This window comes from Oncorhynchus mykiss, chromosome 27, assembly GCF_013265735.2.
Source record: "Oncorhynchus mykiss isolate Arlee chromosome 27, USDA_OmykA_1.1, whole genome shotgun sequence".
Lineage (NCBI taxonomy): Eukaryota > Metazoa > Chordata > Actinopteri > Salmoniformes > Salmonidae > Oncorhynchus > Oncorhynchus mykiss.
In genome coordinates this window covers 14,866,546-14,938,634 of record NC_048591.1, presented here as the reverse complement: position 1 = coordinate 14,938,634, position 72,089 = coordinate 14,866,546, and the positions used below count along the sequence as shown (strand labels likewise).

At 42.2% G+C, this 72,089-nt stretch overlaps 1 protein-coding gene across 6 annotated transcripts; it reads right to left on the bottom strand.

The window, feature by feature from the left end:
• Positions 1–16,140: 16,140 nt before the first annotated feature.
• Positions 16,141–68,525, bottom strand: LOC110507163 (ubiquitin-associated and SH3 domain-containing protein B). Of its 6 annotated transcripts, none has more exons than XM_036965767.1 (15): positions 66,468–68,525; positions 65,036–66,332; positions 30,233–30,286; positions 29,405–29,591; positions 28,697–28,895; positions 26,216–26,385; positions 25,704–25,912; positions 25,286–25,433; positions 22,849–22,972; positions 20,555–20,677; positions 20,355–20,447; positions 19,594–19,738; positions 18,824–18,930; positions 18,367–18,476; positions 16,141–18,116 (listed from the first exon to the last, which is right to left on the bottom strand). In XM_036965767.1, exons 2-15 carry the CDS (start codon positions 65,161–65,163, stop codon positions 17,979–17,981), a joined length of 1,935 nt encoding a protein of 644 aa, XP_036821662.1. In that variant the 5' UTR covers positions 65,164–66,332; positions 66,468–68,525; the 3' UTR covers positions 16,141–17,978. The 6 variants fall into 6 exon arrangements, 5 of the variants coding, with proteins under 5 accessions (XP_036821662.1, XP_036821663.1, XP_021442713.2 ...); XM_036965768.1 differs by having other exon boundaries at positions 65,036–66,535; positions 66,844–68,525; XM_021587038.2 differs by having other exon boundaries at positions 65,036–68,525.
• Between the last annotated feature and the right edge of the window lie 3,564 nt (positions 68,526–72,089).

The following is a 72,089-nucleotide window of genomic DNA, read 5'->3' as shown; positions in this document are numbered from 1 at the left end:
CTGGCTTCCCCTCCCCTCTCTCCAATATCTCTCTCTCTCTCTCCCTACCTCCTCCCGCATGCCTCACAGTTGAACAGGAATCAGGAATGCTACTCTTATACGAGAGTCAAGCCATTTTCCTTACCTCTCTGGATCAACACGTATAGCCCCCCTCTGGCTGACAGACAGTCAGACAGACAGCGGAAGCAGTATTTAGTAATATTGGTGCAAGACACGCTCTACTTACAGGAACTCACAGCTTCAAGCTAATTTTCAATCCAGATTACTTGCAACAATCTTTTCATCTTTCTGTGAAGTCTAGACAGGAATGAGAGTTGATTTGAGGGTTTCTTATACTAGAACCAAAATGCTAAGTCCAGTGTTCCATAGGTCAAGTCAGAAATAAGGTTAGAATGATGTCACATGTGACCTTTCTCATTTCCCCAACATATCTCCACACGCAGCACCTTGTCGGTCATCACAAAAACACAATTTCTTGCAAATGCTTTATGAAAACATGAAATGTTTAAACAATCATATATCTATTTAACACTCTCTTTCTCTCTCTGGTCCCTTATATCTGGGCTTGACTGATAACAACATAATCTCTTCCTATGTGTGAGCCCCTATTTGGCATCAGACTGATGATCCAGCAGGACTTCAGCTTACTGTTCACTGTGTCCCACACCACTACCTCCCACAGATGGGTGACTAACTCCCACCACTTTTCACTGTTCCCACACACACACACACACACACACACACACACACACACACACACACACACACACACACACACACACACACACACTGTTTTCAGTGCAGTGTACTTGGCTGATTGCAGAGGCTTGGGAAATGGAGAGTCATTCTGTAGAGAGTGATTATATTGCACAGTGAGAGAAGCAGCCAGTTAGATCCTGAACAGGGGTGACTAACACTGACCAGTACATATGGCACATAATGTACTGACAACAACCTAAGCATTTTATAAACATTGAGCCACCTTAACACCATTACATAAAACACTCAACATGTCTTCCAGAACAAAATTACTTAACTGTCTAATACAGCCGAAAGGTAGAAATATTGGTTATTCCTTTAAATTGTTGATCTTCTGAGACCATGTTACGCAGTTAGGTGCCTGTGTAATCTCAAGACTCCATGTTGACCCAATTCCTCTTTTTCATGGAATCTGTATGTATTGAAACCAGGCTATGCAACCAGGACAGCAGTTGGAAGACAAAAACATTCCTTATACATCTGTCCTCTGGTAGTATACAGTAGCTAGGACCACATCACAAAAACATATACACTCAAATGGCAAAGCAAAGCTATTCAATGTTTGTAACACAGAAGGGTTCACTGCTTAATTATTTGGTTCAAGATGCACTGATAGTTTTCTCTAATAAGAAAATAGTATAAATGATTTATCTTTAATTTCATAAATAGAGTTTTAAAGGAATAGGAATATAGGAATATCTGTAAAACTAAAATAAATTACATTTCAATGTAATCTTGTTGACATTATAGCATTGAAGCAATCTCTCTGAAACCTGTCCAATGTATTGGAGCTAACCTGACTGATCATGCTCTCAACAAGCTCGCACAGTCTCACATCAGAATTAAACGTTCATCCATGTTTCTCAAACGTCAAATTTTCGAAGTTGTTCAAAAGTCACATTTTGAAGCGTTTAAGGTTAAGTTTAAGTTTTAAGGTTGGGCATTAACTCTGAATGGTTAAGGTAAGGGTTAAGGTTTAGGAGAGGCATAAAACTAAAATCTCAAAAACAACTTCCCATTACTGGATTTGAACACGCAACCTCTTGCATGAGAGGCAGAAGCTCATGCCCATCCACCATCCCCATTCACAACACCCTAGCAAAACCAAAGCCTACTTGAAGGTAACAGCGCTCACTCTTGCCCGTAGTTGCCGGTTTCCACATCATCTCTCGACGTCCTCAGACATGGATGGACGTCTGATACTGACTTGTATCACGGCTGACCTGGCTGACCTGGCTAAATTTGTCTCTGATTGGGCTGACCTGGCAAATAACGGGGAGCTCAGATTCAAATTCACAAAAGTCTGTTAATATGGGGGGTGGAGGACAAGATGGGGGTGAGGATCGGGGGAAGGGGGTGTCAGTCAAGCTCCAGACGGTTATGGACTGGTCCTAGAGGTCAAAGGTCAATCAAAGGTCGTGGGAAAGCACAGGTCTATATGGTGATGTCAGGATGGTGCTCCAACTGACCAGGGAGCAGACAGACAGGCTAGGGGGGAGAAGGGTCCTAGCTACTAATTCATTACCCCCCCACCTTCATTTTTGAAGGTGCGGTTTCGAACTGCGCGTCCCCCCGCGGTGGTCTCAGAGCAGCGTCACTATGTCACAATGGGATGCTGGACTATCGCGTCTCAGTGTCTGTGGGCTATGCTTTATGCTTTAGGGATTCCTTGGGATAGCTGTTTGGGGCATTGTGAGGTTCTTTGTGGTAATTAACCGGACATGGGGAGAGAAGGAGGCGAATCATCAACAAAGTGACTAAAGCTAAGACCCTTTAGAGATAGGGCTTGCCATGCCTATCTGAGCTTTAGGAGAGCCCCAGTAGGATAGTGGCCAGTCCCTCTTAGCTCCATGCTGCCTCATTAGCTTTCTTTTACGGGGGGACATGGGGGCCGGAGGCCGAACATGACCTCTGACATTGTGTGCTGACAAGCTGTGCACCGAGAACAAAGCACTGTCATTAAGAGTAGCTCAGAAGGGGCTGAGCCTTACAATGTGCAGCAGTGTCAGTCTGTAATGAAATGAAATGGCCGAATGCATTAGTTCACTCAAACGCACTGCTTGTCAACTCAAGTCTGGCACTGAAAAGGGAAGGCAGGCGGCAACAACACGCTGTTAATGGACCACACTTAACTTCCACCTGTTCCTGTGCAAATACATGTGTAAAGTCTATTGTTTGTTTGTTTTTGACCATCAAGTGCCCAAAAACCCCATAATCATGGTAGTCCACGGTAGTATATTTCCCCTCTCTTTAAGTCAATAAATCAAGAAACAAGAAAAAAAAACATGTCTCAGGTGCGCAGAGAATCTAAAGCCAAGAGCCATTCTGATCTTAAGAGTTTGTGAACCAACCTAGGGCTTGTTGTCGAGAGTGGTAGAGGAGTTGACTTGAAAACATTGAGGAGAAAAACATGTTTGGCCTGCCAAAGACCACTTCTACCATTAAGAGTGGGGGGGTCAGGAAAGGTTCACTAAGGTCTGCTGTGTTTTCTATGTGGAAAGTCTCCAAGGCAATAGCAAAATGAGAGAGATGGAGAGGACATGCGTTGCATTCTCCTGATAATAGCTACTGTATGAGGACCTAACCTCAGAGACCACTTTATGTATTGACATAGCAATTAATGGATATACAGTTAATGATATCTGTGTTATCAATTAACTGCATGTATTGACAAAGCACAAACAATACCATCACCCACAGATCTCATGTCAACTTTCCCAACTTTAAATAACATTGATGCAATATTTACTTCTGGATCGATTTTGTGTCTTAAGGAAATATTATTTGCATTATCTTGATTTGTGAAAAACCAAGCTCAATAAAAAATGATTAAGTTGTTAGTTCAGGAATACATTCTTAATGACATTTGTAAAAAATAAAAACACTCAACTTAAAACTTGTAGTTATTATGCATTATTATGCCGTTATAATGCATTGCAAGACTTGTCAAGAGCATGTATAAGCCCATGATGTAAGGGATGATCAACAAGAGGCTATGTGTTCTATGGAAAATAATGAATGAGGAACGAGGAACTAACCTTCCACAGAGTTGCATTATTTTCCCTTTTATACCATGGCTATAATTGAAAATTTGCCTAGGTAACCAAACTAGCTTGCTATTATAAAATCTAATTCAACAATGACAATAATGTTTTCAATTCGGCTGTTGCTTTCAAAAGCAGCTCAAACACAGATCATGTAAGAATTAACTATAGCCTTTGAATTCCACTGTGCAAATATACCGCGCGTTATGTGGAAATAATGCACGCTCTAGAATGCCCTTCAAGACATTTAGAAACGAGCACTGGTTGCCAATATATCCTCCAAACACCGGCTTCGAGGCCATTATCACCTTTACAGTATACAACGGGTTACCAAGATATTCAAATAATGATTGACATAATTTCATAAAAAAATATATTTATTCATACTATTTCATCCTTCCAAAAGATATAGTCCCGACACAAATCTAGGGTTGCTACCCAAGCCGGCAAGTCAGGTTCGGTTGCCAGAGACGCGACCCAGTCGTTCAGTCTTTTTGTTCTGTATCTATGGACGCGACCCAGTCGTTCGTTCTAAATGTTCCATTGCCATACTGGCTGGCAACATTCTTATCCCTTTCTGCCTAGCCAACTACGGCTAACTTAGTCACGTCAAACAGTGCAGACAGAATAACAACAGTAGCTGCATTTGTTTAAGCTGTTTTTTAGTTACATTTATTTGGATACATCAATAACAATGAGTTAATGAGGCTCGATTTCGCCTGGCATAGAAAATGTGCTCTCTCATCAGGACACTGTTGGTCAGAGGAGCTAGCCAACAACACAGCTAACACAATCACTGAAGCTGAAAAAACGTGTATATATATTTTTTTACCTTTATTTAACTAGGCACGTCTTATTTCCAATGACGGCCTATGTTTTACTTTGTTTCCTTTTACCTTTTTTTTCAATTGACATTTCTTTGTATATATCCATAAAAACGATGCCAGCTGATTCATGATTTCGACTGGCTGAGAAACGCTGCCTGCTTGTCTGTCTTGTCCCCTACACGTTCATTACTATATGACAGCTGGAGATCGAATTTGAATATTGAAACAATGTTGCAAATGTCGGAGAGACAGAAAGCAAGGTTTATACAAATCTCCACTGTTGAAAACTAAATGTTAGTCTAAAAGAAATGTGAGATAATGTCTAGATGCTTTTTATAATGGAGATCAAGTTTATAAATTGCCTGGCTGGGCTGTTGAGACAGTGGATTGTGCAGTCAGAGTAAAAAGTCATTTTAACGTCATAGATTTAGCCCGTGGTAACTTGTGGAATAGACACCGGCTGGAATGCGGTTTTAACCAATAAGCATTCAGGATTAGACCCACCCGTTGAATAAATGTAATTATAAACTGGGTGGTTCGAGGCCTGAATGCTGATTTGGCTGAAAGACATGGTATATTAGACATTATAAACTGGGTGGTTGGAGCCCTGAATGTTGATTGGCTGACAGCTGTTATATATCAGACAGTATACCACTGGTATGACAAAAAAGTCCTTTTTACTGCTCTATTTACATTGATAACCAGTTTATAATAGCAATAAGGAACCTCCGGGATTTGTGATATATGGCCATTATACCACGGCTAAGGGCTGTATCCAAGTACACTGTATTAATTATCTTGCAGTGATTCAAGCCATCTTGAGTCAGTTGAATTGTCAATCAGACTTATAGTATGATTATTACATACAGTGGTATGCCTTGTTATAAGATTATAACAAGTTATACACATTAATGCATACGTGCATTGAAAATAAAATGTTACAAAAAGAAAACAAGGCAACCACATGTTGTCCCCTGGAATTTGGGCCAATCAGAGCCCTCCACACGACCTCTCCAATCTGTCTTGCAAGAGAGAGGCCTTGATGACAGCTTGGTAATTGTTCTGTCTCCTATGACTGCTGGGTGTATTACTAACCATGATCAAAAAAGGCAAAAGTAAACATCTAGTCCCCTCCCTGGGCCAATCATTGTAATTTTGTTAATGATCGCTCTCTCTGGCAAGATGCCACATTCACTCACGTTTTGTCAAAATCGGGCCAGTGCTGTCTGAGATATCACGTGTGATTTTTGTAGAAACGGACAGACTGAGACAGATCCACAGTCCCTTCCCCGATTTCATTGTGGGTGACAATACAAATACATGCGTACTTACTGTACATTATTTCAAACAATATACAGTGCCTTGTGAAAGTATTCGGCCCCCTTGAACTTTGCGACCTTTTGTCACATTTCAGGCTTCAAACATAAAGATATAAAACTGTATTTTTTTGTGAAGAATCAACAACAAGTGGGACACAATCATGAAGTGGAATGACATTTATTGGATATTTCAAACTTTTTTAACAAATCAAAAACTGAAAAATTGGGCGTGCAAAATTATTCAGCCCCCTTAAGTTAATACTTTGTAGCGCCACCTTTTGCTGTGATTACAGCTGTAAGTCGCTTGGGGTATGTCTCTATCAGTTTTGCACATCGAGAGACTGACATTTTTTCCCATTCCTCCTTGCAAAACAGCTCGAGCTCAGTGAGGTTGGATGGAGAGCATTTGTGAACAGCAGTTTTCAGTTCTTCCCACAGATTCTCGATTGGATTCAGGTCTGGACTTTGACTTGGCCATTCTAACACCTGGATATGTTTATTTTTGAACCATTCCATTGTAGATTTTGCTTTATGTTTTGGATCATTGTCTTGTTCGAAGACAAATCTCCGTCCCAGTCTCAGGTCTTTTGCAGACTCCATCTGGTTTTCTTCCAGAATGGTCCTGTATTTGGCTCCATCCATCTTCCCATCAATTTTAACCATCTTCCCTGTCCCTGCTGAAGAAAAGCAGGCCCAAACCATGATGCTGCCACCACCATGTTTGACAGTGGGGATGGTGTGTTCAGGGTGATGAGCTGTGTTGCTTTTACGCCAAATATAACGTTTTGCATTGTTGCCAAAAAGTTCAATTTTGGTTTCATCTGACCAGAGCACCTTCTTCCACATGTTTGGTGTGTCTCCCAGGTGGCTTGTGGCAAACTTTAAACGACACTTTTTATGGATATCTTTAAGAAATGGCTTTCTTCTTGCCACTCTTCCATAAAGGCCAGATTTGTGCAATATACGACTGATTGTTGTCCTATGGACAGAGTCTCCCACCTCAGCTGTAGATCTCTGCAGTTCATCCAGAGTGATCATGGGCCTCTTGGCTGCATCTCTGATCAGTCTTCTCCTTGTATGAGCTGAAAGTTTAGAGGGACGGCCAGGTCTTGGTAGATTTGCAGTGGTCTGATACTCCTTCCATTTCAATATTATCGCTTGCACAGTGCTCCTTGGGATGTTTAAAGCTTGGGAAATCTTTTTGCATCCAAATCCGGCTTTAAACTTCTTCACAACAGTATCTCGAACCTGCCTGGTGTGTTCCTTGTTCTTCATGATGCTCTCTGCGCTTTTAACGGACCTCTGAGACTATCACAGTGCAGGTGCATTTACAGTATACGGAGACTTGATTACACACAGGTGGATTGTATTTATCATCATTAGTCATTTAGGTCAACATTGGATCATTCAGAGATCCTCACTGAACTTCTGGATAGAGTTTGCTGCACTGAAAGTAAAGGGGCTGAATAATTTTGCACGCCCAATTTTTCAGTTTTTGATTTGTTAAAAAAGTTTGAAATATCCAATAAATGTTGTTCCACTTCATGATTGTGTCCCACTTGTTGTTGATTCTTCACAAAAAAATACAGTTTTATATCTTTATGTTTCAAGCCTGAAATGTGGCAAAAGGTCGCAAAGTTCAAGGGGGCTGAATACTTTCGCAAGGCACTGTAACAACAACATTCACAGTTATGCAAGTGAATTGACATATATTACCATGAAATAACAGTTAAAAGATCATCAAAACATAGACCTACATCAAAGCCAATTTAACAATGTTTTCAACTGTAGGTCCTAAGGTCCAAGACAGATTACAACATAGTTCAAACCAGAGCAACCAACAACAGTGACTGGATTGTTGAGGGCGCTAGCTCGGCTAGAGGGGTTGGAGCATCATGTCTACACCTCATAAAATGGAGCTCTAGTGACCCTCACTGGATTTAAATTGCACATCATCTCACAGGTGTTTCGCTTTCAGATGTTCTATCACTCATTTGCCCAAACGTCCATGCCTGATCATGTATCCAAGTAATCGACAGTGAAAGCCACCAAGTTCATTCTAGGAAAAACTAGAAATAGAAATTATAACCTCTCACCCCTCACTGCACTAGAATACCATCTACAACCAGTCTCTCCACGGATGCAGTCGGCACCCAAACATTTGCAGAAAGTCCATTCAATAAGAGAGGGCCTTATGTGAAATGTATCCATGATTTACTGTATGTAAAGTGTACACCTTATTATTGTCAAACTACCCTTTTCATCTTGAAACCCATATAGTTTGCAAATATAAACGTTCCTGGAAAAATTCAGAACGTTAAGCCACAATTAACTGGACTAATGCTGAATTGACCTCTTGAATATGTTTGCCATAAACAACTGAATTCAAACATTATCATTATCAGCATTATCATTAATATACTACCATTATTATTATTATTATTATTATTATTATTATTACAAGATTTGATAATCAAATTGGCCTATAAATCAAGAATGGTATAACATTACATACCTGGCTCTTATAGCCTATCGCGTAGCCTACGTGTCAAGTGCAGCGCATGGTTTGGTCCTCTTTTGGTCCCTAATTTTGTCAGAGAATGGTCAGGAGATATTCTTTGGTCACCTGTTACGGTAGACTAGCCTACAACTGAGTTTGCCAGCATCACTGATGCAGGCTAGCCTTTATGTGCTGCTTTAAAACGAAGTCCACTTTTATAGCCTGAGAATCGAGGCAACGCAATTGAGCGAATAGATTTCCAAGACAGACAAAAGCAGACCTCAATTGATCTAGCGCTGAAAACAAATACATTGTCATTGACGACACCCATTATTCATGTTTTTCTTAGAGGAAGAATAGCGATTTATATCCTAATTGCGCACATCAATTGCGCAAGCCATTGAGAGCACCTCGTGTCAATGTGCCTCCTGGAGAATGGAATAATTTCAGGGGTTCTTGAGACAACATTTTTGACTCACTCTAATCAATAGGTTGGCAATTTGGAATCGTTTCTTGTACTATTTCACTGTGATATTTGTACATGTTTAGCGATCTTCTAGGTCTAGGATATAAACCTAGGAAGCAGCAGTAGCCTAGGCTATGGAACCATATTCAACTGTAATAATATGGAACCATATTCAATTGTAATAATTTCATTCTAAATTGTTGTTTGTTTAGCAGTGCTTACCATTATTGCACCATACATAATGTAATATTGGGTGCCCGATGCTTTATTGTTGTGAAGCAACCTTCTTTATTGGGAAAGAGCACAATGATTATTCAAACGTCTGGAAGTCTATTGACTCGCCCAAACAACGAACAGAGTCCACTGTTGGAAAGTTATAGCTCCTTCAATATGTGAAAAGGCGGGGGAGATGTTTGAGGTGGGAAGTATAGCTGTCTCGAGAGCCTCCGTCACCGATAATTAGCGATCAATCACGAATTAGTTTAAAAGCTTGAGAAGAACACCGAGAGCACTATTAGATTGCAAAGATTCACTGCTCTTCGATAATTACTTGTTTTTTTAGAGGAATGGAACCGCATCAGCCTCTTTGGTGGCCTATCACTCCATAAATCAAGTGGAAATTTAAGGCAACAAACACATTATCCTACAGTGAATGAGACGTAGGTAGACCTATGGAAAACTGTTGCTTGCAAATGGAGTAAGGGCTTAATAAAAACGTTCTAGTCCTACTGCAACTAGTTCATTAATTCACGAGGATCCTTTTTTTTTAATTATTTTTTTTAAACAAGTATTATTTATTTTCTGATAATTAAGACCCGCCTGAAAGACATCTGTACAAAAACCCTAAGTCAATATCCTTAATGTACGATCAGTACTTCATACTTCAGCTGCCGGAGCTTCATTTAATGGATAGTGTCGTATGAGAAAATGCACTGGAATTAGAAAAGGTCTGTAGCCACCAAAACCTATTCACTACATTGTCCAAATAATATGGCATCTCCAACATATATTGTGAGGAAAAGCAAGATAAACGCAGCGCATGGACAACTAGCAGGTCATGGTAGATTGGATATACAAGCTACTATGACATTTGGCTCTTGTCATTATAAAGTGTGTGACATGATGGATAATCAACACAAAGTTACCTACTACATTTGAATTCATACATATGATAGTACCATTTTGTATATTGTCCCGGCGATAAGTGAACAAAAATATTAATCCTTTCATAAAAGCATGAAAATTGGTACAGGCCTGAATGAATACCGTTGCCATGACTCTATCTCAGTCACACCTTCTCAAAATCATTATTTGGGGTGTAGGCCAATGCGATAATCAACTTACAACATTTTCCTTTTTTTAAATATTGGTCAATGAATGGGCATAGTGTATTGTTGTGGAAGTTCCATAAAAACAACACTCATCCTGTATCCTGTCCAATACAAATGAGGTTTCAGGCAATAATAGAAGATAAACTGTGATGCATTTAATTGGGTCCCTCAGACATCCGTGAGGAATTCGTGTGGTTTAGAGCTTGGCATAAAACAAAAGGCTAACCAAATTAAGCAACATCAAACTAATGAGAGACTGGAATATAGCAATCACTGAGGATAGCTTAGGGAATAATACAGACAGCACAAACCAGCGGGGATAAGAGTTTCTTCAAAGTTGACATCTGCCCACGTAAACATTGGTATTACCAGAAACATGCAAAAATGTAGTTCTTCAGAGGCAGCGCAGGCCTACTCTTCCAGGCTGAGTTTGTGGAGATTAGAGTGTGCAGTAGTCTGGTAGGTCCCTGTAATTGGTTGTCAATGATGCCAAAGCCCGCAGCTACCTAAACTACCTCAGCTACCTCAACTACCTCAGCTACCTCAACTACCTCAGCTACCTCAGCTACCTCAGCCACAGAAAACAACTTGTCGGTGAGTTCACTACAGAGGCATTGAGTGGAGTTTTCCTTATTCAACATTGCGCAACTTTGTTTTTTTTAACCTTACTTCAACCCTTAACCCTAAAATGAACCAATCACATTTATTGCCTGAATTTAACTAATCCCATTTGTTTCTGCCCTCAAAACAGATGTGCCCTCAGAACAAAACGGAATAAGGAAAACTCCAATCGGCAATAGAGGCTGGACATTGACAATGATGTGAGACAGACGTACCACACTCACACAGGTTTGGGGGTCGACTGCCCTTTATCTGCATGCTAGACAGCGTTTTCAACTCAGGTCTCCTTCTGGCTCCAGGCAGGTGGCAGCTGGGTGAAGGTGGTGGTGGTGTTTGTGTTGGTGGACTGGAAGCTCTATTTGAAGGAGCTCAGGGAAGCTTGTTAGTTAACAGGCACAGTTGTAGCAGACCTTGACCAACTCCCATCTCCAAGGTGACCAGCCAAGGGGCAGGAGTCTACAATAAATCAAGTAGGCGAAACAAAAAGAGAAGCACAGCAAAGCAAGTTAAATCTTGCAACACTAAAAATACACCATTTCTAATAAAAAGTCACTGCAAACTCAAAATAATTCATAGACACACACAATAATTGCTGGTCTTCAATTCGGGGGGGAATGTACTACTGTAGATGGGGAATAGATGAAAAGGTATAGCCTGAACAACACTTTTGTTTTCACAAGAAGATTACTCAGACTGAACTGTACATTTACGTTGAATATCTACATAAGTATATCTAACTGAACCTTGAGATCAGTTTCTTCAATATTTTTGTTGTTGTTGTTGACCTAGTTGTAGATACAGTGCCTTGCGAAAGTATTCGGCCCCCTTGAACTTTGCGACCTTTTGCCACATTTCAGGCTTCAAACATAAAGATATAAAACTGTATTTTTTTGTGAAGAATCAACAACAAGTGGGACACAATCATGAAGTGGAACGACATTTATTGGATATTTCAAACTTTTTTAACAAATCAAAAACTGAAAAATTGGGCGTGCAAAATTATTCAGCCCCCTTAAGTTAATACTTTGTAGCGCCACCTTTTGCTGCGATTACAGCTGTAAGTCGCTTGGGGTATGTCTCTATCAGTTTTGCACATCAAGAGACTGAAATGTTTTCCAATTCCTCCTTGCAAAACAGCTCGAGCTCAGTGAGGTTGGATGGAGAGCATTTGTGAACAGCAGTTTTCAGTTCTTTCCACAGATTCTCGATTGGATTCAGGTCTGGACTTTGACTTGGCCATTCTAACACCTGGATATGTTTATTTTTGAACCATTCCATTGTAGATTTTGCTTTATGTTTTGGATCATTGTCTTGTTGGAAGACAAATCTCCATCCCAGTCTCAGGTCTTTTGCAGACTCCATCAGGTTTTCTTCCAGAATGGTCCTGTATTTGGCTCCATCCATCTTCCCATCAATTTTAACCATCTTCCCTGTCCCTGCTGAAGAAAAGCAGGCCCAAACCATGATGCTGCCACCACCATGTTTGACAGTGGGGATGGTGTGTTCAGCTGTGTTGCTTTTACGCCAAACATAACGTTTTGCATTGTTGCCAAAAAGTTCAATTTTGGTTTCATCTGACCAGAGCACCTTCTTCCACATGTTTGGTGTTTCTCCCAGGTGGCTTGTGGCAAACTTTAAATGGCACTTTTAATGGATATCTTTAAGAAATGGCTTCTTCTTGCCACTCTTCCATAAAGGCCAGATTTGTGCAATATACGACTGATTGTTGTCCTATGGACAGAGTCTCCCACCTCAGCTGTAGATCTCTGCAGTTCATCCAGAGTGATCATGGGCCTCTTGGCTGCATCTCTGATCAGTCTTCTCCTTGTATGAGCTGAAAGTATAGAGGTACGGCCAGGTCTTGGTAGATTTGCAGTGGTCTGATACTCCTTCCATTTCAATTTATCGCTTGCACAGTGCTCTTTGGGATGTTTCAAGCTTGGGAAATCTTTTTGTATCCAAATCCGGCTTTAAACTTCTTCACAACTGTATCTCGGACCTGCCTGGTGTGTTCCTTGTTCTTCATGATGCTCTCTGCGCTTTTAACGGACCTCTGAGACTATCACAGTGCAGGTGCATTTATACAGAGACTTGATTACACACAGGTGGGTTGTATTTATCATCATTAGTCATTTAGGTCAACATTGGATCATTCAGAGATCCTCACTGAACTTCTGGAGAGAGTTTGCTGCACTGAAGGTAAAGGGGCTGAATAATTTTGCACGCCCAATTTTTCAGTTTTTCATTTGTTAAAAAAGTTTGAAATATCCAATAAATGTCGTTCCACTTCATGATTGTGTCCCACTTACATACAGTTTTATATCTTTATGTTTAAAGCCTGAAATGTGGCAAAAGGTCTCAAAGTTCAAGGGGGCCGAATACTTTCGCAAGGCACTGTAGGTTTTCAACAAAGTTGTATATTCAGCAAAAAAAAAAAAAAATCATGCATCAATATGCATTTAAAATTCTGTCTGTCTGTCTGTCTGTCTGTCTGTCTGTCTGTCTGTCTGTCTGTCTGTCTGTCTGTCTGTCTGTCTGTCTGTCTGTCTGTCTGTCTGTCTGTCTGTCTGTCTTTCTTTCTGTCTTTCTTTCTTTCTGTCTGTCTGTCTCTCTGTAAGATTTAACGTAAACTTGTTTGTTTTTAGACGGTTGCAGAGTTTTTCTGCACTGCAGTAGTAGATGAGGCTTTTCTGAGTGGAGATTTTAGCCCTAGGAAATAAAAAGTCTGTTTACATCCAAGTGGGTCAATGCTTCACTTCTCTCATTTCCCAGTCTACTTTAGGTATTTTAGTAGAAGGCAATCATAGCACAGACAAGAAATCCAACTAATACATTTAATTTGGCCTCCAAATTTCAGGTCTGTTGGGGATGGGGGAGGACACATTACAGGAGAGTCCAGGCTAAATCAGGACAAGAGTGGCAGAGATCGAATATCCCCAGCTCGGATAAACCCGTTGGCCAGGATTTTTAAGCTGCTGCTGGTGCTGAGACAGTTTCTGAAACCAGAGCCCCAAAGCCCCAGGTGTATTTATACGCTGGAGTAAATAGGGGTGAGCAGGCCACCAAATATAATTACAAGTCTGTGCAACAATAACTCAACGTCAGAGGTCTCTTTGGGTTTCCTTTTGGGGTATAATTATACATAGATAAGTACTCAACGAGCGAGAAAGATGCTATTGATGGAAGGATGCTGTTTCTTTCCCAAAATATTCAAGAAGATGATTGATACACAATTGACTCTCATTCAAGTTTTATGCACATAATCAGAGGTATGATTTGGCTGTCAAATTTGTAGTCATCATAGAGTATGCCAGTATGAGGAAATTACGTGTACTGCGAGCATGCAGGGACCAACTGGCAAGTGTCTTCACTGACATTTTCAACCTCTTCCTGTCCGAGTCTGTAATACCAACATGTTTTAAGCAGATCACCATAGTCCCTGTGCCCAAGAACACTAAGGTAGCCAGCCTAAATGACTACCGACCCGTAGCGCTCACATCTATAGCTATAACGTGCTTTGAAAGGCTGGTCATGGCTCACATCAACACCATTATCCCAGAAATCCTAGACCCACCCCAATTTGCATACCGCCCTAACAGATCCACAGATGACGCAATCTCTATTGCACTCCACACTGCCCTTTCACACCTGGACAAAAGGAACACCTATGTGAGAATGCTGTTCATTGACTGCAGCTCAGCATTCAACACCATAGTACCCTCAAAGCTCATCAATAAGCTAAGGACCCTGGGACTAAACACCTCCCTCTGCAACTGGATCCTGGACTTCCTGATGGGCCGCCCCCAGGTGCTAAGGGTAGGTAACAACACATCCGCCACACTGATCCTCAACACGGGGGCCCCTCAAGGGTGCATGCTCAGACCCCTCCTGTACTCCCTGTTCACTTATGACTGCATGGCTCCAACACCATCATTAAGTTTGCCAATGACAACAGCGGTAGGCCTGATCACCGACAATGACGAGACAGCCTATAGGGAGGAGGTCAGAGACCTGGCCATGTGGTGCCAGGACAACGTGATCAAGACAAAGGAGATGATTGTGGACTACAGGAAAAAGAGGACAGAACATGCCCCCATTCTCATTGACGGGGCAGTGGTGGAGCAGATTGAGAGCTTCAAGTTCCTCTGTGTCCACATCACCAACAAACTAACATGGTCCAAGCACACCAAGACAGTCGTAAAGAGGGCACAACAAAACCTATTCCTTCTCAGGAGATTGAAAAGATTTAGCATGGGTCTTCAGATCCTCAAAAGGTTCTACAGCTTCACCTTTGAGAGCATCCTGACTGGTTGCATCACTGCCTGGTATGGCAACTGCTAAGGGCTGTGTTTCGTGTAGGCTAAATATGGCGTAATGTTTTGATATCCGTGTAAATCTCTCTAGGACAAGGTGACTTTTTTCAATATATTTGCCTGTATTTACCCCCCAAAATAAAATGCTAATCAAAAATGGCTATCAAAAAGAACTACAAATGCCATGATGATCTGAACAAGACAATACCTGAAGACAAAGGTGTCAGCTAGAGATGACATGCAGGAGCTTGCAGGGATTTGAAGTCTTGCATGATGTCTACTTTGAGTCTAGTATATTGATAAAAGTCACCTTTTCAGAGAGAGATTTGCATGGTTATCAAAACGTCACGCCAGGGTAAGCCTACACGAAATACAGCCCTTAATTTAAGTGTTTCTAAAATTCTCTATGGAATTTTTTTTTATTGGAGCCATTTACCTGTTTGACCACTAGGTTTTATGAGGTTTTATAGCCTACTTGTATGCATGATTATTTGTGTGGCAAGGTACGTTATCGGTGGTGCTGACATGCATGCATCATCATCATCAGGTGTGATAGGGTCACTTTGCCTGGTAAATCAGACTAACAGCAGAGTTCAGTCTGGTTTAGCCAGGCTTGGGTCGCTTAACCTGAGGATTTTGGCAATGAGGCCCTTTATCTACTTCCCCAGATTCAAATGAACTTGTCGATAACATTTTTATGTCTCTGCGTGCCTTTTGAAGGCAGTTGCTAACTAGCGCTAGAGCAATTGCTAACTAGAGTGATACCCATAGACTTCCAGTCATTGCACTTTCGCTAGTTAGCCTTGACTCATGAAACTACCTCTAATTTTCTCCCTAAGATATGTAGTCAATTCCAAAGGTCTTATACCTACACCTAGTGGCTAAACCATAATACTATTGAACAAGGTGTTGAAGGAGTTCTCGATCTAATAAAAGAAAAATAGATAACAATACAAAAATAAATGACCCAATTTGTTATTTATTTGATATGTATCTTCTACATATCTGAAACAGTGATCATGTCTGTATCATATAGAGGGGGGAATTCAGACCATTTTTGAATCAAAATAAAGAACACACTTCAGATATGCTCATATCTGAATAAACAAGTGGCAATCTTTTCAATCTTTTGCAAATCTTCGCCCAAATATAAAGAATATGTTTGACTTAACTTTTAGCATTTTGGTGAAAAACTTAAATTACTTAAATTAACGTTTATATACATTTGGAAATACAATATTTGAGACAATAAATGAACACAAATTGACACAGATGGCTTCCTCCTCAGTTTTCCAGAGTTTCCTCAACAGTGCATGTGGCTAACCTCTGATGTAGGCCTGCTTTGTTCCTCACTGACACCTTTATCACAAATTTCGTAATTGTACTTGTAAGTATTGTACTTGTAAGTATTGTACTTGTAAGTATTGTATTTGCATGCATCAATGGAAGAACAGCACCAGAGCATTGTTTTAGATCCTCATCAATAATAAATGCATTATTTGCAGAAAGATTAGATCAGATAGATTTAGATGAGGCTACACAAAGACTACACATTCAAGTTGACATAATGAGCAGTGAACCTCCCTCTGATTTCACCACTGAGACGTCAAGAGAAATCAGGTTCAATCTTCAGAGGCACTCACAACAATTTTCACGACCCAATGAAACGCAAATACTGTATTAGGTCACAATGAAAACTGCACCTGAGAAAAACGTATTTTCCTACCACAGGACAGGTCTTTTTAATAAGATTTGATAAAAGCTCTTCAATTGTTAAGTATCTGAATAAAATATAAATAAACTGGAAGACTGAAAGATATTTTCTAGTGCAGTGCTCGACAACTATTCTGCCGCAAGACCTTACATTGTGTAAAATAAACACATACAGTATAGGTTCCTAACGTCTGGTTATTAGACCAGTGACCTGTGATTGTCAATAGTGCATTTTGTCCCATCGAGACTGTTTCAAACAAACCGGGTGAAAAGCCGCCCAGTGGAAAACATTTGGCCCATGCCGTCTTAATGACCTCATTTCCTGGTTGTAAACTGTTTTTCTGGTTGTGAAGAAGTCATAAAACCAGATTTTCAACTGGCCTCAGTTACAACCATGTAAAGATGCAGTTTGTATGACGAGATCATGATGTCAAAGTAAATCCTTCATATGTTGGTTGCTATCTGGTCACATAACAACCAGGCAGACAGCTTTTTCTGGTTACCTTCGTTAACAAAATGTTTTTTTATACAACCAGCATACAACGTGACCATAAAGTCATAAACCATGTCATACTGACCACATTGCAAGAGATCATGAGTTTTGCATGTTTTCTCCCACAATGAGTTAAACTTTATACACACAGAAACACAGATTCCACACCGGGAAACATCCGAGACATGACTTGCGGCTACAATCAAGGGCTTTTGAGGATAACATCTGCAAGCGGGACTAGGGATACAATTGCTTTTCGAAACACAAACTACTCTGTTCGTTTTTTTAGGTCAATGTTCTCAACCTTGTGACTTCCTTCTGGCACGCTGTTGATGATATAATATGTAATGGTTCATGTGCTTAGCCTCCACGATCAACCAGGCCGAGACTTAGCCCTGCCCTCTCCACTCTCACTAACAACAATACTGTCAAATTAGAAATGTCAACAATACTGTCAAATGACAATATGTACAGTACAGTACATCCAGGCCCAACCACCCATTGACTCTGGTGGGGTCTTTCAGTGCTGTTTGACCAGAAACTACATCCTCGGGATGGGGCTGAGCAAGTCTGCTCTAAACAGAAGCGGATGTCATTCCTGGAAAAGGGTTTCCCTCCAGTTGAAGCTGTGGTTGGGTCCATGTGTGAGGGGCAGGATGGGTGGGTCCACCAGCTGCCAGACCCCCGTGTCACTCTGCTCCTCGCACGTACAGAAACCCAGGTAGGGGATCTACAGGAGGGAAAGAGGCTCTCGTCAGCCGCAATAAAGGCAGAATGAAAGTTAGGAAGTGGGGTGGAAAGGCAGAGGGGGAGAAAGAGAGAGAGAGAGAGGCAGACAAAGAGAGAGACAGACAGACAGAAACACAGATACAGAGAGATAGGCACAGAGTGAAAGTAAGAGTGAAAAAGAGTGAGGGGGAAGACACAATGAGATCAAAATAAAATATCACATTGAGCGAGTAAAATAAACTTCAGCTGACCTTCCTGACTACTTGGATGAAGTCCTTGGAGGTCTGGGGGCTGCGGCCCTGGAGCTGTCGGGTGCAGGCCTCCAGAGAGGAAGCATGGGCCACAATCAGTATGTTGTTTCCTACAGAGTGAGAGATGAGGAGATGAGGGAAGGGAAGATCAACACGGACCAGATGAATCCCAATGTCCATCCCACACAAGATGTTTCTGTATCACATCTGGGATTCAAATTGTATTGGTTTGCTTTCAAATGCCACGAGCATTTGATTGAGCCTGTCTAGCGTGGAGTGGGAGATGAACAGGATTTGCACTTTTGGGACTATTCCATTGATTCCATTGCCCCAGGCAAGCTCAATCGAGCACAGCTAAAGGATTTGAAAGATAGGTACTAATTGAATGCAGGACTGTTTTTTTTATACACATCCCATCCAAAGCCACAGAAGTGACTGAAACCTGCATCATAATTACCCATGTTTTTGCAGTCAGACAGAATGTCTTTGGTCACTTGGTAGCTCCGGCTCACGTACGTGTCATAGGACTCCGACACGCTAAGTTTGCATATTGGGATGAGAGGTCTGTGGGAAGAAGGAGTGAGAACATGAAAAGGCCCCGGCCCCGTCCAGCAACAACCCTTAGCCCCTACCTTTACCACTTCATGTACGTAGGTCAGAAGGAATTAAATAAGCATAGGCAACATGGTAGTAGCTCCATCATTTTCTTTGATAGGCTTAATGGAATGTTAACCATATTATTTGTACATATCTGGTTGTCTTTATACCTGTGCCTAGGCCCAAGGTTAAAGGGACTAGGGGTTGTTTCTGGATGGAGCCTAAATCTGCGTTTACACATGGAAGCGGCATCGCGCGGTGAAACATCGGCCATTCATCTTCAATGGAAGGAAAGCGAGAGAAGCGGAGAGTTGGCGAGGGACCGTTGAGCGATGCGAGCATGGGCGGGGAAGCTGAAAAGGGCAGGGCTAAAGCTGGGGAAAGCAGAATTTTCATTAAATCCTCCGTGATATGGTGAAGCGACTGACCAATCGATTCTCACCATAGCTTCCAAACCCTACTGGATTGGCTGACAATGGCTGTTAATACGTAGCACAACCCAGCTTGCTTGCTAGCTTGTTAGCACGAGGGCGAGGCTAGCGTGGCTAGGCAAGTGCCGCTTGTATAGTGTAAAAGGCCAGTAAGAGTACAGTATGGAGGTGAACCAGGAAACAGTCTTGCCTGTATCACCTGTATGTTGTGTCAACACTGAAGTGGGATGCAGCCAGGTCTGTGGGAAGGATCCAGGCAGGAAGAGAGCTCCCAGAGACCCACTTGGTCCATTCAAATAGCCCTGGCTCCACTCTGATCTTCAGCTTGCCATCCTGCTGCAGACCTGCAAGGGGAGACAGAGAGGCGCATTAGCAAAAGAGCAAGACTGCAGCCTCTGCTGCACACACCAGCCCTGTCCAAAAACAACCCCTAGTCCCCTAGCCACTTACGTAGATCTGAAATTATTGGATTGAGATAAGCAATTTGGAGACAATTTCACTTAGTCTATGACAACATTTCAACCACTAAAGGGGCAATCCACAGTTAAAACAATAACAAAGCGTCCTCCCTGCCACTGTTTCGGGATGGGGCTGGAGAAATCTAATTCACAGACAGAGCTATGGATGCAAGAACTGACCACCCATGATATCAAATGATAGTTTTAACTATGTTTGTAGGCTATATAGTGTATTCTTAAATGGTTCTGATGGAGTACAACAGTTGCTAAACCTGTGAAGCATTTATAAATTAGATTGTTCAAGAATCAATGGGTACATATAATTCATTTGTAAATTAAATTGTTCTCGAATCAATGGGTACATATCATTAATTTATAAGCCCCAAAATGGATATAGAAACTGCAGATCGCCCTTTAAAGTCTTCATCAGGGATTAACATAATTGATAAGGCTGTTTATCCTAAGCAGGATTTGTGGTGGCAAGTAACTACATGCTGGTTACCTTTGAGGATGTTCTGAGCAGTCTGGACACAGCGCAGAGAAGGCGAACAGTACACAAAGTCTATCACTGTGTTGCTCTCCAACAACGCCTGACCTGCAACACAGACAGACAGATAGACAGAGGAATAGATTGTTATCACACTGTAATGAAACATTAAACATGGAATTGGGCAGATAACATATGTTTTGACAACCACCTACCCACGATTTGTGCTTGTGTGGAACCAAACACAGTGATGGGGGTGTCCATGTCGTAATCTCGGTGTCCTCCATTCCACATGGGCAGGCTGACTGGCATGTTCAGGTTAGTGCGCACATATCTACCTGTAGAACAGAACACCACAACCCAGCACACTGCTGTTATGGTTTCAAAATCTACAAACTATACTGCCGTTTTATCTATCCAATCAAAACATCAGATTCATCCAACTCAAATTGTATGACTCCTTCGAAAGCACACTTGCTTTTAGGATTGATGCGCAATGTCTAATATTAAAGAAGTCTCGAGGTATTGCTCGCCTGAGATAGAGTACCTTATGATAAGCTGTAGACCACACTATCTACCAAGAGAGTTCTAATCTATATTATTCGTAGCCGTCTATTTACCACCACAGACTGATGCTGGCACTAAGACCGCACTCAGCCAACTCTATAAGGCCATAAGCAAACAAGAAAATGCTCATCCAGAAGCGGCGCTCCTAGTGGCCGGGGACTTTAATGCAGGCAAACTTTGAGAGCTGCATTGAGGAGTATACCACCTCCGTCATCGGCTTCATCAATAAGCGTATCGAAGGACGTCTTTCCCCACAGTGACCGTACGTACATATCCTAACCAGAAGCCATGGCTTACAGGCAATATCCGCATCGAGCTAAAGGCTAGAGCTGCCGCTTTCAAGGAGCGGGACACTAATCCGGATATTATCCGCTATGCCCTCAGAAGAACCATCAAACAAGCAAAGCGTCAATACAGGATTAAGACTGAATCTTACTACACCGGCTCTGACGCTTGTCGGATGAGGCAGGGCTGTGAAAACTATTATGGACTACAAAGGACCCAGACGCGAGCTGCCCACTAAAGCGAGCCTACCAGACGAGCTAAATGCCTTTTATGCTCGCTTCGAGGCAAGCAACACTGAAGCATGCACGAGAGCACCAGCTGTTCTGGATGACTGTGTGATAACGCTCTTGATAGCCGATGTGAGCAAGACCTTTAAACAGGTCAACACTCACAAAGCCACGGGACCAGACGGATTACCAGGACGTGTACTCAAAGCATGCGCGGACTAACTGGCAAGTGTCTTCACTGGTATTTTCAACCTCTCCCTGACCGAGTCTGTAATACCAACATGTTTCAAGCAGACCACCATAGTCCCTGTGCCCAAGGAAGCGAAGGTAACCTGCCTAAATGATTACCGCCCCATAGCACTCATGTCGGTAGCCATGAACTACTTTGAAAGGCTGGTCATGGCTCACATCAACAGCATCCTCATGGATACCCTAGACCCACTCCAATTCGCATATGACCCCAACAGATCCACAGATGACGCAATCTCAATAGCACTCCACACTGCCCTTTCCCACCTGGACAAAAGGAACACCTATGTGAGAATGCTGTTCATTGACTACAGCTCAGCGTTCAACACCATAGTGCCCACAAAGCTCATCACTAAGCTAAGGACACTGGGACTAAACTCCTCCCTCTGGATCTTGGACTTCCTGACGGGCCGCCCCCAGGTGGTAAGGGTAGGCAACAACATGTCTGCCACACTGATCCTCAACACCGGGATCCCTCAGGGGTGTGTACTCAGTCCCCTCATGTACTCCCTGTTCACACAGAACTGTTTAGCCAAACACAACTCCAACACCATTATTAAGTTTGCTGATGACACAACAGTGGTAGGCCTGATCACCGACAATGGAGAGACAGCCTATAGGGGGGAGGTCAGTGAACTGGCTAGACAACAACCTCTCCCTCAATGTGATCAAGACAAAGGAGCTGATCATGGACTACAGGAAAAGGCAGGCAGAACAGGCCCCCAATAACATTGATGGGGTTGTAATGGAGCGGTCGAGAGTTTTAAGTTCCTTGGTGTCCACATCACCAACAAACTATCATGGTCCAAACACACCAAGACAGTTATGAATACGGCACGACAAAACCTTTTTCCCCCCAGGAGACTATTATACTGTATATGCATAGTCACTTCACTCCTACATGTATAAATGACCTCAACTAACCTGTACCCCAGCACACTGACTTGGTACCGGTACCCCCTGTATATAGCCTCGTTACTGTTATGTTATTGTGTTACTTTTAATAATTTTTTATGTTTTACTTTAGTTTATTTGGTAAATATTTTCTTAACTCTTTCTGAACTGCACTGTTGGTTAAGGGCTTGTACTGTAAGTAAGCATTTCACGGTAAGGTCTACACTTGTTGTATCCGGCACATGTGACAAATAAAGTTTTATTTGATTCGATTTGACTCTGCTCACCTTTGGAGTCAGAGCACAGTGAAAGCCACTGTTTCCCAAACACCACATCCATCCGCTCACCGTGCCGACAGACAAACAGGGTCCGCTTGGGCAGCTGAGAGGGATTGCTACCGACCCGAAGCACCTAAGAAACAATACAGTGAATTGGGGCATCAAATCCAAAACATTTCTCAACATTTTCAAGAATTGATCAGTACACCAGAAAAACAGCTTTTGTATTGGCGTTTGTGTTTTTATATTAGTTTTTATTTACATTAGTTTGTATTTTGTTATTTGAAGTTTTAATTTAGTTATAGTTGTATACAAATATTTATATTTTTATATTATTTAGTTTCAGTTTTAGGGGCGGCAGGTAGTCTAGGGTTAGAGTGTTGGGCCAGTAACTAAAAGGTTGCTAAATCGAATTCCCGAGCTAACAAGGTAAAAATCTGTCGTTCTGTCCCTGAACAAGGCAGTTAACCTTGTTCCTAGGCCGTCAGTGTAAATAAGAATATGTTCTTATTAACTGACTTGCATAGTTAAATAAAGGCTAAATAAATAAATAAATAAATGTTTTGGTGTTAGGGACAGAAAGCATGCGTTGGAGGCTAGGAGCCATTGGTGTTGTATAATGTTTTGGGGATGTCATTTCTCGCAACTGAGGGCAGTAGTACAGTCGTGGCCAAAAGTTGAGAATGACACAAATATTAATTTCCACAAAGTTTGCTGCTTCAGTGTCTTTAGATACTTTTGTCAGATGTTACTATGAAATACTGAAGTATAATTACAAGTGTTTCAGTGTCAAAGGCTTTCATTGACAATTACATGATGTTGATGCAAAGAGTCAATATTTGCAGTGTTGACCTTTCTTTTTCAAGACCTCTGCAATCTACCCTGGCATGCTGTCAATGAACTTCTGGGCCATATCCTGACTGATGGCAGCCCATTCTTGCATAATCAATGCTTGCAGTTTGTCAGAATTTGTGGGTTTTTGTTTGTCCACCCACCTCTTGAGGATTGACCACAAGTTCTCAATGGGATTAAGGTCTGGGGAGTTTCTGGCCATGGACCAAAAATATCAATGTTTTGTTCCCCGAACCACTTAGTTATCACTTTTGCCTAATGGCAAGGTGCTCCATCATGCTGGAAAAGGCATTGTTCATCACCAAACTGTTCCTGGATGGTTGGAAGAAGTTGCTCTCGGAGGATGTGTTGGTACCATTCTTTATTCATGGCTATGTTCTTAGGCAACATTGTGAGTGAGCCCACTACCTTGGCTGAGAAGCAACCCCACACATGAATGGTCTCAGGATGCTTTACTGTTGGCATGACACAGGACTGATGGTAGCGCTCACCTTGTCTTCTCCGAACAAGCTTTTTTCCGGATGCCCCAAAAAGGGGATTCATCAGAGAAAATGACTTTACCCAAGTCCTCAGCAGTCCAATCCCTGTACCTTTTGCAGAATATCAGTCTGTCCCTGATGTTTTTAATGGAGAGAAGTGGCTTCTTTGCTGCCCTTCTTGACACCAGGCCATCCTCCAAAAGTCTTTGCCTCACTGTGCATGCAGATGCACTCACACATGCCTGCTGCCATTCCTGAGCAAGCTCTGTACTGGTGGTGCCCCAATCCCACAGCTGAATCAACTTTAGGAGTCAGTCCTGGCGCTTGCTGGACTTTCTTGGGCGCCCTGAAGTCTTCTTCACAACAATTTAACCGCTCTCCTTGAAGTTCTTGATGATCCGATAAATGATTGATTTAGGTGCAATCTTACTGGCAGCAATATCCTTGCCTGTGAAGCCTTTTTTTGTAAAGCAATGATGACGGCACGTATTTCCTTGCAGTTAACCATGATTGACAGAGGAAGAACAATGATTCCAAGCACCACCCTCTTTTTGAAGCTTCCAGCCTGTTATTGAAACTCAATCAGCATGACAGAGTGATCTCCAGCCTTGTCCTCGTCAACACTAACACCCGTGTTAACAAGTGAATCACGGACATGATGTCAGCTGGTCCTTTTGTGGCGGAGCTGAAATGCAGTGGAAATGTTTTTTGGGGATTCTGTTCATTTGCATGACAAAGAGGAACTTTGCAATTAATTGCAATTCATCTGATCACTCTTCATAACATTCTGGAGTATATGCAAATTGCCATGTATGGCCACGACTGTACATACATTCTAAAGTCAATCTCAATGAGACTTGGATTTAATATGAATAGCGCAAAGACTGGTGCAAAAAAATATGGTGGAAGGATTTGTTTTTGTTTTCATTTACTATGATAACCTTGATTTGAAGTCATTCTTCAAGAATAATAAGAATCCTGCTGCATATCATAACCAGGACCAGGAATTTTTCCTGATCAGGATTAGACGCTAGGCACTAGTTATCCTGGTTAGGAAAAGCTGTATGGTTTAGTTAAAGAAACGTATTTATTTTCTTTGGAAAAAGTGCCAGTACCTGCATGGGATGACAGATGAGGCTCGAAGTGGGTGTGTCCCCAGGGCTTGCGTTGTCGAGGCGACGGCTGTCCAGCAGCCCATCGAACAGGCCCCTTTCCCTGCTCTCTTTGTCGGAGGTGGCGGAGCAATTGAAGAAGGAGTGTGATCTGCACAGGGTAGAAGACAAGAGTTTACACACATACTCACTACTACTCATTCATCACTACTGACTACTGAGCAGAACTCTCCATGCTCTTTTACAGTGTTCTGGCCCTGGGTACGGGTCAATTCCAATTCAAGATGCAAACAGTTCCTTCTGGATTGACTGAATTGAAATGGAATTGACCCCTGCCCCTATGTTCTGGACCCAGGACTGTAAAGTAAGAAGTAAGAAGCACGCCAGGGGTGTAAGTAAGAAGCACATTCTGAGGGCTCACCCATGGAAGACCCAGGTGTCACACTCGTCTGCCCGGCTGACGTAGTTCTCAGGTAATAGGCCGGACAGCCCCGTGGCCAGGGAGGACCCGTAGACCCAGCCCTCGCTGGTGTTTTTCTGCTCCAAGGGAGACGTGAAGACAAAGTCACCCAGGACCAGCTCCAGCTCGTCCTCATTCTGAGGGGCGTAGGGATACATCACGCGCAGCGTCTGCAACAGAGGGAGGGAAGGACACAGCTTGAGCACACCAGCGCTGTATCTAACACCAGAATACAGTACAATGCAAGGCTATAGGTCTAAATGGGCAAGCTCGTAAAGGGCCACTGTGACATTTACAGCTGTTTCTAAATGAATTATACTGTATATTCCCATTGATTCTTGAAGAATATCAATTATTATAAATGGCTCATGAGCTTGTCTTGTAGAAGGTACAAGGTCCATATCATGAAGTTGATTAGTAGAAAGTACAAGAGTAGTATTGGATGTGAAATGAAAACAAAGTGTTATTATTACCTCATGATTGGCAAACCGAATGTCCCGGGAGAAAAGGACAGCCAGCCAATCACAGCCTAGCTTCACCTCGATTCCCTTGGCCAGCTTTTCCAGGGAAGTCAGGTGATTGGTGGGGAAGTAGTAGGCTAACGTCACATGGAGCTGCTTCTTATGGGGCTCTAAATGGACATCTGAGACAGAGGGAGGAGCACGAGTGAATAAAGGTAAAGAATATAAAGAAAGCCATTTCTGTAGGGCAAACTACTACGGTGGAAATCTAGCTCAGCAAATCATAGAACTACAGACTTGAGCAAAATGTCCCCATATTTTCCAAGCAATCTTTTTTGACGTGTTGTAATCCACCATGCACAATTTGAAATCAAGCTCCAATCTGCCGGTGCTTTATGGTGAGGATAATCTCTTTAGGATTAAGCATTACAGTCAGGGCCGGCGCCAGAACGAATCAGTTGGACAAGCATTTGATTTTTATTCACGGGCACATCCTGTGTGCTTGCGGGCAAACACATTTTGTTAATGGGTGTTATGATAAAGACCATACACTCTTAGAAAAAAAGGTGCTATCTAGAACACAGAAGGGTTCTTTCGCTGTACCCATAGGAGAACCACTTGAAGAACAATTTTTGGTTCCAGGTAGAACCCCTTTGGTTTCAATGTAGAACCCTTTCCACAGAGGGTTCTACATGGAACCCAAAAGGGTTTTACCAGCAACCAAAAATGGTTCTCCTATGGGCTGAAGAACCGTTTTGGAACCATTTTTTCTAAGAGTGTAGGCAGCTCGTGAGTTTCAAGTTTGGGGAAGCTTACAATTTATCCTACCATTTCAACCTATCTGCGTGCCATATGACTATAGGCCAATGCAGCAGTAGGCCTATAACGTCCATCATCACCTAAATAAAATACATAGGACTAAAGCCGCAAAAAAAAAAAGTGGAAAATATCCTGATGAAAATTCTGGTTCTTTCAATCACATTAATATCTCTGCCTCCCTTTCTATCTGTCTTGACTTGAGCTATCGCTAGCAAAATGTAACATTGTACCAACTCGGCAGGTTGGCGTACTCAGACGCGAACGCTCCCTTCATGTTGTCAGGACAGAGAAACCACACACATGCTCATTGCTCACATGGAGCACTCCAAACAAAAAAAATGGACAAAACTCCTAAACGATGGTTATTTATGAAATAAACCAAATCGTGTTTCTCACAAGTGTAGCAGGTTGCGAACTCTGCAAACAACGTTTCCACTCCGAGAATGAGAATGGTAAATTACTGTAATACATGCATTAACCGAAATGAATGTAACTAAATGACAGAGATGAACGGTACATTTCCTAGGACTACTGGTTACATATGTAATGTTGAATTGACAAAAAGAAACAATCAAAGGTCAAACAATTCACACAATGAAACAATGACTGTGCAAGATTTGGCGGGAGACACCGGAGAACATTCTGGAGTGCTGAGTGCATGTATTCTGGAGAGAGACGCCCATATCTTTGCCACACACCCAGCCCCTTCTTCTAGTCTCAACATTTTATACTCAAGACACATTATCTTCACACATTTTAGATGCTTTTCACTGACAGCCGCAACGCAATAATCAGCGAGGCCTATTGCCACGCGCTCTGCCCAAATTGCTGCCTACCCCAATAGGAATAGGCCTATACACTTGTGATTTGAAACAATCCACAGCAAAAGAAGAATATAAGAATATAATGATCCTCTGTGGCCAAGTCAAGCTCTCTGGTAAAGTATTTTTGAATGATTTTATTTAGACAGGAGTAATTATATCATTTTTACGTTAGGGGAAGCCAGCCTCCGAACAGTGCACTGTGCACCCGCCAACTTTCCTTTCTAATGTTCAAGTGGCTGAAATCAAGTGGCTGAAACCATCTCGTATATAATGACGAGATGCTCATGTCTCCGCCCTAACAATGTGAGTCGTTGTCCCAAAGGCCAGAATGCAGGGGACAAGTTTAGGTCTGCATGTAAACGCAATGGGCTTATTCAGGACAGATTTGCGGGAGAGCAAGCCCTCTCACTTCGCCTCTTCCTCTCTGCTGAAACTAGCGAGCGAAACAGCACCCCTCTGTCTTACTATATGTAGCCCGTGTATCTGATGCTGTCTGGCCAGAAAAAGTATGACATGCCATACCCATTTTGTCTAGACAGCATCAGATACATGGTCCACACATACAGAGACAGAGACGAGCTGTTTCACTTGCTCAGATGCTTAATCTGAGATTGATGTGTCTTTCTTTCTCTGCGTGTCTCAGTCAAATCAGTCGGTTGGGCCAGGCCACCTAGGGCCCGCCAATAAATTCAGCCCTGATTACAGTCATCCCTTACCAGCTTAAAATATGTAATTTTCTGACCAAAGCGTGTGCCTGTAAAAAGGCAACGTGTGTATGCTTGTGTGTGTGTCTGGCGTGCTTGCGTGCGTGGGTGTGTGTCCATATGTCACAGGTAGAGATAGTTCCTACCTGCTTTTCTGGCAGCCTCGGAAGCAAAGTCAGCAGCAAACTGCTTGAGGACATCTGCGATCTGCTCCTCGACGAAGAGGCCTATGAAGTTGAAGGAGGTGTAGAGCTCCAGGGGCAGAGGGCTAGGGAAACGACCCCTCCATTGGCCGACCGTGGCTTGCAGGGCCTCCAACAGGGCATCCACCTTCTTGTCTGCACACTGCGGGACAGGGTAGAGTCTGAGTACCACACAAACACTGAGTCTTACATTAACATTTAGGGCCAGTTTTCCAGACACAGATTAGTCCTAGTCCGTGGACTTGTGCTCAATGGAGAATCACCATTAAAAGCATGTTTTAGTCCAGGACTAGGCTTAATCTGTATCTGAGAAACTGGCCCTTACTAGACAGATGTTACAGTCTCTTGACCTCAACGGGACTTCCTGGATAATTGCACACTTAGAAAAAAGGGTTCCAAAAGGGTTTTTCGGCTGTCCCCATAGAATAACTATTTTTGGTTACAGGTGGAACTTTTTTAGGTTCTACATGAAACCAAAAAGTGTTTTTCAAAGGCTTCACCTATTGGGACAGTCAAAGAACACCTTCAGCACCTTTTCTTCATAAGTCTTAAGTAATATAATTACAATACTTCATGGTTAGCTGAATTCGAGGGAGAAGCATTCATGTGTTGATGTATGACGTGAGGCGTGTCATTTCCCCCTGGGCTCACCATGAAGAACTGGCAGAGCGTGATGTGGGGGAAGATGTTGTGGGCCTTGTTCTTGCCGCAGGAGACGCGGGACTGCTGCCAGAAGTGATGAAGCTGATTCTGCAGGGGTCCACTGGGGCGCAGGTACAGGACATACTCTCTGGGCAACGGGTCATCCAGGAAGGGGTCATCCACATGGGAGAACAGCCTGAGGAAGAGCAGGAGAAGAAGAAGAGGAGGAGGAGGCTTATCAACGACTGAGGTAGAAGATGTGTGTGTGTGTGGGGGGGGGGGGGGGCTCCAATGCAGCTGTTTTGATCTCAATATGAAATCATTTCTGGGTAACAATTAAGTACCTTACTGTGATTGTTTCCATTTAAAATGGTCAAAAATAAACAAAAAAATTGCTTCTTAGAAAATAGTCATTTCTCAAGCAAGAACTTAGCTAGGACTGTCTGGACGTGGTCTGAGTAGGAAACTGAAAAACTAGCTGTTATTGAAAAATAGGTTTGGAACTCTCTTTCTTATTGGTCTATTAACTAATTTACCATCTGGTGATGTCACCAGGCAGGCCAAAACTCTATCCCACCAAAACATGTTGAAACTTTAGACGGTCTTTTCAAACAGCTCTTACACTAAAATGGCATCCTTATACTTTTCACAATTTCACAGTATTATTCCAACCTCATAGTGTGGAAATATATATAAAACCCAGGAAATGTTGACTGCACATTTAAAGAATTGTAGTCATTCACACATATGCAGCACAGCAGAGGGCGGCATAACACACATGGTTAATCTCTGGGAGTGTGTGTTTTTATACCTGTGCATGTGTGTGTTAGAACTCACCAGTCACATGCTGCCTGTACACTCCTGCCTCCTGTTGATACTAGTGCCTTCAATCTGCAAAGACAGAAAACAGTGATGGCTACAATGCTTCCTTTTGAAGGCACAAAGTCAGAGTTCACCATCTCTGTTCCCTATTTGTCTGAGATAAGTGACCCAGGCTGCGTCCCAAATGGCAACCTATTGCCTATTGGGCCCCCGTCAAAAGTAGTGCACAATATAGGGAAAAGGCTCCCATCTGGGAGGCACAGATTCACACAGTTGTAAGAAGCACTACTGAGGCAGAGTTCATACACTGTATCTTTAGTCATGTGGAGCATGGTTCAGCAGGAGTAACACAGCCTTTATTATAAACAGCGGAGCCTGATACAGTGGACAGTTATGCTAAGGTCATCATATCGTTTCAATAAGACACGCCAGAGGGAAGTGTGGAGGAGATTCCTTCGATACAGTATGAGTATGAATAAAACATAAAGGTGTGAAGTGAACAACCCACCGCATATAATTTCCACTAAGCCATTTCAAATGTCAAAACCAATTCAATCCATGAAAATAGACACACATGCTAAGTCACTCTCCAAAATAGCAGACAACCTGGAGGCCTGGTTAACAAGCAGTGGAGGGAGCATGCTGATCCTTATTAGGCCATCAAAACCTAATTGCAAACTATTTAAGGAAAGGAAAAAAACTTGGAAACTGCTAATGCGATTCACCTCTCTGGGGACTATAGTCTCCATGGCATCTACAGCGGTGGAAACCAAGACCGCACCTAGTACCGAGACCTAGGGGACACCAGTAGGGCAGAGACAGACCCTCTCCAATGTAAATGTAGATGTTTGGTTTGGACAAGGCCTCTTGGCCTTCCTTACCTTTTGGCTCACTTATTAAAAGTACAAATACAATGTTGATCCAGTTTAACTTACTTGTGTATCCGCAAACACGTGCTGACGCAATAGAGTCAAAAGGTATTAACCAACCAGTTTAACATTTGAGCTCCACCAGATACCCAAGTCAATCTGTGGAAAAGGGTAGTACAGATCCTTAATGGTATATCTACCGTAAGAATGTAGGACATATTTCAACTTTCACCCAGGCCCTTCAACAGTACTAGTTTAAACTTGACAATACTAGGATTGTGTGAAGATGTAATGTTGCGGACAGGGAGTGTCCACAGGAGATTGATTTCATGCATTACATCAGCCAAACATACAGTGGGGCAAAAAGTATTTAGTCAGCCACCAATTGTGCAAGTTCTCCCACTTAAAAAGATGAGAGAGGCCTGTAATTTTCATCATAGGTACACTTCAACTATGACAGACAAAATTAGAAAAAAAATCCAGAAAATCACATTGTAGGATTTTTATGAATTTATTTGCAAATTATGGTGGAAAATAAGTATTTGGTCAATAACAAAAGTTTATCTCAATACTTTGTTATATACCCTTTGTTTTGCAATGACAGAGGTCAAACGTTTTCTGTAAGTCTTCACAAGGTTTTCACACACTGCTGGTATTTTGGCCCATTCCTCCATGCAGATCTCCTCTAGAGTAGTGATGTTTTGGGGCTGTTGCTGGGCAACACGGACTTTCAACTCCCCCCAAAGATTTTCTATGGGGTTGAGATCTGAAGACTGGCTAGGCCATTCCAGGACCTTGAAATGCTTCTTACAAAGCCACTCCTTCGTTGCTCGGGCGGTGTGTTTGGGATCATTGTCATGCTGAAAGACCCAGCCACGTTTCATCTTCAATGCCCTTGCTGATGGAAGGAGGTTTTCACTCAAAATCTCACAATACATGGCCCCATTCATTCTTTCCTTTACACGGATCCGTCGTCCTGGTCCCTTTGCAGAAAAACAGCCCCAAAGCATGATGTTTCCACCCCCATGCTTCACAGTAGGTATGGTGTTCTTTGGATGCAACTCAGCATTCTTTGTCCTCCAAACACGACGAGTTGAGTTTTTACCAAAAAGCTATATTTTTGTTTCATCTGACCATATGACAGTCTCCCAATCTTCTTCTGGATCATCCAAATGCTCTCTAGCAAACTTCAGACGGGCCTGGACATGTACTGGCTTAAGCAGGGGGACACGTCTGGCACTGCAGGATTTGTGTCCCTGGCGGCGTAGTGTGTTACTGATGGTAGGCTTTGTTACTTTGGTCCCAGCTCTCTGCAGGTCATTCACTAGGTGTGGTTCACTTGTGATCATTTTGACCCCACGGGGTGAGATCTTGTGTGGAGCCCCAGATCGAGGGAGATTATCAGTGGTCTTGTATGTCTTCCATTTCCTAATAATTGCTCCCACAGTTGATTTCTTCAAACCAAGCTGCTTACCTATTGCAGATTCAGTCTTCCCAGCCTGGTGCAGGTCTACAATTTTGTTTCTGGTGTCCTTTGACAGCTCTTTGGTCTTGGCCATAGTGGAGTTTGGAGTGTGACTGTTTGAGGTTGTAGACAGGTGTCTTTTATACTGATAACAAGTTCAAACACGTGCCATTAATACAGGTAACGAGTGGAGGACAGAGGAGCCTCTTAAAGAAGAAGTTACAGGTCTGTGAGAGCCAGAAATCTTGCTTGTTTGTAGGTGACCAAATACTTATTTTCCACCATAATTTGCAAATAAATTCATAAAACATCTTACAATGTGATTTTCTGGATTTTTTTTCTCATTTTGTATGTCATAGTTGAAGTGTACCTATGATGAAAATTACAGGCCTCTCTCATCTTTTTAAGTGGGAGAACTTGCACAATTGGTGGCTGACTAAATACTTTTTTGCCCCACTGTATGAGGCCACAGGGGAACAGCTACATAGGAACAACAAACACTCTACCCTCACACAGGAAATGCTCAATACGTGTGCATGTATCTCTTTAATCTTTGATCATTCGCTCCAACTCAACATAGGGCTCCCATATTGAGTTCATTCAAATGTCTCCCTACATCAGAGACAGTGTCACAGGTTACATGGCCTGAAGTTCGTCATTACACCAGTCACAGATATGAAGACATGGGAGAGCAACTACATAGGAACCACAAACACTCTACCATCACACAGTAATGGGCGGCAGGGTAGCCTAGTAGTTAGAGTGTTGGACTAGTAACCGGAAGGTTGCAAGTTCAAACCCCCAAGCTGACAAGGTACAAATCTGTCGTTCTATCCCTGAACAGGCAGTTAACCCACTCTTCCTAGGCTGTCATTGAAAATAAGAATTTGTTCTTAACTGACTTGCCTGGTTAAATAAAGGTAAAATAAAAAAAAGGCTCAATGTATGCATGTGTCTCTTGTATTTCAATATGAATATCTTTAAGGACCATTCCAACACAGAAAAGCTGATACTTCCTTAAACATTTTTGGGAAATTATTTCACTCATATATTTTTTATTATGATCATATTTCATAGAAATCATATTTCATAGAAATCTGGAAACACTGGACAGTTACTTTAAAGGAGGCTACAATACTCAGATCAACTGGGTGTCCTGCCACAAGACTGGCTTTAGCCCGAGATAAAACTGAATACAACTGAGCTAAAACCTGGGCATTAGTTTAGGTAGCTAATGCTAGTCTTCAGGTGTAAGGCGCACTTACTCCTTAGACCAAAAGTGAGTGTGTATACAGTTGAAGTCAGAAGTTTGCATACACCTTAGCCAAATACATTTAAACTCAGTTTTTCACAAATCCTGACATTTAATCCTCATAAAAATTCCCTGTCTTAGGTCAGTAAGGATCACCACTTTATTTTAAGAATGTGAAATGTCAGAATAACAGTAGAGAGAATGACTTATTTCAGCTTTTATTTATTTCTTTCATCACATCCCAGTGGGTCAGAAGTTTACACACACTCAATTAGTATTTGGTAGCATTGTCTTTCAATTGTTTAACTTGGGTCAAACGTTTCGGGTAGCCTTCCACAAGCTTCCCACAATAAGCTGGGTGAATTTGGGCTCATTCCTCCTGACAAAACTGGTGTAACTGAATCAGGTTTGTAGGCCACCTTGCTCGCACACGCTCTTTCAGTTCTGCCCACAAATTTTCTATAGGATTGAGGTCAGGGCTTTGTGATGGCCACTCCAATACCTTGACTTTGTTGTCCTTAAGCCATTTTGCCACAACTTTGAAAGTATGCTTGGGGTCATTGTCTATTTGGAAGACCCATTTTTGACCAAGCTTTAACTTCCTGACTGACGTCTTGAGATGTTGCTTCAATATATCCACATAATTTTCCTTCCTCGTGATGCCATCTATTTTGTGAAGTGCACCAGTCCCTCCTGCAGCAAAGCACCCCCACAACATGATGCTGCCACCCCCGTGCTTCACGGTTGGGATGGTGTTCTTCGGCTTGCAAGCCTCCCCCTTTTCCTCCAAACATAATGATGGTCAATATGGCCAAACATATCTATTTTGACCAGAGGACATTTTTCCAAAAAGTACGATCTTTGTCCCCATGTGAAGTTGCAAACCGTTGTCGGGCTTTTTATGTCGGGTTTGTAGCAGTGACTTCTTCCTTGCTGAGCGGCCTTTCAGGTTATGTCGATATAGGACAGATTTTCCTGTGGATATAGATACTTTTGTACCTGTTTCCTCCAGCATCTTCACAAGGTCCTTTGCTGTTGTTCTGAGATTGATTTGCACTTTTCGCACCAAAGTACGTTCATCTCTAGGAGACAGAACGCGTCTCCTTCCTGAGCGGTATGACGGCTGTGTGGTACCATGGTGTTTATACTTGTGTACTATTGTTTGTACAAATGAACGTGGTACCTTCAGGCATTTGGAAATTGCTCCCAAGGATGAACCAGACTTGTGGAGGTCTACAATTTTTCTTCTGAGGTCTTGGCTGATTTCTTTTGATTTTCCCATGATGTCACGCAAAGAGGCACTGAGTCTGAAGGTAGGCCTTGAAATACATCCACAGGTACACCTTCAATTGACTCAAATTATGTCAATTAGCCTATCAGAAGCTTCTAAAGCCATGACATCATTTTCTGGAATTTTCCAAGCTGTTTAAAGGTACAGTTTACTTAGTGTATGTAAACTTCTGACCCACTGGAATTGTGATACAGTGAATAATAAGTGAAATAATTTGTCTGCATACAATTGTTGGAAAAATTACCTGTGTCATGCACAAAGTAGATGTCCTAACTGACTTGCCAAAACTATAGTTTGTTAACAAGACATTTGTGGAGTGGTTGAAAAACTAGTTTTCATGACTCCAACGGTAGTGTATGTAAACTTCTGACTTCAACTGTATATGACAAGCCCTGTTCCAGAGTGGAAGCTAAATGTGGCCCATGTACCAAGTTTGTATCAAATTCTGAATCAAAGGAGGTGCAGCGATCAGATCTCTGTAACTGAATATATTAGGTGCATAACCCAATCACACATAGAAAAGCCACAGTTGTGTGAGTTCAGCGACATTCAGCTCAGAATTGTTCCAACCTCAATGGAAAAAACAGGCAGCTGCTTTTGACTTGTGGCCTGTTCTCTGTTCTAGAGATCCTCTGTGAACCGCACAGGCCTCAGTCCAACATCCTAAAAAAGGTAGCGAAAGCATTCTCCCTGTCAGGCTGTCTATGCGCTGTGCTGAAGTGAACCCCTTAAGAGTATCACAGTGCTTCCCCATCTACACTTCAGATGCTTCTGACAGGAAACACTTCAGAAGTAAATCAGCTGAGGACAATGTGGTCTGTCTTTCTCAGATCTGAACCAGGCGTAAAAATAAGCTGTGGTCACTGGTATTTAAAGGTTTGCAATCAACTGAAATGGTTTGAATGAAGAGAGAACCAGTGTGACAGTTAGATCACTCCCACATGTGAACACATCATAGCCCAGGGTTCCCCAACAAGTTGGTTTTATTCATCCCTCCAAGTTTTTTTGTTTTGTTTTTTTAATGAAAAAAAAAGAGTATATATTATTTTGGGGGCTTGGTGGGTTGTTTTCTTTGTTGGACATAAAAGACAGCTTATTTTTGATGTATAACTTTGTACCCATTTTTCATGATATCCAATTGGTAGATAAAAGGATTGTCCCATCGCTGCAACTCCCGTAAGAACTCGAGAGAGAGAGAGAGAGAGAGAGAGAGAGAGAGAGAGAGAGAGAGAGAGGCGAAAGCCATGCGTCCTTCAAAACACAACCCTGTCAAATCGCACTGCTGGCTTAACCAGGAAGCCAGCTGCACCAATGTGCTGGAGGAAACACCATACAACTGGCGGCTGTAGTCAGCATGCATGCACCCGGCCCACCACAGGAGTCGCAAGAGCGCAATTGGACAAGGATATCCTGGCCGGCCAAACCCTCCCCTAACCCAGACGACACTGGGACAATTTTGCGTCGCCTTGTGTATCCCGATCACGGCCGGCTGCGACACAGCCCAGGATCGAACCCAGATCTGTAGTGACGCCTTAAGCACGGCAGTGCTTTAGACCGCTGCACCACTCAGGAAGCCCTGCGATTTTCAGAAATCTGTTCCCAAGTATTCCCACACATAATAGAGAGATGTAATCGTACACAAATAATAATTAATAATAATTGATTGGATTTATATAGCACATTTCTACTAACTGAGGTACTCTAAGCGCTTTACATAGTAGGGGGAAACTCATCTCATCCACCATCAATGTTTAGCACCAGCCTCAGTGATGCACAGGGACCATTTTTGTGCCAGAACCACACATCAGCTATCAGATGGAGAGCTGAGGAGTGATATATGTCAATTAGGAATGAAGGGGATGATTAAGTGGCCATGATGGAATGTGGCCAGATTGGGAATTGAGCCATGACACCGAGGTGAACACCCCTAATCTTACAATAAGCGCCATGGGATTTTGAGTGACCACAGAGAGTCAGGACACCCGTTTTAACGTCCCATCCGAAAGACGGCACCCTACGCACGACAATGTTCCCAAATAAAATTAAGGTTTGAAATTATTCAATTTTTGTCAAATATTATATCCTTCTAGGCTTCTTGCGGTCAGTTTGCAGTGGAATTTTTTTAATTTTATTATTATGTTCCGGCCCCCCGACCGTCCGCTTCAAGAACAAATTGGCCCGTGGCTGAATCTAGTTGATGATGCCTAAGTTGACAGAGACACAGAGCCAGCAACAGCAGGGCTGTGCTGTGGTCGTCCACCACAGCAGGATGAGAACTGCATCAAGTATGAACATGGTGTAGACACTGACTCTTAATTGAGCATAACTGCTGTTTTTCTGGTCCCTGAATTCATTTAAATTCAATTCAACTTTATTTGACCCTACGGCTATTACAATTTTAATGACGTTCCCAGAATAGACCTTTGTTTGAGCAGTAAAGTAGTCTTACCAGGGCTGGGGTGAATTTAGAAATGGAATTCAAATGAATTTCATTATGACTGAGCTACTGTAATAGTGTTGTGTGTCTGTAGCATGGAAGAGCTCAGCTTCATCCTGAGGTATTTATTTACACTATCACCCCACACACCCATGTCTTGCACTCAGTTTCTCAACCTATCACATCTGTCCAGCAATAACATGACATCAACGATCCCACAAGTCCATGTGCACTTGTAATTGACTACATTTTGATCTGTGAGTTTGGGTGCAAGGCTTGGACCCAGTTGGATCCAGTTTCCTCCAGAGCTGATGAAGTACAAATGCTGTACAACATTCTGTTTTGTGAGCTAATATAATTTTAGTCCAATCTCTCTGGGAAAAATAAAATAAATATGAACATTTCAAAACACACAATGTCGTCTGCAACTGACGAAATCTGGGGGAAATCAACGTAGAAGACCGTCCTTGAGAGCCTTCTCACCAATCGCCAAGTTATCACTCCCTAGGAGTCTACAGATCATATACCAACTTTAATTTGTGTAATAACAATCTCTCGTGACAGCCTTAACATGTAGTGGCTGATTTGGTCGTGGGTGTAGAGTCTAGTGCAATAATAACTGTTCATTAGTGCTGAAATACTTACTCTACTACAGTGTATGGAGCGACATGGGAAGTCAGCTTGTCTCAGTCCATGGTTCATGATCTATTCTAGTGTATTTATATACCCATTGATCATTTAACCTTGTGTTACATGGATTGCTTGTTATTCAGATCAGAGTCAGTGGTTGTAAAGGACTTTATCACACAAACTAATCATTCTTGAAGGTTAGAAAACCACTTGCTTTTTCTAACGCCCACTACGCTATGAAAGTGAGATTTTCCAACCAGAGAGTTCCTGTGAGCTTCTCAAGACAGGAAGAGGAACAGATGAGCCTCTAAGCAGGACACCCCCACAATCAGCGCACTCATGTACGTATGTATTAGTACACCGAGTGTATGTGTGTGTCTGTGTGAAAGTTTTTACGGTGCACAAATAAACTAACACGTCCTTTTGTAGCACTGTAGACAGCATTATGTTCCTTCTTCTGAGTAATACAATGTAGGACTTCACACATAATTGGGCAGACATACAAGTACACATGGAGACAATGACTAATATTGTCCAAAGGTTCTGAAAAAGAACTAACTATGAAGCTGAGGAAACCAGGGGTTAGTTAGTCAACCTTTAAGCTGAACTTTAGTCACTTAATTTCCACGTGTTGAAAGACTGAATCATAAGGAATAATTGATACCCAAAAGGTGTTGTGAAGACCACGAGATGAACAAGGAGACAATTAAATGTCAAGTTGGTCAGGACAGGCTGAGATAGCAATAAAGGGCTACAACACCCCACCAGATCTGTGATTAAGCCCGGGTTTCAACCCAAGGCACGGCATAGGGCAGCCCAATAGACAACCGACAATTCACCTTTTAAAGGTAACTTATGTTTGAGCCAACGTTTCCAGTGTTGACCATGAATGCGATCTCTGCGAACATTGGGGAAATTACCTTTAAGAGGGTGTATCGTCAGCTGTTTAGTGTGCTGCTCTAGTAACGTGCCTTGTATTGAATCATGGACTAAGTCAACGAAAGAAGGTGGGGAAGGATGCAATTCTTAAATATTGGAACAGGGCCTTTGTTTCATGCCAAAGTTACCATGTGCAGTAAAGCCTTCCAGTGTGATATTTACCGCTCAGAACACTACTGTGTGTATGATTATCACCCCTGGCTTCCTCTCCTCTCAGTCTCCTCTTGACCAACCAGGGCAGCAGACAGACGGTGTGAAGTCACAAATGCAGACACACCTTTCAAATGTCATATTATGGCTATGCACAGTCTTGTAATGATGTGCAAATAGTTAAAGTACAAAAGGGAAACTAAATCAACATAAATATTGATTATATTTACAATGGTGTTTGTTCTTCACTAGTTGCCCTTTTCTTGTGGCAACAGGTCACAAATCTCGCTGCTGTGACGGCAAACTGTGGTATTTCAACCAACAGATACGGGAGTTTATCAGAATTTGATTTGTTTTGGAATTCTTTGTGGGTCTGTGTAATCGGAGGGAAATATGTCTCTAATATGGTCATACATTTGGCAGGAGGTTAGGAAGTGCAGCTCAGTTTCCACCTCATTTTGTGGGCAGTGTGCAAATACAGTAGCCTGTATTCTCTTGAGAGCCAGGTCTGCCTACATCAGCTTTTCTCAATAGCAAGGCTATGCTCTCTGAGTCTGTAGATAGTCAAAGCTTTCCTTAGTTTTGGGTCAGTCACAGTTGTCAGGTATTCTGCCACTGTGTACTCTCTGTTTACGGCCAAGTAGCATTCCAGTTTGCTTAGTCTTTTGGTAAATTCTTTCAAATTTGTTAAGTAATTACATTTTTGTTGATTTGGTTGGGTCTAATTGTGTTGATGTCCTGGGGCTCTGTGGGGTGTGTTTGTGTTTGTGTACAGAGCGCCAGGACCAGCTTGCTTAGGGGACTCTTCTTCAGGTTCATATCTATGTAGGTGATGGCTTTGTTATAGAAGGTTTGGGAATCACTTCCTTTTAGGTGGTTGTAGAATTTAACGTCTCTTTTCTGGATTTTGATCATTAGTGGGTATGGGCTAATTATTCAGCTCTGTGTGCATTATTGGTGATTTACGTTGTACACTGAAGATGTTTTTGCAGAATTCTGCATGCAAAATCTTAATTAGGTGTTTTTCTCATTATGTGAATCTTTGGTTGGTGAGCAGACCCCAGACCTCACAACCATAAAGGGCAATGAGTTCTATAACTGATTCAAGTATTTTTTAGCCAGATCCTAAATAGGATGTCAAATGTTATGTTCCTTTTGATGGCGTAGAAGGCCCTTCTTGCCTTGTCTCTCAGATCGTTCACAGCTTTGTGGAAGTTACCAGTTGTGCTGATGTTTAGGCCGAGGTAAATATATTTTTTTGTGTGCTCTAGGGCAACGGTGTCTAGACAGAATTAATATTTGTGGTCCTGGCGATATGTGCTGAAGATCTAGGTGCTGTTGTAGGCCCTCCTTAGTTGGGGACAGAATAACCAGATCATCAGCAACCAGTAGACATTTGACTTCAGCTTCTATCCGGGTGCTGCAGACTGATTGAGTGACCTCGCCAATTCGTTGATATACAGTGCCTTCGGAAAGTATTCAGACCCCTTGACTTTTTCCAAATGATGTTACGTTACAGTCTTATTCTAAAATAGATAAGAACAAAACATTCTCACCAATCTACACACAATACCCCATAGTGACAAAGCAAAACAGTTTATTTTCAACGGAAATATCTTATTTACATAAGTATTCAGACCCTTTGCTATGAGACTCGAAATTGAGCTCAGCTGCGTGCTGTTTCCATTGATCATCCTTGAGATGTTTCTACAACTTGATTGGAGTCCACCTGTGGTAAATTCAATTGATTGGACATGATTTGGAAAGGCATAAACCTGTCTATATAAGGTCCTACAGTTGACAGCGCATGTCAGAGCAAAAACCAAGCCATGAGGTCGAAAGAATTGTCCATAGAGCTCCGAGACTGGATTGTGTCGAGACAGATCTGGGGAAGGGTACCAAAACATTTCTGCAGCATTGAAGGTCCCCAATAACACAGTGGCCTCCACCATTCTTAAATGGAAGAACTACCAAGACTACCAAGACTCTTACTAGAGCTGGCCGCCCGGCCAAATTGAGCAATTGGGGAGAAGGGCCTTGGTTACGGGGGTGAACAAGAACCCGATGGTCACTCTGACAGAGCTCTAGAGGTACCCTGTGGAGAGGGGACAACCTTCCAGAAGGAGAACCATCTCTGCAGCACTCCACCAATCAGGACTTTATGGTAGAGTGGCCAGAAGAAAGCCACTCCTTAGTAAAAAGGCACATGACAGCCTGCTTGGTGTTTGCCAAAAGGCACCTAAAGGACTCTCAGACCATGAGAAACAAGATTCTCTGGTCTGATAAAACAGAGATTGAACTCTTTGGCCTGAATGCCAAGCATCATGTCAGGAGGAAACTTGGCACCAGCCCTACGGTGAAGCACAGTGGTGGCAACATCATGCTGTGGGGATGTTTTATTTAATTAACCTTGATTTACCTAGGCAAGTCAGTTAAGAACCAATTCTTACTTACAATGATGGCCTACCCCGGCCAAACCCTAATCCAGACGATGCTGGGCCAATTGTGCACCGCCCTATGGGACTCCCAATCACAGCCTGCTGTGATATAGCCTGGAAACAAACCAGGGTCTGTAGTGCCACCTCTAGCACTGAGATGCAGTGCCTTAGACCACTGCGCCAATCGGGAGCCCACTTGGGAACTCGGGAGACTAGTCATGATCGAGGCAAAGATGAACAGCGCAAAGTACAGAGTTCCTTAAAACTTCTTTGGGATAGGGGGCAGCATTTTCACTTTTGGATGAATAGCGTGCCCAGAGTGAACTGCATCCTACTCAGTCCCAGATGCTAATATATGCATATTATTATTAGTATTGGATAGAAAACACTCTGATGTTTCTAAAGCTGTTTGAATGATGTCTGTGAGTATAACAGAACTCATAAGGCAGGCAACAACCTGAGAAAAAAATCCAAACAGGAAGTGGGAAATCTGAGGTTTGTAGTTTTTGAACTCACCCCTATCGAATACACAGTGGGATATTGGTTATTTTGCACTTCCTAAGGCTTCCACTAGATGTCAACCGTCTTTAGAACGTTGTTTCAGGCTTCTACTGTGATGTGGGACCGGATGGGTGCTGTTTGACTAAGGGGTTCCATTGCTTTTCTACAGAAAATGGAATTCTCCGGTTGGAACATTATTGAACATTTATGATAAAAACATCCTAAAGATAGATTCTATATTTAGTTTGACAAGTTTCTTCGACCTGTAATATAACTTTTTGAACTTTTCGTCCGACTGGACCAGAACGCGCTTTTGGATTTGTTTACCAAACGCCCTAACAAAAGAAGCTATTTGGACATAAATGGACATAATTGATGGACATCATCGAACAAAACAAGCATTTATTGTGGAACTGCGATTCCTGAGAATGCACTCTATATGTTGAAGAGGGTGGGGCCGAAGCTGCATCCCTGTCTCAAAAGCTTTTTTGTTGCTCTCTCTCTCTCTCTCTGTCACTTATCCCTTTTCAAAAGGGTGACACGATCATTACTACACTATAAAACAGAAAACTGCATGGCTGGAAATGGTAAACTAATAAGAATGGAGGTTGAGTTAATATTTATTATAGCCTGTCAGTATCAGACAGATGAGGGAACTCTCATACAAATTTGTGAAAAAGTGCTTTACATTATAACCAGGATATCTCTGTGAGGGATGATCGGAGCAATGAGAAGGCTCCCGAATTCAGCTCTGACATCCCATTCAAAAGATGTGTGCTAGAAAATGTAACTAATTTTGTATATTCAATGGCCCCTCCTCCTTGTTTGACAACAGTTGTGCCCCATCACCCCCCACCCATTCACAATAAATGTCCCATACCATTTCAACACCAGCTGACCTCCACCCAGACAGACACACTCTTACCCCTCCCATCTCAGCTCTGCGGGGAAATCCCATGTCTCTGGCCCCTGCATACGGACAGTTCCTGTTTACAAACCTGCCAGAGACCTTGAGGCCCTGTCACACTGAAGCTAAGCCACTGACCACTAGAGCATGACCAGAGTGAAACACCATGGGCTTGCACCCCACCCCCCTCTCTCTCTCTGAGTATGCTCCTCTTTCAAAATCTCTAATTGTAAAGCCTGCAAAGATGACTGACAGCAACCATAAAAATATAAAGAAAATAGTAATATCGGTAATAATAATGGCAATATCTGAACTTGTTCATGATCTTATCTGGGACAGGTCAATGAGGGGGTGTAACTGCTTTGTTCTACTCACAGAAGGTTATATTTCTTCTGGGAGACTTTGTTTCCTCCTGCATTGTGCTGTGATGGTGGAAGAATTCCGTCCTCCTCACGTTAATAGAACGGATCATCTTTTTCCTGTTTTCCTGTACATTGTTACAGCCTCTATGTGTTTGCCTGCCTCTACTCTCACAGTCAAACAGACACCCGAGGAAGTAGTATAATAACTTGCGAGGAATTTGTTGATCTACTCCCAGGAGCAGTGAAGATGTGTTTTGAATTGAAAGTTAGGGGGCGGTAAATTTAATTGAACTAAATATCGAACTGCACAATTTAAAAGGCATTGGAACATTGGAATAACACATCTTATTGCACTGTGGCTTGCAGGAAGGCAGGCGGGCGGGCAGACACGCACGTACGCACGCACACACACATATTCTTATTAATAACATGTGTCAATGTAGAATATTTGTAAGCCCACTCTCACATGCAGACTCTCGCTGGATTCAGAGCCCCATGGAGCAACAACATTAAGGCTTTTTCTGACGACTAATTCTCTGCTGTGTTTTCCTCTCATTATGCATTTCTTTGACGTCTAGAGGAAGAGTTGAGGGGTAAATGAAGGACTTACTGTTCAGACAAAACTCCCCTCACTGTGCTCTACCACGCTGACTGCAATTATCTACCGTGCTACAATTATGCTCAAATGATTTGTGAGGGAGGTCTTTACTTATCCACAGATCGAAGATCTCTGTAGAGACCTGAAAATAGCTGTGCAGAGACGCTCCCCATCCAACCTGGCAGAGATTGAGAGAATTTGCAGAGAGAATGGGAAAAATTCCCCAAATACAGGCATGCCAAGCTTGTATCGTCATACCCAAGAAGACTCGAGGCTGAATACTTTAATGTGAGAGTTCTGTTGTTTTTTAAAATACATTTTCAAACATTAAAAAAAAAAAGTTTTTGCTTTGTCGTTATGGGGTATTGTGTGTAGATTGATGAGGAGAAAAAAAACAATTTAATAAATTTTAGAATACTTTCCGAATGCACTGTACAGCATGCGTTATACATTTTAATGCTAGCCTCTTTGATAAAAATCCGATGAAGAGACTGCTGGTTAAGGAAAGATGCTCCACAGCTGTAAGTACCTTGTGCTTGCCAAACCAAGCCTCAAACACACTTGCCTTGTCATTACGGCTCTAGTACAGAGTCAAGAAACCCCCTCTGGTTCAGTGCCTAGTCTACATTCACAGAAATCAGCGGAATCTATGTCACTAATCCTAATGGCATTATTTAGGCTATAAAACACATTGTTGTTTCTCCAGTGAGTTGTTTCTGACTCTGGGTTGGTACACACCTTTGTTTTTCACATTGCTAGTAGGGAAGTAGGTGAAAACTGGATCCAGTATGCTACACATATGTAGACATGTTTACAGTATACATACAGTAGCTATGTACTGTGTACATAATAATGATAAAGTAGGCTGCATCATATATAGACATCTGCATATCATTGCACGGGCACACAGTATGAGGGCAATTGCATTTTGACATAATCATTTTGTCATTCACGCACGCCTGTCATCATGTCAAATTGTAATTAAAAGCGCATCAATTGTAACTTCATCTCGGATCATTTGGACCCAATGTCCAGCAAACTGACAGGGATTTGGAGCTCCCTATGTCCAAACATAGTGACTCCAGTCAGCGGTTTGGATGCCGCAGTATGCTGGAAGCATGAGGCTGGAAGGACACTAGCTCTTGAATTGGCTGTCATAGTTCTGGCAAAGATAGCACAGACACATATGGCGCAGCCACAACGATACAAACGAACACAGACACATACACAGCATATACACACACACACACACACACACACACACACACACACACACACACACACACACACACACACACACACACACACACACACACACACACACACACACACAAACACACACAGAGTACACACACACACACACACACACACACACACACACAGAGTACACACACACACACACACACACACACACACACACACACACAGAGAGTACACAGAGGACACACACAAAGACAAATACATAAAGAGAGAAAAGGATGGCAAGCTAAAAAGCAGTTACCAATGGACCACATTGCATCCACACAAGATGGTGTATTTTCAAGCAGGATCAGCTCAGCTACTGCTAGTGCATGTGTGAGGTGAAGGTACAGAAAGGCTGGATTGTAAATGTGCTTTGTCTCCAATGTGTCTGTTGCAAAGCTCCTAGTGGTCTGTTGCTGATGGCATCACTGAACAGATGCAACGCCGTCAGTCTCACTCTGAGCGAACCCTGTACGACTTAATGCAAACAACAGCTGCCTCGCAGGCCAGGGGGACAGAAAGGGGCAGAGACGGTACTAGTAGCAGAGGGGACCGAAGGAGCACAGCTGTCTGTCCCAAAATATACCAGGGCGGGCACCTGCGGGTATGTCAGCAACTGTGGCCAGGCCTCGTCAGACTGGCGAGACAATAGGCAGCATTGAGGAGAGCAGACTGGCACACTTATCTCTTTGTGCTGGTCACCCACGGGATTTTAAAGAAGAGTCTTCTTAACTGACCATACTGTGTGATATTGGAGACAACAATGACAACATGATATGGTATCTGAGTGTCTGGACAGACCAAAGATACACTATGGAGGTTGAGTTGCTAATCATTTACGTTCAATGTTTGCTTGAATCTTGGCTGTGAGGTTCATGATATAATATGAATCCATTTATTATCTCATGAAACCACACAAATCCTTTGGAACGTTTGCCACTTTGCCACTCTCTGGCCAGTGAAGTCATTTCAGGACAATACTTCTATCCAAAGGTCCTGTATAGCCTCTTTAACTGGTCTTGTTGCGTGATATTGGAGAACAATGATTACATTATGTGGTGTCCTGAGTTTCCAGACAGAACTTTAAAAGCATTATTATATTCAGTGATGTACCTCACTTTGGAATGAAACACATGACATTTACACACCCTAGGTTGATCCTCCTGCTACAGAGTGATGCAGTGATGCAGCGTTAATGTAACGTTAGTGCAAAGTTGGCATATAAATGTATCGTTTGCTCTTAGAATTATAATATTTAAACTGCAAAACCCCACTGCACTTTGTATACCAGGGTTGGCTGGCCTTCTCTAGTCACTCGTAGGCTCAGTCACTGGTATATTTTTATTTACAAAGCCATTTTGGGTTTACTACCTTTTTATTTGTGCATTTTTATTGTTCAGAAATGTGGTGGGTACTCTCTTCGTTCGCTGGACTTTATCCTGCTAACTGTTCCCAAATGTCCTAACTGAATTCGGTAAAAGGGCTTTGTCCCGATTGGTGTTTTTAAATCACTGATGAAGGATTTTGAGGCTGATTCCCTGACCTGTCAATGTTTTGAATTTGCTGTTTTATACTCTTGTGAATTCAATGGTTTTTACTAGATTACTTGTAGTTTTTCCATGTTGTCTGTCTGTAATTTTTTTGTAATGACTTGGTGCTGCCTATCTTGGCCAGGGCGCTCTTGAAAAATAGATTTTAATCTCAATGAGCCCTTCCTGGTTAAATAAAGGTTAAATAAAAAAATAAAATAAAAAAATGTATAATAAAATAACTAATGGCTCCTGTAGCAAAAAAGTGAACCCCACTGATATGTTAAACAATATGCTAAAACAATCCAAGGAATCTCATTTACAGTGCCTTGCGAAAGTATTCGGCCCCCTTGAACTTTGCGACCTTTTGCCACATTTCAGGCTTCAAACATAAAGATATAAAACTGTATTTTTTTGTGAAGAATCAACAACAAGTGGGACACAATCATGAAGTGGAACGACATTTATTGGATATTTCATACTTTTTTAACAAATCAAAAACTGAAAAATTGGGCGTGCAAAATTATTCAGCCCCTTTACTTTCAGTGCAGCAAACTCTCTCCAGAAGTTCAGTGAGGATTTCTGAATGATCCAATGTTGACCTAAAAGACTAATGATGATAAATACAATCCACCTGTGTGTAATCAAGTCTCCGTATAAATGCACCTGCACTGTGATAGTCTCAGAGGTCCGTTAAAAGCGCAGAGAGCATCATGAAGAACAAGGAACACACCAGGCAGGTCCGAGATACTGTTGTGAAGAAGTTTAAAGCCGGATTTGGATACAAAAAGATTTCCCAAGCTTTAAACATACCAAGGAGCACTGTGCAAGCGATAATATTGAAATGGAAGGAGTATCAGACCACTGCAAATCTACCAAGACCTGGCCGTCCCTCTAAACTTTCAGCTCATACAAGGAGAAGACTGATCAGAGATGCAGCCAAGAGGCCCATGATCACTCTGGATGAACTGCAGAGATCTACAGCTGAGGTGGGAGACTCTGTCCATAGGACAACAATCAGTCGTATATTGCACAAATCTGGCCTTTATGGAACAGTGGCAAGAAGAAAGCAATTTCTTAAAGATATCCATAAAAAGTGTCGTTTAAAGTTTGCCACAAGCCACCTGGGAGACACACCAAACATGTGGAAGAAGGTGCTCTGGTCAGATGAAACCAAAATTGAACTTTTTGGCAACAATGCAAAACGTTATGTTTGGCGTAAAAGCAACACAGCTCATCCCCCTGGACACACCATACCCACTGTCAAACATGGTGGTGGCAGCATCATGGTTTGGGCCTGCTTTTCTTCAGCAGGGACAGGGAAGATGGTTAAAATTGATGGGAAGATGGATGGAGCCAAATACAGGACCATTCTGGAAGAAAACCTGATGGAGTCTGCAAAAGACCTGAGACTGGGACGGAGATTTGTCTTCCAACAAGACAATGATCCAAAACATAAAGCAAAATCTACAATGCAATGGTTCAAAAATAAACATATCCAGGTGTTAGAATGGCCAAGTCAAAGTCCAGACCTGAATCCAATCGAGAATCTGTGGAAAGAACTGAAAACTGCTGTTCACAAATGCTCTCCATCCAACCTCACTGAGCTCGAGCTGTTTTGCAAGGAGGAATGGGAAAAAATTTCAGTCTCTCGATGTGCAAAACTGATAGACATACCCCAAGCGACTTACAGCTGTAATCGCAGCAAAAGGTGGCGCTACAAAGTATTAACTTCAGGGGGCTGAATAATTTTGCACGCCCAATTTTTCAGTTTTTGATTTGTTAAAAAAGTTTGAAATATCCAATAAATGTCGTTCCACTTCATGATTGTGTCCCACTTGTTGTTGATTCTTCACAAAAAAATACAGTTTTATATCTTTATGTTTGAAGCCTGAAATGTGGCAAAAGGTTGCAAAGTTCAAGGGGGCCGAATACTTTCGCAAGGCACTGTACATAACTATTTCAAAGACAGAGAAAATGACCTGAACAAAAACACCAAAAAAAGAATCATGCATAATAAAAGCACTATTCTACATCCAATGTTGCTGTTTAAGAAGGGGGAGGCAGCTAGAACAATTCCCTTTAAAATATAGGTTCCACTGTGTCAGCCCCTATGTCGTCCACTCATGCTCCAACACTTCAGACTTTCCAGCCACAGTTAACAGATATGTCCCACTCATCATCACAGAGGAAGACAAGACAGGAACAGCACATACTGTAGGTACCAGCATATTTACACAATTTTCAACAAACCTCTCCGGCAAATACTCAGAACATTACAGAGGTGTGGAGATAAAAAATGACAAACTAAACTGCTCAGAAACCGGGGGAAATGCTCTAAGACGGCATTGTAAGCATTACTTGAACTGCGACTAGGCTGCAATTTTCAGAGATGTCAAAAACAGTGTTTGCCTGCACTAAACCAAATCATATGAGCCAGAAATATCCCTAGAAGTTGCAGTGCATTGCAATTTTGGATTATGCGGTGAGCATAGTTAATCGGTGAAAGCCGCATTTACTACTACACACGGAATGTGTGGTGAACATCCCTGGAAAAGAGTCATGTGCAGAATAATGAGATATTATATACCTACTCTTTTCCAGCTTTTCCTTAGAGTAAATATAATCATAAAAACATATAAAGTACACAGTTATACAGAATATAGATATAGAGTAAATATATTGTTAAAAAGAAACTGTACAGGCTGTGTCTTCCTAAATATATTTTTGGTCATCATCAGCTTAAACCAAGTAGTAGAAGACTTGGAAGAGAATCTGAAAGCCTGCATCAGACCAAGCCATGGCACGCAGTATAAACAAAGTTCCCAGAGAGTATTGAAAACTCAGAGCCTGATTATGAGATAGCAGCTCAAGAACAGAGGAATTCAGATGGGAAGAACACTGTCCAATGCCAGACTAACTGTCGCCATTTGCGTCGGCTAATGAATCAAATCAAAACAGTACCAATGTGTTCCAATTAATGAACACTGTTTTAGTCAGTCGTAGCGAATACTGAGGGAGAAACTACAAACCTCAAGGGCAGCATTTCACAAAAGCATCTCTGAGGCGTATTGTTTTGAACCCTTGGTGTAAATGCAAACCAAAAGAGTAATTTGTTTGTAGACTGTGAGAATGATGTCAGTCAGTGGCAGCAAATAGAGTATCTGGTCATTGTTGGAGTCTAAGCAAGTGCCATAAACATTTTCTTTGCTAAATGCCTTAACCATTTTAATTGATTGTCTTGTCTTGAAACAATTAGGCACTAAACATACAACACAAGAATAGAGCACTTCATACCCTCTATTCAGGGTTTCATAGCCTCTATTCTTGTGTTGTATGTTTAGTGCATTATTTACCATCAACCAAATAAAAAGGAACTGATGCCAAACAGACAATGAAGTGAAATGAGAGAGGGCTTTTTCCCCTAAGGGCAGAGTTGTACATTAGACACAACTACTCCAGTATACTGAGTGCATGGCACCAACCGAGAAGCCTCACGTGCAGGGTCAAATCATTGGCCCTTGGGGTGCCCTAAAAAAATGTACATTCATTAGTGGTTCAAGCAGCAAAGCTGGCTGAAACACTATTATGTTTGTAGGCTTTCATTATTCAGGTTCTCGTTGGATTTACAATGGTGCAGGAAGGGCTCCTAACTGACTGTGCTATTTTTTGTGATTTTACGCATTGTTTGTAACTTATTTTGTACATAATGTTGCTGCTACCGTCACTAAGGACCGAAATCAGAACAGAGATTACTCACCTCGAACTGGACGAAGATTTTTTCTTTAATGAGTCCAACGCGAAGGATATACTGCTTCTCCGAGACAGGCCCAAATGCCTGTCATTCGCGTGAAGAAAATATGGAAATATAGGGGGCAGAGATCAGCATGCCTTGTGACAATTTGTCAGCGAGTGGGTAACCCACCTCTACCATCTGTTCTATTGGCCAACGTGCAATCACTGGAAAATAAACTGGATGATCTCTGTTCGAGACTATCCTACCAACAGGACATTTAAAAACTAATGTCTGCCCCACGAGTGGCAGTTTTTCTAACGTTTATTTTATCTTTCTTTAACTAGGCAAGTCAGTTAAGAACAAGTCGGTTAACTGCCTTGTTCAGGGGCAGAACGACAGATTTTTACCTTGTCAGCTCGGGGATTCAATCTTGCAACCTTTCCGTTACTAGTCCAATGCTATAACCACTAGGCTACCTGCTGCACCGTGGTCGAAGGCACTGCATCGCAGTGCTATCTGTGCCACTAGAGATCCTAGTTCGAGTCCAGGCTCTGTCGCAGCCGGCCACGACCGGGAGACCCATGGGGTGGTGTGCAATTGGCCCAGTGTCGTCCGGGTTAGGGAAGGGTTTGGCTGGCAGGGATGTTCTTGCCCCATCACGCTCTAGCAACTCCTGTGGCGGGACGGGCTCAAAGCACGCTGACACGGTCGCCAGGTGTACGATGTTTCCTCCGACACATTGGTGCGGCTGTGTTCCGGGCTATGCGGGCATTGTGTCAAGAAGCAGCGTGGCTTGGCTGGGTTGTATTTTGGAGGATGCACGGCTCTCGACCTTTGCCTCTCAAGTCCGTACAGGAGTTGCAGCAATGAGACAAAATTGTAACTACCAATTGGATAACACGAAATTGGGGAGAAAAAGGGGTAAAAGTTTCTTTTTTTTATATACAAAAAAAATACTAAAAACTGTAATGTCTTATGTTTCACTGAGTCAGGGCTGAAAGATGACATGGATAATATACATTTGGCTGGGTTTTCCGTGCAGCGGCAGGACAGAACAGGGGTGGGGGTGTGTGTCTATTTGTCAATAACAGCTGGTGTGCGATGTGTAATATTAGTCTCGCGTTATTGCTCACGAGGTTAAGTACCTCATGATAAACTGTAGACCACATCAACCAAGAGAGTTTATGTATATTTTTTGTCGTCGTCTATTCACCACCACAAACCGATGCTGGCACTAAGACCGCACTCATGGGGCCATAAGCAAATAAGAAAATGCTCACCCAGAAGCGGCGCTCCTAGTGGCCGGGGACTTTAATGCAGGCAAACTTAAATCCGTTTTACCTCATTTCTACCAGCATGTCACATGTACAACCAGAGGGGAAAAAACTCTAGACCACCTTTACCCCACACACAGAGATGCATACAAGCTCCCCCTCGTCCTCCATTTGGCAAATCTGACCATAGTGCTATCCTCCTGATTCCTGCTTACAAGCAAAAACTAACGCAGGAAGTACCAGTGACTCGCTCAATATGGAAGTGATCAGATGACATGTATGCTACGCTGAAGGATTGTTTTGCTAGCACAGACTGGAATATGTTCAGTGATTCATCCAATGGCATTGAGGAGTATACCACCTAAGTCACCAGCTTCATCAATAAGTGCATCAATGACGTCATCCCCACAGTGACCGCACATACATATCCCAACCAGAAGCCATGGATTACAGTCAGCATTCACACCAAGCTAAAGGCTAGAGCTGCCGCTTTCAAGGAGCGGGACACTAATCCGGATGCTTATAAGAAATCCCGCTATGCCCTCAGACGGACCATCAAACAGGCAAAGTGTCAATACAGGACTAAAATCGAATCCTACTACACCGGCTCTGACGCTTGTCAGATGTGACAGGGCTTGCAAACTATTATGGACTACAAAGGGAAACCCAGACACCAGACGAGCGAAATGCCTTTTATGCTCACTTTGAGGCAAGCAACACTGAAGAATGAATGAGAGCACCAGTTGTTCCGAATAACTGTGTGATCACGCTATCCGTAGCCGATGTGAGCAAGACCTTTAAACAGGTCAACATTCACAAGGCCGCGGGGCCAGACGGATTACCAGGATTGTACTCAGAGCAATTGTTTTACCTTTATTTAACTAGGCAAGTCAGTAAAGAACAAAATCTTATTTACAATGACGGCCTACCCCGGCGACGCTGGGCCAATTGTGTGCTGCCCTTTGGGACTCCCAATCACAGCCGGATGTGATTCAGCCTGGATTCGAACCAGAGACTGTAATGATGCCTCTTGCACTGAGATGCAGTGCCTTAGACCACTGTGCCACTCAGGAGCCCATGCATGGACCAATTGGCAAGTGTCTTCACTGACAGTCTGTAATACCTACATGTTTCTAGCAGACCACCATAGTCCCTGTGCCCAAGAAAGCGAAGGTAACGTGCCTAAATGATTACCGCCCCGTAGCACTCACGTCAGTAGCCATGAAGTGATTTGAAAATCTGGCCATGGCTCAAATCAACACCATCATCCCGGAAACCCTAGACCCACTCCAATTCGCATACCGCCACAACAGATCCACAGATGATGCAATCTCTATTGCACTACACACTGCCCTTTCACAAATGGACAAAAGGAACACCTATGTGAGAATGCTGTTCATTGACTACAGTTCAGCATTCAACACCATAGTGCCCACAAAGCTCATCACTAAGCTAAGGACCCTGGGACTAAACACAGACTCCCTCTGCAACTGGATCCTGGAGCTTTAACCTCCGCACATCGACTTGGTACTGGTATATAGCCTTGTTATTGTTATTTTTTACTTTTTATTTTAAAAAATTACTTTATTTTATTTAGTAAATATAACTCTATTTCTTGAACTGTATTGTTGGTTAATGGCTCGTAAGTAAGCATTTCACAGTTAAGTCTACACCTGTTGTATTCGGCGCATGTGAGAAATAAAATGTTACTTATTTGGTAAAAATGCTAATTCCCGTGAGATGGTAAGGTTTAGGCGGGTGCAACTTGACATGATGGTAAAGGCCTTTACCATCATGTCAAGTTGCACCCTCCTAAACCTTACCATCTCACGGGAATTAGCATTTTCACTTCCGACTTCCGGCGCCGACAGAGATGGCCGCCTCGCTTCGCGTTCCTAGGAAACTATGCAGTTTATTGTTTTTTTACGTGTTATTTCTTACATTAGTACCCCAGGTCATCTTAGGTTTCATTACATACAGTCGAGAAGAACTACTGAATATAAGATCAGCATCAACTCACCATCAGTACGACCAAGAATATGTTTTTCGCGACGCGGATCCTGTGTTCTGCCTTACAAACAGGACAACGGAGTGGATCCTATGCAGCGACCCAAAAAAACGACTCCGAAAGAGAGGGAAACGAGGCGGTCTTCTGGTCAGACTCCGGAGACGGGCACAGCGCGCACCACTCCCTAGCATTCTTCTTGCCAATGTCCAGTCTCTTGACAACAAGGTTGATGAAATCCGAGCAAGGGTAGCATTCCAGAGGGACATCAGAGACTCTAACGTCCTTTGCTTCACTGAAACATGACTGGAGAGACGCTATCCGAAGCGGTGCAGCCAACGGGTTTCTCCACACATCGCGCTGACAGAAACAAACATCTTTCTGGTAAGAAGAGGGGCGGGGGCGTATGCCTCATGGCCAACGTGACATGGTGTGATGAAAGAAACATACAGGAACTCAAATCCTTCTGTTCACCTGATTTAGAATTCCTCACAATCAAATGTAGACCGCATTATCTACCAAGAGAATTCTCTTCGATTATAATCACAGCCGTATATATCCCCCCCCAAGCAGACACATCGATGGCTCTGAACGAACTTTATTTAACTCTCTGCAAACTGGAAACAATTTATCCGGAGGCTGCATTCATTGTAGCTGGGGATTTTAACAAGGCTAATCTGAAAACAAGACTCCCCAAATTTTATCAGCATATCGATTGCGCAACCAGGGGAGGAAAGACCTTGGATCATTGTTACTCTAACTTCCGCGACGCATAAGGCCCTGCCCCGCCCCCCTTTCGGAAAAGCTGACCACGACTCCATTTTGTTGATCCCTGCCTACAGACAGAAACTAAAACAAGAGGCTCCCACGCTGAGGTCTGTCCAACGCTGGTCCGACCAAGCTGACTCCACACTCCAAGACTGCTTCCATCACGTGGACTGGGAGATGTTTCGTATTGCGTCAGATAACAACATTGACGAATACGCTGATTCGGTGTGCGAGTTCATTAGAACTTGCGTTGAAGATGTCGTTCCCATAGCAACGATTAAAACATTCCCTAACCAGAAACCGTGGATTGATGGCAGCATTCGTGTGAAACTGAAAGCGCGAGCCACTGCTTTTAATCAGGGCAAGGTGTCTGGTAACATGACCGAATACAAACAGTGCAGCTATTCCCTCCGCAAGGCTATCAAACAAGCTAAGTGCCAGTACAGAGACAAAGTAGAATCTCAATTCAACGGCTCAGACACAAGAGGCATGTGGCAGGGTCTACAGTCAATCACGGACTACAGGAAGAAATCCAGCCCAGTCACGGACCAGGATGTCTTGCTCCCAGGCAGACTAAATAACTTTTTTGCCCGCTTTGAGGACAATACAGTGCCACTGACACGGCCTGCAACGAAAACATGCGGTCTCTCCTTCACTGCAGCCGAGGTGAGTAAGACATTTAAACGTGTTAACCCTCGCAAGGCTGCAGGCCCAGACGGCATCCCCAGCCGCGCCCTCAGAGCATGCGCAGACCAGCTGGCCGGTGTGTTTACGGACATATTCAATCAATCCCTATACCAGTCTGCTGTTCCCACATGCTTCAAGAGGGCCAACATTGTTCCTGTTCCCAAGAAAGCTAAGGTAACTGAGCTAAACGACTACCGCCCCGTAGCACTCACATCCGTCATCATGAAGTGCTTTGAGAGACTAGTCAAGGACCATATCACCTCCACCCTACCTGACACCCTAGACCCACTCCAATTTGCTTACCGCCCAAATAGGTCCACAGACGATGCAATCTCAACCACACTGCACACTGCCCTAACCCATCTGGACAAGAGGAATACCTATGTGAGAATGCTGTTCATCGACTACAGCTCGGCATTCAACACCATAGTACCCTCCAAGCTCGTCATCAAGCTCGAGACCCTGGGTCTCGACCCCGCCCTGTGCAACTGGGTACTGGACTTCCTGACGGGCCGCCCCCAGGTGGTGAGGGTAGGCAACAACATCTCCTCCCCGCTGATCCTCAACACTGGGGCCCCACAAGGGTGCGTTCTGAGCCCTCTCCTGTACTCCCTGTTCACCCACGACTGCGTGGCCACGCACGCCTCCAACTCAATCATCAAGTTTGCGGACGACACAACAGTGGTAGGCTTGATTACCAACAACGATGAGACGGCCTACAGGGAGGAGGTGAGGGCCCTCGGAGTGTGGTGTCAGGAAAATAACCTCACACTCAACGTCAACAAAACTAAGGAGATGATTGTGGACTTCAGGAAACAGCAGAGGGAACACCCCCCTATCCACATCGATGGAACAGTAGTGGAGAGGGTAGCAAGTTTTAAGTTCCTCGGCATACACATCACAGACAAACTGAATTGGTCCACTCACACAGACAGCATCGTGAAGAAGGCGCAGCAGCGCCTCTTCAACCTAAGGAGGCTGAAGAAATTCGGCTTGTCACCAAAAGCACTCACAAACTTCTACAGATGCACAATCGAGAGCATCCTGGCGGGCTGTATCACCGCCTGGTATGGCAACTGCACCGCCCTCAACCGTAAGGCTCTCCAGAGGGTAGTGAGGTCTGCACAACGCATCACCGGGGGCAAACTACCTGCCCTCCAGGACACCTACACCACCCGATGTCACAGGAAGGCCATAAAGATCATCAAGGACATCAACCACCCGAGCCACTGCCTGTTCACCCCGCTATCATCCAGAAGGCGAGGTCAGTACAGGTGCATCAAAGCTGGGACCGAGAGACTGAAAAACAGCTTCTATCTCAAGGCCATCAGACTGTTAAACAGCCACCACTAACACTGAGTGGCTGCTGCCAACACACTGACACTGACTCAACTCCAGCCACTTTAATAATGGGAATTGATGGGAAATGATGTAAATATATCACTAGCCACTTTAAACAATGCTACCTTATATAAATGTTACTTACCCTACATTATTCATCTCATATGCATACGTATATACTGTACTCTATATCATCGACGGTATCCTTATGTAATACATGTATCACTAGCCACTTTATACTATACTATGACACTTTGTTTACATACTCATCTCATTTGTACATACTGTACTCGATACCATCTACTGTATCTTGCCTATGCTGCTCTGTACCATCACTCATTCATATATCCTTATGTACATATTCTTTATCCCCTTACACTGTGTACAAGACAGTAGTTTTGGAATTGTTAGTTAGATTACTTGTTATTACTGCATTGTCGGAACTAGAAGCACAAGCATTTCGCTACACTCGCACTAACATCTGCTAACCATGTGTATGTGACAAATAAAATTTGATTTGATTTGATTTGATATTGCAATGTCATGCCAATTGGCCAGATGGTGGCACTATAACAAGCAATTGAAACTGCAAAATTTGAAAGGTTGGTACTAGGGTTGCACATTTTGGGGAATATTCAGAGGTGGAAACTTTCCGTGGGAATTAACGGGAATATATGGGAATTAACGGAAAATATATGCAAATTAATATTAATACCATTTAAATGTAGATGTTTTTTGCATTGGATATATTTACCATATCATATGGAGACAGAAACATAAACATATTACCTTATCAAAAGTAGACATAATTGCCAATGATTAAATCCTTCCAATAGAAATAAAAAAAACAATTTAGTTATGAATTGAACTTTAATTAAATGAGTTGACTATTCACATGGGATTATTTCACTGAACAACAAAAGAAAGGGAATATTGAATGATCCCCAATGACCCATCGCATCTCCCAAAAATGTTTTCAACATACATCTGTAAAATTATAGTCCAGAAACTAAAGCTTTGGTTGTCCTCCTCTCAGGCTTCCATGTCTTCTCCCTGAACCTCCTCAATGTCCACCTCTTAAACATCAGACTCTGAGGCCTCATCTTCAATTACTTTCCAAACTTGTTGATAATGTCTCGTTGTCAGGCTCAAGAAGCCTCAAAATTGGATGGCCACCATTTTTTTCGACCCTTGAATTGATCAGCCTGTTGCGTGCTTTGGTGTGTGTGTTCCCAAACAAGGACCAGTTGCGCTCTGAGGCGGCTGATGTGGGTGGGATTTGGAGGATAATGGAGAGGCAACAGGAGAAAGAGCCTCAGATCCACAAAGTTCATTCCACCAGGTGGCTGATGAGATGTTGACATGACTGCCCTATTGCATCTCCATCCCAAAGCCCTTGCTTGGATGTGTACTTTGCCAGACTGCCAAGAGCCTTGCCCTCATCCTGGCCAAGGTGGCGAGACACGGTAGTGATGACACCATAAGCCTTGTGGATCTCTGCACCAGACAGGATGCTCTTGCCAGCATACTTGGGGTCCAATATGTACGCTACGGCATGTAGGGCTTCAGGCAGAAGTCTTCATGATTTTTTACCTATTTCACAACTGCAGTTTCCTCTGCTTGGAGCAACAGTGAAGTGGGCAGGGCAGTACGGATTTATTCGCTTATATCTACAAGCAGAGTCTGAACATCAGACAGGATGGAATTGTCTCCCTCAATCCGTGCAATGGCTACTGCTATAGGTTTCAGGAGTTTCAGGCTGCTTACCACTCTCTCCCAAAATACATCATCCAGGAGGATCCTCTTGATGGGGCTGTCCATATCGGCAGACTGTGATATGGCCATTTCTTGGAGAATCGTTCCCCTCCAGGAGACTGTCAAACATGATGACAACACCACCCCAACGGGTGTTGCTGGGCAGCTTCAATGTAGTGCTCTTATTTTTCTCACTTTGCTTGGTGAGGTAGGTTGCTACTATAACTTGATGACCCTTCACATACCTAACCATTTCCTTGGCTCTCTTGTATACTGTATCCATTGTTTTCAGCCCATGATGTGCTTGAAGAGCAGATTCAATGCATGAGCAGCACAGCCAATAGAGGGAAGGACTCACATTACCTGTGAGCATCAGAGGTGAACCAGTTGCATACACAGCTCAAGCAAGACATTCATCAGCATTTCTCTGACTACGTTCCTCCATTGAGTCAAAAAAACATCTGATTCCAGGAGGACCATGAGCTGTTGCTATCAATCAGTCATCTGATTCATCATTTTCACCTCGAATAGAAGTAGAGGGACTTTTGTCAGAGGTTGCTTGTCGTGAGCGCTGGGGGAATTTTATGCACTTGGCCAGATGATTCTGCAGCTTTGTTGCATTCTTCACATATGATTTGGCACAGTATTTACACATTTACACCACTTTTTCTTCTCCATTAGCTGCAGTGAAATGTCTCCACACATCAGATAGTGCCCGTGGCATTTTCCTGTAAAGATTAGAAAAAAAATATTTTAAAAATATAATACAATTCCATGTACAGATAAATAGTTAAGCAGTTAGGTTAAACAACTCCTTTGTAAGATACATTTTTTAAATGACACTTGTATGGAAACAGGTGAATTAACAATCCTCGGTTAGCAGTCTCAAGCAAGCTAAAACCCACATGGTAGCAAAACATGGTAACAAGTTAGAGATTATTTAAACACACTTTGCTGTAGGCTATTATTTACTAATTAACAAAAAATAATGTATGTCATATAAAATATATTCACCCCACCCAGTATTGTAATCAAAACTTACCAGAAAGCACGTAGTCCTTAGTTCATACAGTGTAGTAGTGTGGGCTCAATAGCATCTCATTAGTGTGCAAGATCTTGAGAATCAGCTGTACATGTGATGGAAGAATGCACTGTGCATGCAGAGGGTTGCAATTCCATTGAAATGGGGATAGTTAAACCAAAATATGCCACAAGACCTAGAATTGCCTTATGTGTATCCCACAAAAAAAAGGTTCACTGTTATAAGCAATTTTGATGAATTTAAGCAAAATTCCCCATATTCCAGGGCTTTACTTCCCATGGAAAATTTCAGCAAAATTTACCAGAAAGTTTCCGACCCTTTCCAACCCTAGTCGGTACATAGGTCCCTCTCCTCACAAGGAACAAATGAGCCTCAAGAATCCATAAGGTCCGCAATGATGGATTTTCTGCCATTTGTAATTCTTTGTTAAAACACTACTCCTCTGGCAGCGAATGACCGATTTGCGTGAAACATGACATATAGAATGTATGGACCAAGGTCTCTCAACCCAATATTTTCCAGGCTAGCATCTCAAACAACATGGCCGCTACTGACCAATAAATATTAATGTGGGCGTGGTCTGGCACATAAATGCATATAAATCACACACAGATATTTGTATTGTAACAAAACTTGATAAACTTGATGTTCCAATCACTGTCTATACTCAACGTATGCAAGCACATTCAGGTCAACCACACAGTGGCGCTATAACGGGCACATGTTGATATCTCTTGATCTGTTTGACTTCGAGTGATAAATTTTGCACACATGCTCAGGGATATGAGTCCAGCTAATCTGTACTGTATGGTTCAGTTTGGCCACATGGCGGCGCCATTTGACAGGAAAAACACTAATGCAAGCTCATTGGCTCATAGCAGACATATTGTTTGAGGTAGAGTCCTGGAAAAACGTGTGTTTAAAGATATCGGTACATAGATGCTATATACCAAATTTGGTGTGAATCGGTCTAGCAGTTGTGGAGAAGATGTTTAAAGTCGTCAACATCATTAAAATTGGTCCAAAAACCAACAGAAGCATATTGCATGATCTTTCGATGTTGAGTTCTGATATTTGGCAAGCGTGGTAAGGAGTACAGTTCATCCTAGGGAAATGTGTCAAATTTCTCCTGGTGGTGGCGCTATGGGGCCAAAGTGTGAGCCCTGGCATGGCTGTTTGCAGCTATATTTATCTTTATTTTGGGAGTGCACAGCACGCACCGCCAGGTATGACTGGAATCAAATCCCTGCTGAAGGGTTGTATGTTTGGCAAAATGCCAATGTGTAGAAAGCAAGTCTGAAAAACAGCACCTCGTGACTGAGTTTCATCATCCCAGATGTTATTCGGTACATTGTTGCCTTTTGCTCTTTCACTCCTCAGTGATATCTCTCACACACTGTAGCTACTGTGGTTCATCCCACCATAGAATATCTAGTAAATGTCAGTTGATGCTGACCCAGCTTTGTTCCCCTTCTGCATTGTCATTCTCCTAAGCATCTAAGTGAATAGCCGACTGCTTGACTATTTCAGTCCATTCACAGCGTCCAGTGATTCCAACATGCTCTCAGGAATCCCCTTCTCCCCCTCCCTGGACCAAAACACTAGTCAGTGACAGAGGTGGCAGATATGATGAATCTCCTAGTGTATGTCCCTTTAAGTCAGCCAGGAAATGTAGTGGGGTCAATACTTGAGTGAGGGAGATAGAGAGAGAAAGAGGAAGAGGTTATTAATAACTTGCTCTGTCATGGCCGAGCAGTCACGGGCTGTCTAATGTAAAAGAGCTTGTGGCTTCTCTCACAGCTTCTAGGCATTCTCTCCCCCTCTTTCTTTCTCTCTCTGCTGACAAAGGGAGCCTCGAGGCATTCCTACTGCCATGTGTGTGTGCGCATGCGTAATGTCTGTGACCATTCAGCATGCAAGTCACAACAGACTCCCTATGACATCTGACTTCAATGTCTAGGAGGTAATACAGATTTGAGACTGGGACTTAAAAGTGTGAGATGTAAAATAATACCATTGTGAATAACTATGATAATAATCACTGGGATGCATATTTACTATTTTACTGAACAATGATGTGGGTTGTGATCCTGATCACATAGAAATTATGCAATTGATATAAGTTTGAAAAGTTAACAATGTATTTACTCTCTATAATGGTGACATGAGGACAACTGTAAATGCTTCCTTACATGGTGGGTCTGTCTGAGTCTGTGAGTCTCTCCAAGTTAGGACCCAGCTGACATAACAGTTGTATACTGTGCTGCAGTAATTTGGTCACATCAAGAACAGTCAATCCATTCAGCTCAAAACATAAAATTGAGCGTGATCCATATGACACACAGTCTCTCTCTCTCAAGGTCACGTAATTTCAGTTTCTTCCAGACTTAAAAACGTTTTCTGTTGGCTATCATATCTGTGTAGGTGAAGTGTATATCTCATCTCATCAATACCATCAGCATTTATAAGAATTCCAGAATTCCAGCTTGTGCACCAAACTCCAACCCAGACCAAGAGCAACATTCATGATTACAGTAGCCTATGACATGACCTATTGAGACAGCCCGGTTTCATAGAGTAGACGTTACATAGTATATAAAAATCTGGGGCACTCAAATTAATATGATATGTTATGTTTTGTATTGTTACATAAGACAACCTGGACTCAGGGATAGACGCGATACAGTAAAAACAAATCCGAGACACTGAAATTAGTATAATATGTTACGTTTTGTATAGTATGTATTAACTTGTGGATCCATTTAGTATGATATGTTACAAATTCCAATTTGTACAATATATTACACATTTGCAATACGTATAATAAGTTACGAATTCCAATTTGTTGTGGCTAAAGTTAGCTAGAGGGCTAACGTTAGCTAAGCAAGAGGATAGGCATTAAGGTTAGGGTTAAGGTTAGGGTTAGGTGTTAAGTTAATGGGTTAATGTTAGGGGAAGGGTTAGTTAACATGCTAAGTGGTTGCAAAGTAGCTAAAAAGTAGTTGCAAATTAGCTAAAAAGTAGTAAGTAGTTGAAAAGTTGTTTGTTAGCTAAAATTGTCTGCGATGAGATTCGAACACGCAACATTCGGGTTACTTGTTTTAATGGTGTTGGTTGTTTGTCTTGATTTTCTAGTGTTGATTTTAGTTTTTTTAACAACAGTTAATGGTCACATGAAATTACTTATGGGCTACTTGTAAAACCCATACAGCGCTGTGAAGCGCAGAGCTAGAGATATGACGTCATGTAATAGCATGTACGGTCACTAACTTCCAATTTAGGTGTTTATTAGTGCCCAAATCTTCCAATTTCAACAAGTATACATACGTGTAAGACTGTAAAGGGCTACCATATCATACTAATTTGAGTGGCCCAAATTGCCCAGATTGGCAATTACATCTAATTCTATGAGGCCAGGCTGTTACTTAAGGTAAAAACAAAAAGGTAGGTGGATGGTCGTATAACGTGAACACAGCCTGAATCTCATCACGGACAACTTCAGCATTTTGCAAGTATTTACTACTTTTTAGCTACTTAGCATGTTAGCTAACCCTTCCCCTAACCCCAATCTTAACCCTTTAACTTAACTCCTAACCTTAACACTAACCCCTAGCCTAGCTAACAGTAACCACTTAGCTAACATTAGCATTACCCACTTAGCTAACATTAGCATTACCCACCTAGCTAACGTTAGCCACAACAAATTGGAATTCATAACATATCATACAGTGCCTTCAAAAGGTATTCATACCCCTTGACTTATTCCACATTTTGTTGTGTTGCAGTCTGAAATCAAAATGGATTAAATATATTTTTCCTCGCCCATCTACACACAATACCCCATAATGACGAAGTGAAAACATGTTATTCAAAATTTTTGCAAATGTATTGAAAATAAAATATAGAAATATCTCATTTACATAATTATTCCACACCCCTCAGTCAACACGTTAGAATCACCTTTTGGCAGGGATTATAGTGGTGTCTTTCTGGGTAAGTCTCTAAGAGCTTTACACACCTGGATTGTACAATAATAGTACATTATTCTTTTTCAAATTCTTCAAGCTCCGTCAAGTTGGTTGTTGATCATTGCTAGCCAGCCATTTTCAAGTCTTGTCATAGATTCTCAAGCTGATTTAAGTAAAAACTGTAACTAGGCCACTCATTAACATTCAATGTCATCTTGGTAAGCAACTCCAGTATATGGCAGTATACTCCAGTATTTGGCCTTGTATTTTAGGTTATTGTCCAGCTGAAACGTGAATTTTCCTCCCATTGTCTGCTGAAAATTTGACCTGTGCTTAGCTCTATTCCGTTTATTTTTATCCTAAAAAACTCCCTAGTCATTGCCAATGACAAGCATACCCATAACATGATGCATCCACCACCATGCTTTAAAATATGAAGAGTGGTACTCAGTGATGTGTTGGATTTTCCCCAAACATAACACTTTGTATTCGGGAAAAAAAGTTAATTTCTTTGCCTAATTTTTGATCAGTTTAACATTAGTGTGTTATTGCAAACAGGATGCATGTTTTGGAATATTTTTATTCTGTAAACGCTTCCTTCTTTTCACTCATGTAGGTTAGTACTGTGGAGTAACTATAATGTTGGTGATCCATCCTCAGTTCACAGCCATTAAACTCTGTAACTGTTTTAAAGTCACCACCATGAAATCCCTGAGTGGTTTCCTTCCTCTCCGAATGCCTGTATCTTTATAGTAACTGGGTATATTGAAACACAATCAAACGTGTAATTATTATCTTCATCATGCTCAAAGGGATTTTCAATGTCTACATTTTTTTTACTACCAATAGGTACCCATCTTTTGTGGATGAACCTGTGTTTGAAGTTCACTGCTCGACTGAGAGACCTTACATATAAATTGTATGTGTGGGGTACAGAGATGAGGTAGTCATTCAAAAATCCTCAAGACTATTATTGCACACAGAGTGAGTCCATGCAATTTATTATGTGACTTGTTAAGTGGTACATTTTTACTCCTAAACATATTTTTCTCCTAAACTTTGCCATAACAAAGGGATTGACTACTTATTGACTAGACATTTCAGCTTTTCATTTTTTATTAAATTTGTAAAAATGTCTAAAAGCATATTTCTACTGACATTATGGTGCAATTTGTGTAGGCCAGTAATAGAAAATCCAGATTTAATCCATTTAAAATTCAGTAATACATCATACGAATTGTAATTCGCAACACATCATATGAATTGTAATTCGTAACACATCATACGAAATGGATCCAAAAATGATATATACCCTACCAACGTAACATATCATACTAACTTGAGTATCCTGGGTTTTAGTTTTGTATAATACGTCTACCCCTACCCCTGAGTACAGGTTGCGTGAGGGTTTCTGGTCATGAGGAAAAGTAGGCAACTGCCAGCCAATTGCGCATGGTGAGAAAAAGAATGGGGATCAATACTTTGCCTTCAAAGGTGAAATACGACAGTGCGTCAGAAAACATTATTTTTAACAATGCAAATTGTCATTTTAACACATGCTAAAACTATACCCAAAGAGCTAGTGTTCATCTCTACGAGTGACTCGGATAAAGTACACAGTAGCCTACTTACGCCCTGGCTTTGGGGAAACCCATCGATAAGAGGACGTCCAAATTCGATCCATATTTCACAGTGCCCGATACTTTCGGCCGAAGGCTTCGCGGGATGATTTTGCTGAAGAGATCCTCTTTTGCAGCCATGATTCAGGATTCCATTGGTTTCAGACTAGATCCAGTCTACGATACTGTAGCGAGTGGCGGGGAAAGATATCTAATAGTCTACAACCGATCATTTTTGTGAGCAAGTGCGGTCGCTCCCTCCCCGCCCCCAGAAACTCAAATTATGTCTGCTGCTGCGATTTGAATTTAAAAAGGAAAGATACGTGCAGAGCGCACGGGATTTATTATGAATTTTCGCCTCTTCTCTGTATGGGACCCATTGCGGTATGCTAAATTATAGTAGCCGAATAATAATAGGTATACTAGCTTAATAATAGACTATTCAGTACAGCTTGAGCCAAAAATAAAAGAGAATTGTAGATAGTGAGCAATATGTAATACAGAGTAACGTTAGACCCAGTCTAATATGGAACAATAAATAAATAAGTGAAATTAGGCTACTAATAAACTGCATTTGCCTAATAAATGAATAACCCATATTTATTCAATGTTCATAAAAAGACAATGCGTTACATTTATAAAATGACTCACAAACCATTACCTGGCACATTAATTTCACAACTGTCTCATCATATACCATTCATACAGGATATCATGGGCTACAAATCTGCCCACGTGAATAGAAAAATATAATGCTGTGTTATCTTAGCCCCAGATTTTATATTTGATTGATTATAATGACGTCCATTGTAGATCATTTAAAATCATACTTGGCTGTTGGTTGCAATGGTACCAGATGGGTTATATGGTACAATCACACAGAACGCTTTCCTCATCTCCACCTAGTGTCAAAGCAAAGACATGCACAACATTACTACTGTATGGGTAACACTGGATTTGGATAGTCCTCTATAATAGAGCCTACAGATGGACCCGTTTATAGATGCTCAAGTACTATCAACAAACTTTAGCTCTAACCGTAGGAAGCTGTGGTGTTTCAAGTTAAGTCAAGTATTATAACAGAGTTGCAGTTGATAGTTTGAGCATCAATTAACCATTTATGCGGGACTATCAAAATAAAGTGACCAAAGTATGACAAACAATTCAGCTCTTTTACATTGATTTCACTGCATACACAGTATACAGTTTTGTTTAAGATGTGAAAGTATAAGTCTTATCAGTCTTCCTTGATCCAGATACAAGCCCACCACAGCACCACCACTGCTGGGCAGTTTCACAGCTGAACCAGACTGCATTGACAAGCAATGTAAGCAAACACAACGAATGATAAATAAAAAAGTACAAAGAAACATAGTAGGAAAATATCTTGAAAATTGTAACTCTATACTGTGCCTGTCTTGCCATTTGCACCATCTTGAGATTACCTGGTCCCAATCAGTCTTCTGTGTACACAGACCAATAGGACAGAGATCGTTCCAGTATTAGTGGTTTCCTGTGTGAAAATTGCCCTTACATCTTATTATGTAAACTCATGTGAACCCCTGCATGGGAGTCAAACAGTCAAATATCATACATGTTGATGACAATCAACTCTTTAGGACCATGAGTTTTTCCTGATCAGGTCATGTGGTCAGGAAAATCTTTCTGGCTCTATAACATTTGGCGACCATGTTTTATCTTTCCAAGGTCACAGATATAAAAGGCTAATTCATGGGAGCAAAGAGATTAACTTCCTCAAATCAATGACAGACTCAACGGATGTCACGCTTATCTTTATCGTCACAGCTCTTAAGTTCTCACCCATCAACTGTGCCAGCCTGCTCCAGTCCATTCCCATTCCAGCAACCCTGGGGAGGACAAGGGAACCCAAACGTTACATTACCAGGTAATGCTCACTTAAAGATGCACTCTCAAAAGTTTGCATAACTCAGCCAGTAGTTTTGAGTGGTGCTTACGAGCCAAAAGTGGTCCCTGTTTTTTTGTGTACTCTGTCATCAAAATGTGTACTACATCATCCATTTCATATATGTTACATCCTGCAAATACATATATACTTTTTAAACATTACGAATTTGTTGTGCTTAAGATCCTAGATTGGATCTTTAAGCAATATCACAGAGACAGGCAATAACTCTGTGGGGGAGGATGTAGACAGAGGTTAGAGGGGTAGACTAGTACTGGATGGCTGCTGGTTCAAATTCAATAACTACCATCCACTGATGTTGTGCCTTTGCTATCGCACCAGGGGCACTATTGCCACTGAACCTGTGCGCCTCCAAACATCTCACACAAATCTGTCTTGATCTGTGAGCTCAGCAAAAGACTTCATGGCCTCAACCATTTCTGCTTCTCCTGAAAAAAAGTGGAGGACAGAGGGCCTAAATACGAATAGAGAACAAACGTATCCCTTTTCATTATCATCTGATTCGTCTAGCCTACCGTTTAACATCGACGAAGTGATAATTCCATCAGTACAGGAAGAAAAACTGAAATTCCCAATGGAATTGAACTCGACCTTGGTGAACATTGCTGCCTGCCAACTGAGCTTACCGTGTGTGTGTGTGTGTGTGTGTTTTACAGTTGAGCCAGCGCTGTCAGACAAGCTAACCAGAACGGTGGCAGGTTGCTCATGTCCATAGGAGTGTAATCCCCTGTGTACAGTCAACACACAAACATGAACATTTAAAATGTTCATTGTAAACTCAGTTACATAATGTATACATAAATGTTCAGCTCTAGATATATGTAAGAGGATGCACAAAGATATCCACAAGTGCCTTTAAAAACACACATGCACAATCTCCCATAAGCCTAAAGAAATGAATTACCTTTCAAAAATCATTAATCAATCATTAGACCACACAGGAGGCGGGGGGGAGGGGGCGAGTGTCTGCGGGGTGTTCTCTCCACCCTTGTATTTGACTTTTGAATTAAGGTAATCTGGTTGTCTAGGTATAAATTGAAAGTAAAAAACAAAAACTTGCAGACACTCAGCCCTCCATGGAATGACTTTGACTCCCCTGCAGGGGTTCACAGTTGGCAAGCGTAGACTGGTAACTTTTATTATTTATTTGGCGCACGGAAACTAGAGGCCATGAATGACTTGATCCAAAATAAATGCATCGATTGGCCTATTATAAGCAGTCTAACTTAAACCTTCATATCCGTTGCCCGGTTTGACATAAAGACGTGAAACTTTGTATGTCGGTGTCTTTCCTTATGTTGAACAAATTTGCTTCAATGTTCATCTCTTCTCTTAGTTTGAGAAAATATAAAGGATTGGTTAAGAGATGGATGAGTTATTGATAAATCAGAAAATATTTTTTTATGGGTCCATTTATCCTTCGTAAATCCACTCCACAATGGCCTATCAACTTGCAACATTGTAGGGTCATCAAAGCCATTACCATGATGTACCATGTTAAGTTTGCATTGATATCTTAAAAAATAATGAAGCTATTAGCACTTTCTTGACTTTGTAACGAATTCGAATGCATAAAATCGTAATAAAAAATCTTCTCATAGACAAAGTCAGATTCACTCCAAATTTGCTCTTTGGACTTACAATCGTCCATAAAGAGTTTGAGAAATATATGGCAACAGCTACAATACGCAAGATATACTTCAAAAAAATCTTCTTCTAGTGAACCATAGGACCAAATGACACCAAATGTGAAATTTAGGCCCATGGTTCATGTCTTAACTAGTTTGAGAAAAGCTAAGGGATTGGTCAAAAGATGGCTAAGCTACTGACAAATCAAAAATCAGATTTTATGCGTCAACATGTCCTATCAACTTCAAACTTGTCGTCACTAGCATCGATGTCCTTAAAATGAACCACACTGAATTTGGTATTGATATCTCAACATATTAGTCTTTTATAGTTTTGAGAGAATAAATAGTTGCATTCAAATATGGCCGCACTGTACCTATAGATGACCGTTAGCACATATACTAATGCTAAAAAAAATAGTTTAAAAATATTTTTCTCGTGAACCATACGTCAGATTGACTCCAGATTTGATAAAAAACTAATTTAACTCTAATGAATTTGAGAATGATTAGTTGCTGCATTCAAAGTCGGCCACGCCACACCACTAGCCATTTGGAATGTAAACCTTAAGAACATTTCCTTAGAAGCTGTGTGAATATAAAGTCACGGCCACCTTAGATTGCTGCACCAGACTAGTTGGTGGCACTATAGATGTCATTGGCACCGGTACGAGATACAGTTGAAGTCGGAAGTTTACATACCCCTTGCCAAATACATTTAAACTCCTGACTTGTAATCCTAGTAAAAATTCCCTGTCTTAGGTCAGTTTGGATCCCCACTTTATTTTAAGAATGTGAAATGTCAAAATAATAGTAGAGAGAATGATTTATTTCAGCTTTTATTTCTTTCATCACATTCCCAGTGGGTCAGAAGTTTACATACACTCAATTAGTATTTGGTAGCATTGCCTTTAAATTGTTTAACTTGGGTCAAACGTTCGGCTAGCCTTCCACAAGCTTCCCACAATAAGTTGGGTGGATTTGGCCCATTCCTCCTGACAGAGCTGGTGTAACTGAGTCGGTTTCCAGGCCTCCTTGCTCGCACATGCTTTTTCAGTTCTGCCCACAAATCGTCTATAGGATTGAGGTCTGGGCTTTGTGATGGCCACTCCAATACCTTGACTTTGCTGTCCTTATGCTATTTTGCCACAACTTTGGAAGTATGCTTGGGGTCATTGTCTATTTGGAAGACCCATTTGCGACCAAGCTTTAACTTCCTGACTGATGTCTTGAGGTGTTGCTTCAATATATCAACATAATTTTCCGGCCTCATGATGCCATCTATTTTGTGAAGTGCACCAGTCCCTCCTGCAGCAAAGCACCCCCACAACATGATGCTAACACACCTGTGCTTCACGGTTGGGATGGTATTCTTCGGCTTGCAAGCCTCCCCCTTTTTTCTCCAAACATAACAATGGTCATTATGGCCAAACAGTTCTATTTTTGTTTCATCAGACCAGAGGGCATTTCTCCAAAAAGTACGATCTTTGTCCCCATGTGCAGTTACAAACAGTAGTCTGGCCTTTTTATGCAGGTTTTGGAGCAGTGGCTTCTTCTTGGCTGAGCGGCCTTTCACGTTATGTCGATATAGAACTCATTTTATTGTGGGTATATATACTTTTGTACCTGTTTCCTCCAGCATCTTCACAAGGTCCTTTGCTGTTGTTCTGGGATTGATTTGCACTTTTCGTACCACAGTATGTTCATCTCTAGGAGACGGAACGTGTCTCCTTCCTGAGTGGTAGGCCGGCGCGTGGTCCCATAGTCTTTATACTTGTGTACTATTGTTTGTACAGAGGTACCGTCAGGCATTTGGAAACTGCTCCCAAGGATGAACCAGAATCTTGGCTGATTTCTTTTAATTTTCCCATGATATCAAGCAAAGAGGCACTGAATTTGAAGGGCCTTGAAATACATCCACAGGTACATCTCCAATTGACTCAAATTATGTCAATTAGCCTTTCAGAAGCTTCTAAAGCCATGACATCATTTTCTGGAATTTTCCAAGCTGTTTAAAGGCACAGACAACTTAGTGTACAGTGGGGCAAAAAGTATTTAGTCAGCCACCAATTGTACAAGTTCTCCCACTTAAAAAGATGAGAGAGGCCTGTAATTTTCATCATAGGTACACTTCAACATGACAGACAAAATGAGAAAAAAAATCCAGAAAATCACATTGTAGGATTTTTAATGAATTTATTTGCAAATTATGGTGGAAAATAAGTATTTGGTCAATAACAAAAGTTTATCTCAATACTTTGTTATATACCCTTTGTTGGCAATGACAGAGGTCAAACCTTTTCTGTAAGTCTTCACAAGGTTTTCACACACTGTTGCTGGTATTTTGGCCCATTCCTCCATGCAGATCTCCTCTAGAGGAGTGATATGTTGGGGCTGTTGCTGGGCAACACAGACTTTCAACTCCCTCCAAAGATTTTCTATAGGGTTGAGATCTGGAGACTGGCTAGGCCACTCCAGGACCTTGAAATGCTTCTTACGAAGCCACTCCTTCGTTGCCCGGACGGTGTGTTTGGGATCATTGTCATGCTGAAAGATCCAGCCACGTTTCATCTTCAATGCCCTTGCTGATGTAAGGAGGTTTTCACTCAAAACCTCACGATACATGGCCCCATTCATTCTTTCCTTTACACGGATCAGTCGTCTTGGTCTCTTTGCAGAAAAACAGCCCCAAAGCATGATGTTTCCACCCCCATGCTTCACAGTAGGTATGGTGTTCTTTGGATGCAACTCACCATTCTTTGTCCTCCAAAACACGACGAGTTGAGTTTTTACCAAAATGTTCTATTTTGGTTTCATCTGACCATATGACATTCTCCCAATCTTCTTCTGGATCATCCAAATGCTCTCTAGCAAACTTCAGACGGGCCTGGACATGTACTGTCTTAAGCAGGGGGACACGTCTGGCACTGCAGGATTTGAGTCCCTGGCGGCGTAGTGTTTTACTGATGGTAGGCTTTGTTACTTTGGTCCCAGCTCTCTGCAGGTCATTCACTAGGTGTGGTTCTGGGATTTTTGCTCACCGTTCTTGTGATCATTTTGACCCCACGGGGTGAGATCTTGCGTGGAGCCCCAGATCGAGGGAGATTATCAATGGTCTTGTATGTCTTCCATTTCCTAATAATTGCTCCCACAGTTGATTTCTTCAAACCAAGCTGCTTATCTATTGCAGATTCAGTCTTCCCAGCCTGGTGCAGGTCTACAATTTTGTTTCTGGTGTCCTTTGACAGCTCTTTGGTCTTGGCCATAGTAGAGTTTGGAGTGTGACTGTTTGAGGTTGTGGACAGGTGTCTTTTATACTGATAACAAGTTCAAACAGGTGCCATTAATACAGGTAACGAGTGGAGGACAGAGGAGCCTCTTAAAGAAGAGTTACAGGTCTGTGAGAGCCAGAAATCTTGCTTGTTTGTAGGTGACCAAATACTTACTTTCCACTATAATTTGCAAATAAATTCATTAAAAATCCTACAATGCAA

What these genes read in the sequence shown, in the direction of transcription:
- LOC110507163 (XM_021587038.2), bottom strand. Translation starts at nt 65,163, where the DNA reads ATGGCTGCAAAAGAGGATCTCTTCAGCAAAATCATCCCGCGAAGCCTT. An exon ending in GTACAGGCAGCATGTGACTG is followed by an intron (nt 29,592 to 30,232) that starts GTGAGTTCTAAC and finishes GCTCTTCCTCAG; the next exon opens with GCTGTTCTCCCATGTGGATG. An exon ending in GACACCTGGGTCTTCCATGG is followed by an intron (nt 25,434 to 25,703) that starts GTGAGCCCTCAG and finishes TACCCTGTGCAG; the next exon opens with ATCACACTCCTTCTTCAATT.